The sequence below is a fragment of the Nicotiana tabacum genome, chromosome 10 (assembly GCF_000715075.1).
Source record: "Nicotiana tabacum cultivar K326 chromosome 10, ASM71507v2, whole genome shotgun sequence".
NCBI classification, from domain to species: Eukaryota; Viridiplantae; Streptophyta; class Magnoliopsida; order Solanales; family Solanaceae; genus Nicotiana; species Nicotiana tabacum.
This window is the reverse complement of record NC_134089.1, coordinates 83,503,505-83,575,593: the sequence shown is the minus strand read 5'-3', so window position 1 is coordinate 83,575,593 and position 72,089 is coordinate 83,503,505.

Here is a 72,089-nt window from a genome sequence, read left to right as displayed (position 1 = left end):
TGCTTCACTGATTAAAACAAATGGAACAAGGAAAAAAGAAAATTTAAACTATACATAAAATTAACAGAACACTTAATGAAATCAAAACTATAGCTAAAACTTCACCCATGCAAGTAAAAGGAAACAGGAAAACTCACTGAAGCCTGAGAAACTCCGGCCAGTCACTAGCGTCCAAATCTTTCCAGATTTTTGACACATAACATCCCTAACCATGTGTTTTTACAAGAGAACACATGGTTAAGGATATTACGGTCCAAAATCACAAAGATTTTGGGTTAGGGTTTTGGCCAAAAATTCTTAGATCTGAAATTCGAGTCGCTTCACCGAGATTCGAAGGAAGATGGTCATGGATTTGGGTTGGGGGAAGTCTGGGGATGGTGTGGTGTTATTTTGGGCCGGTTTGGATGAGTTTGCGACTTGGCCGGAAAACTTCAATCGGATATTCGACGAGCTCCAGCAATATTCGAGGAAAACCAATGGTATGGTTGGAAAGAGGAGTTCCCCAGGAATTTGTGGTGTAAACTTGGGGTTGAACGGCGTACGTTGCGCTTCCCTCCGGCGAGGGGTTTGGGGCGGCTGGGATTAGGGTTTGAGAGGAGAGGTAGGGTAAGGAAGGCGAGGAACCGGGGTGGGGGGTAAGGTTTCGGACAGTTATATAGTTAGGAGTGGAGGCTTCCTTGCCGTTAGATCATGAGACCTCGACGGCTTAGATCTAACTATGGCTAAACGTTGTCGTTTCAGGGAGAAAAGGAACAAGCCGGGTTGGGGAATTTGGGCTATGTTAGCTGATCGGTGCATGGCTTGGGATTGGGCCAAACTGACACTACAAAATTGGCCCAATTTCCGGCAGCCCTTTTTTGTTTTATCACTTTTCTTTTCTTTTGTTTGCTTATTATTTCCTTTTGTTTTCCATTTTCTACTATTTTTATATTATTTTTTTTTTTAATTTAAAATAGAGTCCTCATATTCCAAAGCTAAACTAATTAAATTCTAAAACTATCTAATCCTATTTTACGCCAAATTCACGACTTAAACAATTAAAATGCAAAAGTGAACTATTTTGTATTTTTTCATGCTTGGTTCTAAAATAAACCAACCCCTAATTGATCCTAAAAGTATGAAATTATATCCTAAATGCAAATGCATATTTTCGTATGAATTAACATGCACACATAAAACGCAACCAATATCAGAAAATGATACCAAAATGCACAAAAATTATTTTGTTTGAATTTTTTGGGAATTATTCATATATATGGCAAAAATCACGTGCTCACAGCTGCCCCTCTTTGCTCGGAAACGCGAGGAGTTTTCGTGCAAAGATAAGTGAGCGAATACGAGCAATTTTTGCCCGTTCAAATATTCCGTTGTGAAGCATTTTTTTTAAACTTAAATCCCCTACTATTTGAGCCCTACTTGTTTATTTGCTAATTGAAAAAATTAACAAAAACTATTTGGCCGGGAACCACACTAGTGGATCCTGAGGGGTGCCTAATACCTTTCCCTTGGGATAATTCCAAGCTCTTACCCTATCTCTGGTTACCAAACGTAGGTATGAATGAAACCTATAGGTGTCCTAACGCACCTTAAATCGTTAGGCGGCGACTCTTCAAACTGCAAACCCCTTTTTCTAAAAGGAAAGAGTTGTCCCATAACCAAAAAATGTCATAAACCTGATTCCACCAAGGAAAAAAGGGGGCGCGACAGTATGGCAACTCTGCTGGGGACATTTAAACTTTTACCATTTCATACCATTTTTGTGAATTTGTATCCTCCCTATGTGCAATTATTTGTTTGATTCCTTTAAGCATTTAATTTCTTCAAAAGCAAGCTGACATATCTTTCTTCTTTCCTTCCTTTATAACTGCTTTAAATTATGAAACTACTATATTTATCGCTTTCTTAACGTGCAAATACATGTCAACATGCTTTTAATTATTGCATAATCATGATCAACATCATACTTCACTCGTGCCAAATAAATACTATAGAAACTCTTGATGAGTGGTTGCGCCCTTCCTGTATCATTACCCTCCTAAATTCAGAAAGTCTTATTTGCGGTAAAACTAGTCGATCAGCGGTGCAGTCGACAGTTCCATGCCTTCTCCCTTGAGTTGTCTACTTAAGGGTACCAGTCTAAAACCCCATAGAAATCTTACTCTATTTAAACTGTGCATGCATCATGGTCAAACCTCGTCGGGTCAGTTATGTTGTCCGCAGAATGATCTTTTAAGATAGCCTCGTCAAAAGTCCATTGGGTTTCCCTAAACCCAAACGGACATCATCACGTTCTATGCATTTATTTGGAGAACTAAATGCTTCAAGCTTATTGTTGATATTAAATATTCGAGTCTGGTGGAGTAAGGGCCTAACATTGTTTGTCTTGCAGAAACATGAGGCACGAAGTCCCCAGATTCGGCATGGTCACCAATATCCACCCAAGATTGCTAAGTTGGTGGGAAGATTTACATTCTAGTGACAAAACCCTCGTCAGAAAATATCTGCGCAATCTACCATCCCTCCTGGAGATCCAGCCTAACAAATGATAATAGAAGCTGCTACCTTGTTTTGGGATTGTGAAAGGGCCGTGTTCCGCTTTGGAGACATCGAAATGATGCCTTTGCTAGAGGAGATAGGAGGGCTGGCTGGTCTAGTGTGTGAAACTCTGGGTTTGCTAATGCTTGAGAACCGCACATGCAAGGGTTTCTTAAAAATGAAAGGTTTGAAGAAGAATGCAGAATTGGTATGCTTGAAGGAATCATACATCCCTTTTGACTACCTGTATGAAAGGTACGGTCACATCAAATCATATTGTACCTACCATGACGAGTTTTCCATCACGTCCTTGGGACATATCCATCGTAGGGTTTTCGTCTTCATGTTTTGCTTCCTGGGTCTGATCGTGTTTCCAATGAAGAAAGGGAGAATCCATACTAGGCTGGCTATGGTAACCAAGACCCTAATGGAGGGGATTGGTGGGCAGACATTTAGCATTGTACCCATGATCATCCCAAACATATACCGAGCCTTAGAGAAGTGTCAACGAGGAGCGAGACACTTCAAAGGCTGAAATCTACTACTTTAGCTTTGGCTCATGGAACATCTCCAAAAGGGCGAATACCGACAAGAAATTCAGCGAAGGGTCTGGGATGATCACATCGCTTTCCACCATCCAAAGCGAATGAATTACATCCTCGACTTTTTCGTTCAACCGGTGAATGCTAAAGGATGGGTTTAACTCTATGATTAAAGAATAGGTTCAATGGATGTTCAAGTGGTTTCCAACAGAGGAGTTCATCGCCCGATCCAGAGACGCACCTCTCCTCATACTGATTGGTCTAAGAGGAACATACCCTTACATCCTTCTTCGAGTTATGAGACAAGCAAGTAGGAAGCAAGTCATACCCAGGCTCGACAAGATGAGCCATTTCCGAGCTGACTTCCAAAATGATGATAGTCCCCACAAGTGCCAAGCCCAACATATGTGGCACTGCAAGATTGTAATGGGGAAAGACACCATCGAGCCAGACAGATATCATGCCGGTTGCACCCCTTTCTATTCTGGTTGGTTAGAAGATAATTGGGATGGTCTGGGCCAGCCAGGGTTCGTTCGAGGTCACAGAATTATAGATGAAAAGGCCGAGGCACAAGAAAGTACAACCAGCTGCGCAAAAGGATCCGTGAATGCGAGAGCGAACACCGGGAGATACAAGAGTCCAACCAGAAGCTGATTGAGGAATAGAAAGACATGGCTATCAGTGACAACAAAAAGCTAGGATACTTGGAGCGAGGCATAGTAGAACTGGAGGGAAAATTTCTCAAGAGGATTGAAGACTGTCAATAGGCTGATGGGACCGAAGGCGGACATCTAGCCAGACCTTACTTGTTGCTGGGACTTTGTGAATTGGGGAATCTGTTCGACGGAGCCAAGGATGTCGAGTCTGGGGAAGGTCCTTCTAGGACCAAGTAGATATGAGTTTACTTTTTCTCTTTATGAATGTAATAAGGCCAATGGCCATTAATGACTTTTATTTCTTGCTTATTTAGTGTCATTTGGGATTCGTCTATTTTTATCAATAAAATGAAGCATTTAGCATTCTAAGTTCTCCAAGTCTATTTGTCGCTAGGCCTACCTCGGGCACAAAAGAAGTTCCCAAATTAGGACACATTTTACATTCCTGCACTTGTGTTTAAATATTACAATACTTTTTATAATCCTCACTAACTTGATTACCTTTTTTTTTATTTTTTGTTTTATTATTCCCCTTCCCAAAGGTTAGTTCGTGCACTCTAGCATCATCATCTTATTTCACAAGATCCAAGGGCCCTCTACCCACTCCTCCTCTTAGTCCCATTAAATGCAAGAACAAAGGTAAAATGGAAGATTTAAACAACATCAAGAAGGAGAACACAGCTGAACGGGTAGAGGCCACTGATGGCCAGGGTATTGGGGTTCCTAACAAATATGTGTCACAACTTGAACAGAAACTGTTGCAATTCCACGAAGAACTCGATTAGGTTCGAAATCTGGCAAACCTGTCATTTTCCCTCAACACCCCAGATATCAACTTCCCTAACGCTCAAAACCCTACACCTCCTCAAAATATCCTAAAACAGCAGAATCATCTCGCGCCTTATCATCACGCAGCTCCACCAAAGAACCAATGCAATACTTGCCATACCCCAAACAACACTCCACTACTCATCCCAGAACCTCAGAACTCTACAAATGACCATTTCCACACTCATACACCAGGCCACCATAACACTCCTATCTACATGGAGACCATGCTACACTCCACCCAACCTATCTCAGGCACACCCGAGTTTGATGAAAAGGATCTGCTTATCAGGAACTTGGCCGCGGAACTTAAGAAACTCACCAGCCGGATTTAGGGCGTTGAGGGAAGCAAATGAATCGAGGGGCTGAAGTATGAGGACCTTTGCATACAGCCTAATATCAAACTGCCTAACTTAGGATACAAACCTCCTAAGTTCAAAATGTTTGATGGTACGGGTGATCCAAAGGTCCATCTGAGGACATTGCGACAAACTGGTTGGAGTAGGGAAGGATGAAAGGATCCGCATGAAGATATTCATGAGAAGTTTGAAGGGGGATGCATTATCTTGGTACATCAGCCAAGACCCCAAGAAGTGGTCAAGTTGGGTCGGCATGGCATCTGACTTTATGGACAAATTTAGGTTTAATATAGAGAACGCACCAGACATGTTCTATATCCAGAATTTGAAGAAGAAGCCCACAGAGACATTTTGCAAGTATGCTACTCGCTGGAGGTCTGAAGCTTTAAGGTCAGACCCGCCTTAGAAGAGGAGCAAATGAACAAGTTCTTTGTCCGGGCTCAGGACCCGCAGTACTATGAATGGCTGATGATGATTGAGAAACACAAGTTCTCCGACATTATCAAATTAGGTGAAAGAATTGAGGAAGGTATTAAAAGTGGTATGGTTACAAACTTCAAAGCCTTGCAAGCTACGAATAAGGCTTTACAGTCTGGTGGTGTGTCCAAGAAAAAGGACGTAGGGGTTGTAATGGTTGCACAAAGGACCAAGTCTCCCCTGAAATACTAAATTTATCCAACACCTCCACTCACATACCAGCCAACCATAAATTACCAAGCACCCTCACCCTCGTACCGAGCTCCGCCACCAACTTATCAGTCATCCCCACCTCCTACATATCAACCTACTTCACCTAGATACTCCCATCCCGCTCATGTCTACCAAACTCAACCATCCCACTATCAATCACCCCCTACATGCCAAAATTTCCTTAGACCCCGACCTATATTTGATCGTAGACCTCCAAAACAATATACAACCATCGCTGAACCCATCAACCAGCTGTATGAGAAGCTCAAAGCTGCTGGTTATGTCACCCCCATCCCTGCTGCAACCCCTGAGAATCCTTCTCAGTGGGTTAACCCCAACAAGTCTTGTGCGTACCACTCCGGCATGAAAGGGCACACCATCGATGAATGCCGCTCCTTGAAAGACAAGACACAGTCCTTGATTGATAACAAGATCAATGTGGCAAAGGAACCCGCTCCAAACGCCCGCAACAACCCTCTTCCAGACCATAAGGGTAGAGGTATCCACATGATTGAAGTAGAAGATGATTGGGATCCCGAGGGATCAATCGGGTGTTGATACCCAATTCTTTCCTATATATTTTTAATATGCAGAATACTTTCAAAATGACATATATATGCATATATAAGCATATTCAAGTATTTTATTATTTTTCCATAATTTTTAAAGGTTTTCAAATCAATTTATTTCCCTCTTTTATCCATAAAAAACCCAATAACTATTTCCAAAATTATTATTTTGGTAATTCATTTGTTGGACTTTTATATTTATGCTAAAATATAGCTAAGGTAATTTTTGCATATTTGTACAAATTTATTTACTATTTTTAAGCTAAATTGCATATAATTGCAATATTAGCCCTTTTAAAATTCAATTTTATTTTATATTCATAAAATTAAGTCCAGTATTTTTAAATTGTTAATTATATGTTATAAATCATTTTAGTGCTTTCAATATATTTTCAGAAATTAACTTACTATTTTTTATAATTTTAAAAGTGGAAAATTGGCTATTTAAATAATAGCCCAATTACATTTCAATTTTAGCCTAAATTCGACCCCAAATTAAACCCAATTTCCCTGGCCTAATTTCATTTAAACCCGACCCCTAATCCAATTAAATGACCCAACTCGGATTCCCCTACTTACCTTTTTGAATCCAGGTCGTTGACCATTCAGATCAACGACCACTATTCGCCCTTCCATAATTAAATCCAAAAGACCCCTAAACCTACCTCATTCTTCACCAAACGCTTCCCTTGAATCTCTCTTCTCTCAACTCTCTCTGAAACCCCTCAGGAACCCTAGCCGCTGCCATCTAATTTCACCTTAATCCGCCTTAACCCCTGCCTAATCCATGGCCTCTCATGGCTATTGGAGGTGTGTATCAGACTCCTATGGCTCTTGGTTGTTTGTTTCTGTGATTTCATGGCCAGACCTTGAAGGGATCTGGTCCAGTCCTTGCTCGACTTTTGTTCATGGCCTTTCTCCGGCCATCCATTACCTTTCTCCGGCCATTCATGGCCTTTCAAGGTAGATCATTAACTCTCCTGGTTAGATCAGTGACTTTCAAGGTCTTTCTCACCTTTTCTGGGTTTCTCTGAAACCCTAATTTTTAAGATCTTTCATTTTTCTAGATCTACCATAGATCTGTGCTTGCTATGAATTTCTTAAGTGTTTTCTCGAAGATTCTTCAACTTTTCTTTCAAAATAACTCTTCATTTTCCAACGATTAAGGTTTTCCTTTAAGTTTTTCAAAAGATCTCTTCTCTGATTTTAAATGTTTAAAACGACTTGCTCATATTGTTCTTCTATCTATTTCAGCAAGCTGAAAACCCTAGTTCCCTCTTTGTCCTATCCGAGTTCTGAAATTGTTTGCCTAAACGTATACTTATTTTAAGTTCTTTGTTTCTGACTCTCTTCTCCTTGTTTGACTTATCTGATTTGAGTTCTTTTCATCTCTCAAACTCGACTACTATCGAAGCCCTAATTTCTTAAAGGGGTTTTTCTCACCTATTACTACTGTGAGACCTTTACCTTTTTCTGACTCTCTTTACCTGTTACTATGTTCTTCTTCACTGTGGATTCTATGTGACTACTCGACCTACTTGACTACTGTGCTTTGAATATTTTCCTTACTACTGAATCCTAGCTTATTTCTACCACTACTGTATGTTTGTGTTATCTCTTTTGCCAATGTGTTTGGTCTCGCATGTCTGATGCTTCTGTTCACTCTATTTATATATTGAAGTTTCTTCCTTGTTTGATCTTGATCATGTGACTGATTACAAAATCTTTTCTTTTATGAACCCTAATTTCACTCGCCTATTTAAAAATAATTGATTCCTTTCCCTTTACGATGATGTTTTACCTTGCTGAATCGTTTCCCAAAATAAGCATATTTTGTATTTAGACTTGATTGTTTACTTCATGCTTTTACTGCCCATTATATGGCAATAACCAATCTGTATCAAACTGATTTCTTTCCTTAATTAATCACTGTTAGTATCTGTTAAGCAGTGACACTTGTGATAATTGACTCTGACTTGTGATTGTATCCATATTTGTGTTAATAATTTACTTATTACCTTACTTTTCACTCGTTTTCAGAAGCTATAAATACCCTGCAACCTTTTTATTTCAAATACACAAACAAATTGAGTTCAAGAACACATACTTACACTCAAAACTTTCTCTCTTTTCTCTACTACTACTTGTGATACTGCTTTGTCTAGCCGGCTGAAAGCCAAAGCTAGACTGTGGAATCTTGCTTATTTCTTTGTTTATCCACTTTGCTTCTCTACTGATATGTCCTAGTTAATCTTCAAGCATTAACAATAACATGTTTCTTTAGGTGTTTCAGTTTTCCTTCTGTCTTGCCTACTTCTGCTTATGTTTATGCAATCAAATTACATTACTAAGCATGCTGTAATCTGCTCCCTCCCCTTCTAAATTAATATTTTCCCTTATGTATGTACTCTATCAGTCACTTGCTATGTGATTTGTTGACTTATGAATCCCAAACCCCCATATCCCCCTATGTGTTTGTGTTCTCTGGCTGGTTTGTGGGCAAGCCAGCATCATCTATTGTTGTACATGACCAAACCTGACCCTTTCTAGGGTCATATGCTTCATGCAATATAATCCCAAAACCCCTGACCCCTTTGTGTAACTGTTGATTCTGTGTAGTTTGAGTTTTATTACTATTGTTTTCAAATCACCCGTACCATTTACTATTCTCAACCCAGTTTTAAATAAATCTCTATTTCTGCACTTCCACAATATTCTTAGAACCTAGGTTCTGCCCCTCTTGTGTGAGCCTTGCCTTGGGAGCCTTGAGCTCCCTCTGAACTTGGATACATAAGGGCTGTCCCTTCCACACTGCACTCATCTCTATCTGGTTATGCAAACCTGGGTGTAAGCATTGCCCGGGGTCCTTTGAGACCCTTAGGGAACTTTGACACACCCAGGTTTGAGAAATGCTTTGATACAAGTGGCATTTGAGGTGGTTTATTCTATAACTCAGAGAGGAAGTCAGAATCAGGCTTCTTATAGTTGTAACTTCTTATTTTACACTTTTCTGATGTAATTCAGTATTTGGTCTGTAATAATTTGTAACAAATATTAGGGTTGGCTAGTGAAAAGGGATGGGGTAATTATACATGTTTTAGTTATTAGAAGGGTAGAGAACATGCCTATAGGATCTGTTCTGTTTCAACTCAAGTTCTGCATGCTTTACTTTCACACAAATAGAGATCATGCCCATAGGATTAAAATTCATTTTAATAGAAATCATGCCTATAGGAATTTCGCTTTAATCAAATAAATCATGCCTACTTCACTGCATGTTCAATTAGATACCATACCTATAGGACCAAAATCAGCTTTTAATACGTAGATACCATGTCTATAGGAATCAAAATTAGCTATAATAGAGATCATGCCTATAGGATCTAAATAAGTTTAGGTAAAATCAGTTTGACTCATGCATGTCTGAATCAGATTAAATAGTTCACTCTTTTCGTGTTAATTAATACGGTTTAAAAAGCATGCCTATAGGATCCAAATCGCCTTTTTAAAATTAACCACTGCTTTACTGCATTCCTAATCTGTAATAGACATCATGCTTATAGGACATCACCAATACACACTTAGGCAAGCCTTAGGTAATAATGATAAAACTGAATCCGCCTTTGTTAATTAGCAACTGCTACAACCAGTAGGCATGCCTGATTCAGACTTCTTATCTGCGTTATGTAATAAATTTGGGTCTGCTTCAACAATTAAAACACCCCCTGCCTTAGTAATTTAAATTATGACCCTAACTGTGTTTAAGTCATGCTATTTATGTGCATTGTCTGCAGAGGTATACATGAGCCTCTTATTTGTTTATATGTTTTCCCCTAATATGCAGTCCTACATGTTTTGTATGTTGCCTTAGCCTTTTTACCTTTAAAACCCAAGAGTCAGCTAAAATCCTACCTTTTATAGGAATAGTAGTCCTAAATTCCTCCGGGACTGATAGGAATGGGACAGATATTAGCATGCGATAGAGGTCGAGACCAATCCGCGCTTTAATACCTTAACGAGGTGGGAAGGGTAGATATGGATATGATGACCGGTGCGCTAATACCACGTGTATCCCCTCTTCTGAGAAGTGTCATACCGGGTATCGCATTAATGTGATCCATATTATAAATAAACCTAGGACCCCCCCTCCTTTTATATTCTAAAGTATTTGTAGAACTATAACTCATTTTCAAAATTTGCCTTTTAATTGTTTTCAAACTCTTATGTGTTCAAACTTAAATCCCCTACTATTTGATTCTATATTTGTCTATCTGCTAATTGTACAAAATTCACAAGACCTGTTTGGCCGGGAAGCACACTAGTGGATCCTGAGTGGTGCCTAACAGCTTCCCCTTAGGATAATTTCAAGCCCTTACCCTATCTCTGGTTATCAAACAAACTTAAAAATGAACCCTACAGGTATCCTAATGCACCTTAAATCATTAGGTGGTGACTCTTTAAATGCAAACCTAGTTCCCAAAAGGAATGAGTTGTCCCATACCCAAAATGTCATAAACCCGATTTTTCACTGTAAAGAGGAAAAAAGGGGGCGCGACAGCATGGCAACTCCGCTTGGGATTTTTAGGCTTTTACCATTTCAGATCGTTTTTGTCAATTTGTACCCCTCCCTATGTGCAATTATTTTATTAATTCCTTTAAACATTTAATTTCTTCTTCAAAAGTAAAACTGACATATCTTTCTTGTTTCTTTCCTTCACTACTGCTTTAAATTATAAAACTGATGTATTTATCGCTTTCTTTATGTGCAAATACATGTCAACATGCTTTAAATTATTGCATAATCATGCTCAACATCATACTCCACTTGTGACAAACAGATACTATAGAAACTCTTATAATGAGTGGTTGCGCTCTTCCTATATCATTACCCCCTAAATTCGGAAAGGCATATTTGCGGTAAAACTAGTCGATCAACGGTGCAGTTGACAGTTCCGTGCCTTCCCCCTTGAGTTGTCCGCTCAAGGGTACCAGTCTAAAACCCTATAGAAACCTTACTCTGTTCAAATTGTGCATGCATCATGGTCAAACCTAGCTGGGTCTATTATGTTGTCTACATAATGATCCTTTAAGATAGCCTTGTCCAAACTCCACCGGGTTTCCCTCAACCCAAACGGACATCACCACGTTCTGTGCATTTATTTGGAGAACTAAGTGCTTCATGCTAATTGTTGATATTAAATAGTCGATTCCGGTGGGGGTATGGTCTTAACCCTTTTGTTTTACAGAAAATGATGAACGAGGTCCCCAACTTCAGTATAGTTAGCACACCCTCACCCTTGATAGACTGGTGGAGGAGTATTCCATCGAGTGACCAAATCAATGAATGGAAGGATAGGGCCGCCAAAGCTAGCGAAAAGTTGGAATATCTGGAATATAGTCTACTGGAATTGGAAGGAAAAGTGAGGAAGAGAGTCACCGAGTGCCAAAACGCTAAGGGAAACGAAGGAAAACACCTGGCAAAGGCATTTTTACTGGTGAACCTATGCGAACTGGAGGATTTGATTAACGAGAGCATTCAACCTGAGGAAGGTCCTTCTAGGACCAAGTAGATAGGAGTTTACCTTTTTTGCTTTATGGATGTAATAAGGCCAATGGCCATTAGTTACTTTTATTTCTTGTTTATTTAGTGTCGTTTTGGGATTCGTCTATTTTAATCAATAAAATGAGGCATTTAGCATTCTAAGTTCTCCAAATCAATTTGTCGCTAGGCCTACCTTGAGCACAAAGAGGTTCCCAAATTAGGATACGTTTTACATTCTCGCACTATGTATTTAAATATTGTAATACTTTTTATAATCCTCACTAACTTGATTACCTTTGTTTTTATTTCTTGTTTTTATTATTCTCCTCCCCAAAGGTTAGTTCTTGCACTCTGGCAACATCATCATATTCCACGAGATCCAGGGGCCCTCCACCCACTCCTCCTCTTAGTCTTGTCAAAAACAAGAACAAAGGCAAGATAGAAGATTTGAACAACATCAGAAAGGAGAATCCAACTGAACGGGTAGAGGCCACTAATGGCCATGGTACTCAGGTTCATCGGGAGAATGTATCCCAGCTTGAACAAAAGCTGTCAAAATTCCAAGAAGAGCTCGAGCAGGTTCGGAATCTGGTAAGCCTATCATTTTCCATCGGCACCCCAAATATCAATTTCCCCAATACTCAAAACCCTACACCGCCTCAAAACATCCTAATGCAACAGAATCATCCCGCTCCTCACCATCACACTGTTCCACCAAAGACCCAATGCAACACCTGCCATATCCCCAAACAATACTCTACTACTCATCCCGGAACCCCAAAACTTCACAAATGACCACTTTCACACCCACCATAACACCCCTATCTACGTGGAGACCATGCCACACTCTACCCAACCTATCTCAAGCACACCGAAGTCTGATGAAAAAGACCTGCTCATCAGAAACCTGGCTGAGGAACTTAAGAAATTGACTAGCCGGATTCAGGGCGTTGAAGGAAGTAAAGGATTTGAGAGGCTGAACTATGAAGATCTTTGCATACAACTCGATGTCGAACTGCCCGAGGGGTACAAACCTTCGAAGTTTGACATGTTTGATGGTACAGGGGATCCAAGGGTCCATTTGAGAACGTACCGTGCCAAGCTGGTTGGAGTAGGGAAAGACGAGAGAATTCGCATGAATCTGTTCATGAGGAGTTTGAAAGGAGATGCGTTGTCTTGGTACATCAGCCAAAATCCAAAGAAGTGGTCAAGCTAGGTAGGCATGGCATCCGACTTTATGGATAGGTTCAGGTTTAACACAGAGAATGCACCGGATGTGTTCTATATTCAAAATCTAAAGAAGAAGCCTACAGAAATGTTTCGCAAGTATGCTACTCGCTGGAGGTCCGAAGCTGCTAAGGTCAGACCTGCCTTAGAGGAGGAACAAATGAACAAATTCTTTGTCCGGGCTTAGGACCCACAGTATTATGAATGACTGATGATGATCGAGAGCCACAAATTCTCTGACATTATCAAATGGGTGAAAAAATTGAAGAGGATATCAAAAGCGGAATGGTTACGAACTTTAAGGCATTGCAAGCTACAAATAAGGCCTTACAGTCTGGTGGTGTGTCCAAGACAAGGGACGTAGGGGCCGTGATGGTTGCAAAAAGGACCAAATCTCCCCTCAAATACCAAACTTACCCAATACCTCCACTCATATATTAGCCAACCCCAAATTATCAAGAACCTTCACCCTCATACCAAGCTTCACCACCTACTTATCAATTGCCTCCACCTCCCACATATCAACCTACCTCACCCAGATACTCTCAACCCGCTCATATCTACCAAACCTACAATGCTCAACCATCCCACTATCAATTACCTCCTACACAGCAAAACTTCCCTAGACCCCGACCTAATTTTGACTGCAGACCTCCAAAACAATATACATCCATTGCTGAACCCATTGACCAATTGTACGAGAGACTCAAAGTTGCTGGTTATGTCACCCCCATCCCTGCTGCAACCCCTAAGAACCCTTCTTAGTATGTTAACCCAAACAAATATTGTGCATACCACTCTGGCATAAAAGGGCACACCATCGATGAATGCCGTTCCTTGAAAGACAAGATCCAGTCTTTAATTGATAACAATTATTGTGGCAAAGGAACTCGCTCCAAATGTCCGTAACCACCCCCTGCCAGACCATAAGGGTGGAGGTATCCACATGATTGAAATAGAGGATGATTGGGATCCCGATGGATCAATCGGGTTGATCACAAAAGGTGATGACCCAAAGAAGCTGATAATTACTCTCGATCCAATCATATTCCAAATACAACCGTCCGAGGATGATGAGGTGAACTTGTCTGTACCACTTGAATTTGAAGCAACATTGTCTGCCAAGACACTAGCACCAATTAAGGTTGAGTTCGTGTCTCCGGCAGATGCACCCGCACCATTTGAGGTTGCAGTTTTACCACCCAAGGCACATGCTCCATTTTCGGAGTGAGGTTAGCCACGCCAATACCAAGGGAAATGTCAACCATGACACCATTCCATACAAAGGCTGTACCCTGGGATTATACAGCCGAGGCAAGGAGAAAAGGCAAGATTAGGTTCGAAGAGACCATTGCTGCATAGGGTATGACAAGAACTGGTAGAGTCTATACCCCCGAATATCTATCCGAGTCTAGCAAGTAGGCCTACAACCGGTCACCCATCATTGAGACAGGACCAGACGACCTTTGGAGGAAAATACAGGCCAAGGAATACTCGGTCATCGACTAGTTGAACAAAACACCAGCGCAAATCTCCATGCTTTGCTACAAAATTCAGAGGCACACAAGAATGCTCTGCTAAAGGTGCTGAATGAAGCATATGTACCAAGAAACATCACTGGCGGGGAAATGGCTAACATGGTGGGACAAGTGTTGGAGAGCCATAAGATCACCTTTTATAAGGACAAGCTGCCACCTCAAGGGATGGGGCACAACAAGGCGTTGCACATCACCGTGCAATGCAAAGACTATTTTATCACCAGGATCCTGATCGATGGAGGTTCTAGTCTCAATATTTGTCCACTGGTAACACTCAAGAAGTTGGGTAAGGGACTACATGAGATAAAAGATGGAGCAATCAATGTGAAAGCTTTCGATGGTTTTCAAAGGTCCACATTGGTGAGATTAGTCTATGCCTGCAAATGGGGCCAATATGGTTTGATGTCGATTTACAGGTGATAGATTTGCCAGCATCTTGCAACCTGCTGTTGGGATGGCCATGGATTCATGCTGCTAGGCCGTAGCATCAACACTGCATCAGGCAGTAATATTTGAATGGAATCACCAGGAAGTGATCATTCACAGCGATGGTAGAAACCTTATATACAGTTGTCAAACCATTCCAGCAATCGAAGGAAGAAAGAAGCTCGGTGGAGAGACTTACCACCACATTGAAGGGGTAAATGCTGTTGACAAAGACAAATGGTGGGATAACAAAATCGAGAGTATACTGAATTGGAGTGGGTACGGACCTAGCAAGGGGCTCGGCAAGAACCTCCAAGGAATCGCTAAGCCTATAAAACTGAAAAAGCATGGCACTACCTTCAGTTTGGGATATGACTACACCTGGGAAGAATTCAACAACTGGTCGCAACCATGGTACGGTCCTTACTATCCCCTGGAGCAGCCAATACCACGTCTGGATCAGATTTTCTAACATGCCGACATTGTTTATCGGTCAGACGAAGAAGAAGCACTTGCAACAGTGAAAAGTTTGTTCCTAGAAGACAATAACATGGATTGTTGTGTTGTTCTCGAGGAGGAGGGGGAGGAAGGACCTTCCATACAGGCTGTGAGCATAGGGGCATGCCTCAATAACTGGACCATCAGGACAACCAGAGCCCGACGAGCCTCGAGGTAGGAAGGCTGAAACAAGCATTATTCACTTTTTTATTTACTAAATGATTTTATTTTCGCATTTTTAATTCCTGCAATAAGATCTCCAATGTTCAAAACAGTTATGCAATTTATTAATGCATTTTGACTTTTTTTATGAATCAACACTCATTATTATTTTTCTCTCATTACTTTACATATACAACATTACTATTACTTATCTTGATGAACTAGTGACTGTGACATGCACTGAGACAACGCAACAAACGGACATTGATTCAGAGGAGGATGACATACCTGACAAGATTGTCAAAGAATTTGAGAACTTTGGGAATAGACATAAGTCCAACCTGGACGAGACCGAAATTGTCAACCTGGGAGATATAAGGAAACGAATCAGCATTCACCTATCGCCATCAGAGAAGAAAGAGTATACAGAATTCCTAAAAGAGTATGAGGACATATTCGCCTGGTCGTATGACGACATGACTGGTCTGAGTACATCTATTGTGCCTCACAAACTACCAACCGATCCAATGTCTTCACCGGTAAAGCAAAAGCTCAGAAAGTTCAAGCCTGATATGAGTTTGAAAATCAAAGAAGTCAACAAGCAGATCAAAGCTAAGGTTCTCAGGGTAGTCGAATACCCGACATGGTTAGCCAACATTATGCTGGGAAGGCCAGAGTCTGTGTCGATTACCGGGATCTCAATTGGGCCAGTCCGAAAGACGACTTCCCTTTGCCAAATATACACATTCTGATTGACAATTGCGCCAAGAATGAGATATAATCATTTGTAGATTGCTTTGCTGGTTATCATCAGATCTGGATGGATAGAGAATCACAGTCAGTGGCATGAGAAGTTATCATTTGCTCTTCTAGGGTATTGTACCACAGTCCGCACATCAACCGGGGCAACCCCATATATGTTGGTTTATGGTACAGAGGCTGTCATTCACGCCGAGGTAGAAATTCCTTCCCTAAGAATCATACAAGATGCTGAGCTCGACGATGCGGAGTGGGTAAAAAGTCATTATGAGCATCTAGCCCTCATAGACGGAAAGAGAATGAATGAAGTTTTCCATGGTCAACTCTATTAGAATAGAATGTCCAGAGCTTTCAACAAGAGTCAAGCCAAGACATTTCACACCTAGGTAGCTGGTGTTAAAGAAAAATTTTCCGCATCAAGATGAAGCCAAAGGGAAGTTCTTTCCCAACTGGCAGGGTCTATACATGGTCCACCGGGTTCTGGCAGGCGGAGTCCTCATACTTGCAGAAATGGATGGAGAAGTCTGGCCGAAGCCGATTAACTTAGATACAGTCAAGCGTTACTATGTGTAATATTTATGCTTTTCTTATATGATGTAAATTTAACTACACCTGACCTGATTCCCGTTTAAGAGGGGATACGTAGGCAGACCTATGGGTTCTGTCACAATTCAATAAAATTTTCATTTTCCCCCGCAATTGGAAACTAGGGTATAATTTTGAGGAGGACCCTCAAAATTCTGAAGAAACTTCAGCCGATCGTCGCACAAGCAATAGTCAGAAGCATCAACCCATTAAACTGGGGCAGAATTTTGAGGGGGACCCTTAAAATTCCATAGCAGGAGAGGTTGCAATGTCTTAAACCGTGTCACAGTCGTCGGTTCATCTAAAAGCTATTTTTTTACTATACACTTATGTCATATCTTTACGAAATCATGCATATTTATTACTGAAATTGCTTTGTTTAGCAACGCTACCCCAATCATACATATAGTATCACAAAGTCCAAAGACGAGCATGTCAAGCAAAGACAACAAGGATACAAACTAACCTCCCCCCTCTACAAAACTCTCGATTTTTCTTTGGATGCAGGTACTTGGTTTGCAAAATCATCAAACATACTATACACTCATAGGACAAACATTATTCAGGAACCCGACCCTCCGAACCGTTGCACTTGCCAGCATTTTCTATCCACCAGTGATGTCCTGTATGTCACAATGCTCCTAGTAATCGCAACACCATAATCTGCTATCAGCTAAGAAAACTCTACTATCATTCACTCTTGCATTGCATAAGGCTACCATTCTGCCTTCCGAAACTAAACATTGTCTCCATCTGCATTCTTGCATTGCATAAGGCTACCATTCTACCTTCCGAGACTAAACGTTGTCTCCATCTGCATTCTTGCATAAGGCTACCATTCTGCCTTCCGAGGTTAAGCTCTACCTCTCTCTGCATTTGTATCTTTGCATAAGGCTATCATCTGCCTTCCGAGGCTAAGGTCTGCCTCCAATTTTCTTCGAAGCTAAGCACTATCTCAAGCATCATTTATTTCATTTCTCTTACGGGCTAAGCTCTATCTTGTCCGCATCATGCTACTGCATCTCATATGCTGAAAGATTGCCAAATTATCCAAAGGCACCATCGTTCAGAGGCACCATCTTCATAGCCCGAGAACACCACGCCATGGCCTGAGGATCCTTTTCAAACTTTTGCATATCATTATTCAAAGTCACCATGGTTCGGAGGCAACATCCTCATAGCCCGAGAGCGTCATTTCATGGCATGTGAATCCTTTATCATATGCTTCATGGCCCAGGACGTCATGGTCTAAGGACGTCATCCTAACCGCTCGAAGACAACATTCATGGTCCGACGGGAATTTGCATCATGTTTAGATTTATGCGCGATATATGCTTGTATTATTTCTAATTGCAGGTAAACCTGCGAGCAACGACCATCCTGGAAAGAGCGGCCCTGCTCTAGTTCCCGCAGCCATATCAAACCTTAACCATTCCCATAAACCTTTCACTCACCCGACCCTAGATATTGTGTCCGTTCTTGAAAAATGTCCATCGGCATACTCCGCCGACGAATCCTGGACTACATATGGTCTTATTTCTATAAAACTAGGGATATATAGGTAGCTCAGAAGCCAGGGTGTGGCCCAAACCTCTTCAAACTATTTCGCTCGGTCAAAATTGGCCATTATATCTTTACCCGACAACTCTTTCATCCTTCCCGGTTAAAGAGGGGCAGCTGTTGATACCCAATATTTCTCTATATATTTTTAATATGCAAAATACCTTCAAAATAGCATATATATATATGTAAGCATATCCAAGTGTTTTATTATTTTCCATAATTTTTAAAGGTTTTCAAATCAATTTATTTTTATCCATAAAAACCCCAATAATTATTTTCAAAATTATTATTTTGGTAATTCATTTGTTGGACTTTTATATCTATGCTAAAATATAGCTAAGGTAATTTTTGTATATTTTTACAAATTTATGTAGTATTTTTAAGCTAAATTGCATATAATTGCAATATTAGCCCTTTTAAGATTCAATTGTATTTTATAATCATAAAATTAAGTCCAACATTTTTAAATTTTTAATAATATGTTATAAAGCATATTAGTGATTCCAATTTATTTCCAAAAATTAATTTACTATTTTTTATAATTTTAAAAGAGAAAAATTGAGTATTTAAATAATAACCCAATTACATTTCAATTTTAGCCTAAATTCGACCCCAAATTAAACTCAATTTCCCTGGCCCAATTTCATTTAAACCCGACCCCTAACCCAATTAAACGACCCAACCCGGATTCCCCTGCCTACCATTTTGAATCTAGGCCGTTGATCATTCAGATCAATAACCACTATTCGCCCTTCCATAATTAAACCCAAAAGACCCCTAAACCTACCTCATTCTTCACCAAATGCCACCATTGAATCCCTATTCTCTCAAATCTCTCTGAAACCCCTCAGGAACCCTAGCCGCCACCATCTAATTTCACCCTAATCCGCCTTAACCCCTGCCTAATCCATGGCCTCTCATGGCTATTGGAGGTGTGTATCAGCCTCCTATGGCTCTTAGGTGTTTGTTTCTATGGTTTCATGGCTAGACCTCGAAGGGAAAGTCCTTGCTCGACATCTGTTCATGGCCTTTCTCCAGCCATCCATGACCTTTCTCCGGCCATTGATGGCCTTTCAAGGCTGATCCTTGACTCTTTTGGTTAGATCAATGACTTTCAAGGTCTTTCTCACCTTTTCTGGGTTTTCCAAAACTCTAATCTTTAAGATCTTTCATTTTTTTAGATCTACCATAGATGTGTGCTTGCTATGAATTTGTTAAGTGTTTTCTCGAAGGTTCTTCAACTTTTCTTTCAAACGACTCTTCATTTTCCGACGATTAAGGTTTTCCTTTAAGCTCAAAAGATCTCTTCACTGATTTTAATGTTGTTTATGATTTTGCTATGTTTAAAACAACTTGCTCATGTTGTTCTTATATCTATTTCAGCATGCTGAAAATCCTAGTTCCCACTTTGTCCTATCCGATTTCTGAAATTGTTTGCCTAAATGTATAATTATTTTAAGTTCTTTGTTTTTGACTCTCTTATCCTTGTTTGACTTGTTTTATTTGAGTTATTTTCATCTCTCAAACTCGACTGCTGTCGAAGCCCTAATTTCGTAAAGGGGTTTTTCTTACCTATTACTACTGTAAGACCTTTACCTTTTTCTGACTCTCTTTACCTGTTACTATGTTCTTCTTCACTGTTGATTCTATGTGACTACTTGACCTACTTGACAACTGTGCTTCGAATATTTTCCTTACTACTGAATCCTAGCTTATTTCAGCCACTACTGTATGTTTGTGTTCTCTCTTTTGCCAATGTGTTTGGTCTGGCATGTCTGATTCTTCTATTCACTCTATTTATATACTGAAGTTTCTTCCTTGTTTGATCTTGATCTTGTGACTGATTACAAAAGTTTTTCTTTTATGAACCCTAATTTCACTCGCCTCTTTAAAATTAATTTATTCCTTTCCCTTTACTGTACTGTTTTACTTTGCTGAATCTTTTTCCCAAAATAAGCATATTTTGTACTTAGACTTGATTGTTTACTTCATGCTTTTACTGTCCCTTATATGGAAATAATCAATCTATATGAAGCTGATTTCTTTCCTTAATTAATCACTGTTAGTATCCGTTAAATAGTGATTCCTTAATTAAAGAGAATCACTTGTGATAATTGACTTTGACTTGTGATTGTTTCCATGTTTGTGTTAAGATTTACTTATTACCATACTTTTCACTCATTTTCAGAAGCTATAAATACCCTGCAACCTTTTTTTCCAAACACACGAACAAATTGAGTTCAAGAACACACACTTACACTCAAAACTTTCTCTCTTTTCTCTACTACTGCTTTATCTAGCCGGTTGAAAGCCAAAGCTAGAATGTGGAATCTTACTTATTTCTTTCTCTCTGCACTTTGCTTCTCTACTGGTATGTCCTAATTAATATTCAAGCATCAACAACAACATGTTTCTTTAGCTGTTTCAGTTTTCCTTCACTCTTGCCTGCTTCTGCTTATGTTTATGCAATCAAGTTACATTACTAAGCATGCTATAATCTACTCCCTCCACTTTTACATTAATGTTTTCCCTTATGTATGTATTATGTCAGTCACTTGTTATGTGATTTGCTTACTTATAAATCTTAAACCCCCATATCCCCCTATGTGTTTGTGTTCTCTGACTGGTTTGTGGACACGCCAGCATCATCTATTGCTATACATGACCAAACCTGACCCTTTCCGGGGTCATATGCTTCATGCAATATAATCCCAAAACCCCTGACCCCTTTGTGTAACTGCTGATTCTGTGTAGTTTGAGTTTTATTACTACTGTTTTCAAATCACCCTTACCACTTACTGTTCTCAACCCAGTTTTAAATAAATCTCTGTTTCTGCACTTCTACTATATTCTTAGAACCTAGGTTGTGCCCCTCTTGTGCGAGCCTTGCCTTGGGACCCTTGAGCTCCCTCTAAACTTGGATACATAAGGGTTGGCCCTTCCACACTGCACTCATCTCTATCTGGTTATGCACACTTGGGTGTAAGCACTGCCCAGGGTCCCTTAAGACCCTTAGGGAACTTTGACACACCCAAGTCTGAGAAAGGCTTTGAAACAAGTGGCATTTGAGGTGGTTTATTTCATAACTTAGAGAGGAAGTCAGAATCAGGCTTCATATGGTTGTAACTTCTTATTTTACACTTTTCTGATGTAATTCAATATTTGATCTGTAATAATTAACAAATATTGGGGTTGTCTAGCAAAAAGGGATGGGGTAATTTTGCATGTTTTAGCTATTCGAACGGTAGAGAACATGCCTATAGGATCTGTTCTGTTTCAACTCAAGTTATGCATACTTTACTTTCACACAAATAGAGATCATGCCTATAGGATTAAAATTCATTTTAATAGAAATCATGCCTATAATAATTTTCACTTTAATCAAATAAATCCTACCTACTTCACTACATGTTCAATTAGGTACCATGCCTATATGACCAAAATCAGCTTTTAATACGTAGATACCATGTCTATAGGAATCAAAATCAGCTATAATAGAGATCATACCTATAGAATCTAAATCAGTCTAGTTAAAATTAGTTTGAGTCATGCCTGTCTGAATCAGATTAAATAGTTCACTTTCTTCGTGTTAACTAATACGGTTCAGAAAGCATGCCTATAGGATCCAAATTGCCTTTTTAAAATTAACCACTGCTTTACTGCATTCCTAATCAGTAATAGACATCATGTTTATAGGACATCACCAATACACACTTAGGCAAGCCTTAGGTAATAATGATAAAACTGAATCCGCCTTTGTTAATTAGCAACTGCTACAACCAGTAAGCAGGCCTGATTCAAACTTCTTATCTGCGTTATGTAATAAATTTGGGACTGCTTCAACAATTAAAACACCCCTTGCCTTAGTAATTTAAATTATGACCCTAACTGTGTTTAAGTCATGCTATTTATGTGCATTGTCTGCAGAGGTATACATGAGCCTCTTATTTGTTTATATGTTTTCCCCTAATATGCAGTCCTATATGTTTTGTATGTTGCCTTAGCCTTTTTACCTTTAAAACCCAAGAGTCAGCTAAAATCCTACCTCTTATAGGAATAGTAGTCCTAAATTCCTCCGGGACTGATAGGAATGGGACGGATATTAGCATGCGATAGAGGTATCGCATTGATGTGATCCATATTATAAATAAACCTAGGACCCCCCTCGTTTTATATTCTCAATTATTTGTAGAACTATAACTTATTTTCAAAATTTTCCTTTTAATTATTTTCAAACTCTTTATGTGTTCAAACTTAAATCCTCTACTATTCGAGCCTATATTTGTCTATCTGCTAATTGTACAAAATTCACAAGAACTGTTTGGCCGGGAACCACACTAGTGGATCCTGAGGGGTGCCTAACACCTTCCCCTTAGAATAATTTTAATCCCTTATCCTATCTCGGGTTATCAAACAAACTTAGAAATGAACTCTATAGGTGTCCTAATGCACCTTAAATCATTAGGTGGTGACTGTTCAAATGCAAACCCAGTTCTCAAAAGGAATGAGTTGTCCCATACCCAAAATGTCATAAACCCATTTTTCCGATGCAAAGAGGGAAAAAGGGGGTGGGACATCAGGTTGATCGCAGAAGGTGATGACCAAAAAAACCAACAATTACTCTCAATCCAATCATAGTCCATATCCAACCGTATGAGGACGCTGAGGTGAATATGTCTATAGCTCTTGAATTTGAAGCAGCGCTATTCACAAAGACACCGGTACTAATTGAGGTTGAATTCGTGTCTCCGGCAAATGCACTTGCACCATTTAAGGTTGCAGTCTTGCCACCTAAGGTACATGTTCCATTCAAAGTAAGGACAGCTGCGCCGGTCCCAGTGACGATGTCAGCCATGCCACCATTCTATACAAATGATGTACCCTAGGACTATACAGTCGAGGCGAGAAGGAAAGGCAAGGTCAGGATTGAAGAAACTGTCATAACACAGGGCATGACAAGAACTGGTAGAGTCTATACGCCTGAACATCCAGCTGAATCAAGTAAGTAGGTCTCCAATCGGCCACCCTCATCGAGACAGGTCCGGACGACCTTTGGAGGAAAATACAAGCCAAGGAATATTCGTTCATCGACCAGTTAAACAAGACGCCAGCACAAATCTCCATTCTCTCTTTGATGCAAAATTCTGAGATGCACAAGAATGCTCTGTTAAAGGTGCTAAATGAATCATACGTACCAAGTAACATCACTAGCGGGGAAGTGGCTAATATGGTAGGACAAGTGATGGAAAGCCATAAGATCACATTTCATGAGGACGAGCTGCCACCTGAAGGTTTGGGACACAACAAAGCATTACACATCACCGTTCAATGCGAAGATTATTTCATCACCAGAATCCTGATCGATGGAGGTTCCAGTCTTAGTATTTGTCTGCTGGTAACACTCAAGAAGCTGCATGAGATAAAGGACGGAGTAATTAATGTGAAAGCCTTCGATGGTTCTCAGAGGCCCACCATTGGTGAGATTAGTCTATGCCTGTAGATGGGACCAACCTAGTTCGAGGTCAATTTCCAAGTAATAGATGTACCAGCGTCTTACAACTTGTTGCTGGGACGGCCATGGATTCATGCTACTAGGGCAGTAGCATCAATAGTGCATCAGGCAATAAAGTTCGAATGGAATCACCAGAAAGTGATCATTCACAGCTACGGTAGCAACCCTACATACAGTCGCCAAACTATTCCGACGATTAATAGAAGAAGGAAGCTAGGTGGAGAAACTTACCATCACATTGAACGGGTCAATGTTATCGACAAATACAAATGGTGGTATAGCAAAATCGAGGGTATTCTAAGCTGGAGTGGGTATAAACTTGGCAAAGGACTCGACAAAAACCTCCAAGGAATCTCTAAACCCATAAAACTTAAGAAACATGGCACTACCTTCAGCTTGGGATATGAATACACCTAGAAAGAATTCAATAATTGGTCGCCACCATGGCACGATCCTTACTATCCACTAGAGCAGCCAATACCACATCTAGAACAGACCTTCCAACAAGCTGACATTATTTATGGGTCAGATGAAGAAGAAGCACTTGTAGCAGTGAAGAACTTGTTTCTAGAGGATAGTAATATGGACTGTTGCATTATTCTCGAGGAAGAGGGGGAGGAAGGCCCTTCCATACAGGCTGTGAGCAGAGGGTCACATCTCAAGAATTGGACCATCAGGACGACCAAAACCCGATGAGCCTCGGGCATTACTATTACTTGTCTTGATGAACCAATGACTGTGACATGCAATGAGACAAAGTAACAAACGAACATTGATTCATAGGAAGATGACATACCCGATGAGATTGTCAAAGAAGTTGAGAACTTTGAGAACAAACCTAAGTCAAACCTGGACGGGACCGAGATTGTCAACCTGGGAGATGCAAAAAACGTCAAGGAAATACGAATCAGCATTCACCTATTGCCATCAGAGAAGAAAGAATACACAAAATTTCTAAAGGAGTATGAGGACATATTCGCCTAGTCGTATGATGACATGACTGGTCTAAGTATGTCTATTGTGGCTCACAAACTACCAACCGATCCAATGTATCCACCGGTGAAGCAAAAGCTCAGAAAGTTCAAGCTTGATATGAGTTTGAAAATCAAGGAAAAAGTCACCAAGCAGATCAACGCTAAGGTTCTCAGGGTAGTAGAATACCCGATATGGTTAGCCAACATTGTGCTAGTGCCAAAGAAGGAAGGGAAGGTCAAAGTCTGTGTCGACTACCAGGATCTCAACCGGGCCAGTCCGAAAGATGACTTCCCTTTGCCAAATATACACATCCTGATTGACAATTGCGCCAAGCATGAGCTATAGTCATTCGTAGATTGTTTCGCTGGTTATCATCAGATCTGGATGGATGAGGAAGATGCTGAGAAAATGGCTTTCATTATGCCGTGGGGAGTGTACTGTTACAAGATGATGCCATTCGGCCTGAAGAATGTAGGGGCCACCTACATGAGGGCCATGATTACCATTTTCCATGATATGATACACAAGGAGATAGAGGTATATGTGGATGATGTTATTATCAAATCCAAGAAGGCCACTGACCACATAGAAGACCTGAGAAAGTTTTTAATAGACTGCGGAGATACAACCTGAAGTTAAACCCAGCAAAGTGCGCATTTGGGGTTCCTGCTGGGAAATTGATTGGGTTTATTGTGAGTCGCCGAGGAATAGAACTGGATCCATCAAAAGTCAAAGCCATTAAAGATCTACCACTGCCAAAGAACAAGAAGGATGTGATGAGTTTCTTGGGAAGGCTTAACTACATCAGCCAATTCATAGCACAATCTATAGTTATCTGTGAGCCAATCTTTAAGATGTTGAAGAAGGCCGCCGCCACCAAATGGACCGATGACTGCCAAAAGACCTTCAACAAAATCAAGGAGTACCTGTCAACACCACCAGTCTTAGTCCCGACCGAGCCACGTAGACCCTTATTACTCTACCTTGCAGTGTTGGATGGAGCTTTAGGCTGCGTTCTAGGGCAGCATGATGAAACAGAAAGGAAGGAACAAGCCATTTATTATCTCAGTAAGAAGTTCACCCCGTACGAGGCCTGGTATTCTCTATTAGAATGCACCTATTATGCTTTGACTTGGGTAGCTCAGAAGCTAAGACATTACTTTTGTGCCTATACTACATATCTCATATCGAGGATGGATCCTTTAAAGTACATATTTCAGAAGCCCATGCCCACCGGAAAGCTAGCCAAGTGGCAAATCCTGTTGAGTTAGTTCGACTTTGTTTATGTAACTCAGAAAAGCGGTCAAGGGACATGCACTGGCAGACCACCTTGCTGAAAACCCCGTGGATGGAGGATACGAACCCCTGAAAACGTATTTTCCTGATGAAGAGGTATCATTCATAGGAGAAGACATTGCGGAATCCTATAACGGTTGGAGAATGTTCTTCGATGGAGCAGCAAACTTCAAAAGGAGTTGGCATAGGAGCAGTCCTAATATCGAAAACCGGCCAGCATTATCCAGTGTCTGCCAAACTCAGGTTCCCCTGCACCAACAATATGGCCGAGTATGAAGCCTATATCTTAGGACTCAAAATGGTCATTCACATGAACATTCAAGAGCTGCTAGTGATTAGAGATTCAGACTTGCTTATACATCAGGTACGAGGAGAATGGACAACCAAGAACTCCAAGATACTCCCATATCTGCATCACATACAGGAATTGAGAAAGAGGTTCACGAAGACAGAATTCCAGCATGTTCCCAGAATCTAGAATGAGTTCGCCGATGCATTGGCTACCTATTATCTATGATACAACATCCAGATAAAAATATCATTGATCCCATACCGGTGAAATTCCGTAACCAGCAAGCTTATTGTGCCCATGTTCAAGAAGAAGTAGACGGAAAGCCTTGGTTTCATGATATCAAGGAATATTTGGCAAAAGGAGAGTACCCAGAGCTTGCAAACCCTACTCAGAAACGCACACTTGGGAGATTGTCCAACAACTTCTTTCATAGCGGAGGAATCCTGTATAGGAGGACTCCCGATTTAGGATTATTAAGATGTGTTGACGCAAAGGAAGCATCCAGGCTACTAGAGGAAATTCATGTTGGGACCTGCGGTCCACATATGAACGGTTTTGTCTTAGCAAAGAAGATACTTTGGGATAGTTACTTTTGGATGACTATGGAAACGGACTGCATCCAGTATGTTCGGAAATGCCACCGCTGTCAGATACATGTAGACATGATAAAGGTACCTCCAAGCGAGCTTCACACAACAAGCTCACCATGGCCGTTCACCGCCTGGGGGATGGACGTTATTGGACAAATCGAGCCCGCTACTTCCAATGAACACAGGTTTATCCTAGTAGCCATCGACTATTTCACCAAATGGGTCGAGGTAGCATCTTACAAAGCAGTGACTAAGAAAGTCGTGGTTTTGTCCACAACCGCATTGTTTGTTGATTTGGAATTCCAGAGTCAATCATTACTGATAATGGCTCCAACCTCAACAGCGATTTGATGAAAGCTATGTGCGAAACTTTCAAGATTAAACACAAGAATTCCACAGCCTACAGGTCTCAGATGAATGGAGTTGTAGAAGCCGCCAACAAGAATATCAAGAAAATATTGAGGAAAATGATAGAGAAGCATAAATAGTGGCACGAGAAGTTATCATTTGCTCTACTGGGGTATCGCAACACAGTCCGCACATCAATCGGGGCAACCCCCTATATGCTGGTTCACGGTACAGAGGCTATCATCCCCGCTGAGGTGGAAATTCCTTCCCTAAGGATCATAAATGAAGCTGAGCTCGACGATGCAGAGTGGGTAAAAAGTCGTTATGAACAACTAGCCCTTATAGATGGAAAGAGAATGAATGCAGTCCGCCATGGTCAACTCTATCAGAACAGAATGTTCAAAGCCTTCAACAAAAGAGTCAAGCCAAGATAGTTCACACCGGGGCAGCTGGTGTTGAAGAAAATTTTTCCACATCAAGATGAAGCCAAAGGGAAGTTCTCTCCCAACTGGCAGGGTCCATACATGGTTCACCGGGTTTTGACAAGAAGAGACCTCGTACTTGCAGAAATGGACAGAGAAGTCTATCTGAAACCAATCAGTTCAGACGCAGTCAAACGTTACTATGTGTAATCTTTATGCTTTCCTTATATGATGTAAATTGAACTACACCTAACCTGATTCCCGTTTAAGAGGGGATACGTGGGCAGCCCTATGGGTTCGGTCACAATTCAATAAAAATTTCATTTCCCCCGCAATTGGAAACTGGGGCAGAATTTTGAGGAGGACCCTCAAAATTTCGAAGTAATTTTAGCCAATCACCGCACGAGCAACAGTCAGAAGCGTTAACCCATCAAACTGGGGCAGAATTGACCCTCACCCTCAATATTCCGTAGCAAGAGAGGTTGCAATGTCCCGAACCACGTCACAGTCGTCGGTTCATCTAAAATTTATTTTTAATTATACATTTATGTCATACTTTTACAAAAGCACGCATGTTTATTATTGAAACTGCTTTGTTTAGCAACACTACCCCAATGATACAGACGGTATCACTAGATCAAAGCCGAACGAGTCAAGTAAGGCCAGCGGGGATACGAAGTAACCTTCCCCCTTACAAAACTCATGATTTTTGTCTAGATGTAGGCACTAGGATTGCGAAATCGTTAAACATATTGTACGCCCATGTGACAAACATTGTTCAAGAATACGACTCTCAGAACAGTTGCACTTGCTAACATTTGCTATCAGCACACACCAGTGATGTTCCATCTGTCACAATGCTCCCAGTAATCACAACGCCGTAATCTGTTATCAGCTAAGAAAACTCTACTGTCATTTGTTATTTTATTTCTTGCATAAGGCTACCATTCTGCCATCGGAGACTAAATGCGGTCTCCATCTGCATTCTTGCATAAGGCTACCATCATGCCTTCTAATTTGTATAAGGCTACCATTCTGCCTTCCGAGACTAAATGTTGTCTCCATCTGCATTGCATAAGGCTACTATTCTGCCTTCCAATTTGCATAAGGCTACCATTCTGCCTTCCGAGACGAAATGTTGTATCCATCTGCATGTGCATTGCATAAGGCTACCATTCTACCTTTAGAGAATAAACGCTTTCTCCATCTGCATCTGTATTGCATAAGTCTACCATGCCGCCTTCCAACTTGCATAAGGCTACCATTCTGCCTTCCGAGACTAAACGTTGTCTCCATCTGCATTCTCATTGCATAAGGCAACTATTCTGCCTTTCCATCTGCGTAAGGCTACCATTCTGCCTTCTGAGGTTAAGCTCTACCTCCACCTGCATTCGTATCTTTGCATAAGGCTACTTTTCTACCTTTCGAGGCTAAGCTCGGCCTCTAATTTTCTTTGAAACTAAGCAATATCCCAAGCATTATTTATCTCGCTTTTCTTACGGGCTAAGCTCTGCCCTTCAATTCGCAAGACTAAGATCTGTCTTGTCCGCATCATACTACCGCATCCTTTATAGGCTGAAATATCGCCAACTCATCCAAAGGCGTCATCGTTCGGAGGCACCATCTTTATAGCCCGAGATCACCATGTCATGGCCTAATGATCCCTTTCAATCTTTTGTATATCATTGTTCAAAGGCATCATGGTTCGGAGGCACCTTCCTCATAGCCTGAGAACATCATTTCACGGCCTGCAAATCCTTTATCAAACGCTTCATGGCCCAGGACATGATGGTCTAAGGACGTCATCCTCATCGTCCAAAGAGAACATTCATGGTCCAATGAGAATCTGCATCATGTTTAAATTTACACACAATATATGCTCGTATTGCTTCTTTGCAGGTAAGCCGGCTAGCAACGACAATCCCACCACGAGCGATCCCGCTCCAGTTCCCTCAGCCATAACAAACCTAACCATTCCCGTAAACTGTCCACTCACCCAGCCCTAGATGTTGCGTCCGTTTTTTAAATCGCTTCATTGGTATACTCCATCGATGAATCCGGAACTACATACGACCTGATTCCTATAAAAGCAGGGATATGTAGGCAGCTCAGAAGCCAGGGTGCGGCCTAACCTCTTCATACCATTTCGCTCGGTCAAAGTTGGCCATAGTTTATGTAGGTAACCTCTGAAGCAGGGTGCGGTCAAGCTTTTCAAAAATGCTTCACACGGAATTTCCAAACGGGCAAAAATCGCTCGTATTTGCTCACTTATCTTTGCTCGAAAATATTTCATGTTTCCAAGCAAAGAGGGGCAGCTGTGAGCACGTGATTTTTTCCCTATATATGAATAATTCCCAAAATTCCAACAAGATAATTTTTCTTTATTTTTACAATTTTTTGTGCATTTTGGTATCATTTTCTGATGATGGTTGCATTTTATTTGTGCATGTTAATTCATATAAAATACAAAAAATATGCATTTGCATTTAGGATATAATTTTATATGTTTAGGATCAATTAGGGGTTAGTTTTATTTTAGAACCAAACATGAAAAATTACAAAATAGCTCACTTTCGCATTTTAGTTGTTTTAATTGTAAATTTGGCGTAAAATAGGGTTTAAATAATTTTAGAATTTAATTAGTTTAGTTTTGAAATATATTAGGACTTTATTCTAATTGTAGCAATTTTATAAAATCAGAAAAAATAAATACAAAATTACAAAGTGGAAACAAAATACAAAAATAGATAAAAGAAATAAAAGAGAAAAAAACAACAAACAAGAACAAAATTGGGCTCATCTCAATTTAACCCAAACCTCAGCCCAAATCAGTGTTCCGACCCAAGCCCAGAACCCTCTCCCCATCCGGTCCAATACGCCAAAATCAAAACGACGCCGTTTGGCGTCGATCAATCCAGACCGTCGAGGTTAACAAGATCAACGGCTCAGAGGCGGGGTAGGCGTTCTATAAAAGTGTCCGAAGGTCCCCCCCCACCCTATTCCCCATCGTCTTCCTCACCCCCCACAAACCCTAGCCGCGCCGCCCTGAAACCGCTAGATCGCCGGTGGCGGCGCCGATGCCAATCACCCGCAAATTTACACCCCTCGTCCTCCTCACTCTCCTCTTTCCATTCCTACCATTGGTTTCCCTCGAATATTGTCGGAGCTCATCGAATCTCCGATTTAAGTTTTCCGGCCAACTCGCAAATTCATCCAAACTGGACCAAAATCATACCACACCATCCCCGGACTTCCCTCAACCCAAATCCATGACCATCTTCCTTCGAATCTCGGTGAAGCGGCTCGAATTTCAGATCTAAGAATTTCTGGCCAAAACCCTAACCCAAAATCTTTGTGATTTTAGACCATAATATCCTTAACCATGTGTTCTCTTGTAAAAACACATGGTTAGGGATGTTATGTGTCAAAAATCTGGAAAGATTCGGATGATAGCAGCTGGCCGGAGTTTCTCGTGCTTCAGTGAGCTTTCTTGTTTCTTTTTACTTGCATAGTTGAAGTGTTAGTTATAGTTTTGATTTCATTAAAGTGCTCTGTTAATTTTACGATTTATTTTTGTGTATTAGTGTAGTTTAAATCTTCTTTGTTCCTTGTTCATTGATCAGTAAAGCATCTTCGCATTTTTAGTTTAGTTTGATGCATGTGTCATTTATTAGTTAATCATAATTTTAATTGCAGAATCGACATAATTAATTAGTTTGGATTCAATACCATTTTGTCCATTAATGTTGGCTAGATGTTTTAGGTTGAATTCAAATTGCTTTTTAGTTCTGAATTTAATGTTCGAGTGGTCAATTGTGAGCTTATTGGTTAAAAGCTAGTTTAATTTCATTTAATGTTGACTGATCCTGTTCTCCTGGTTTTTCTAAGTTGTTTGGGTTTGGGTGATTGAATAATTGGGATTGGATAGCTCAATTGGGTAATTTCTGAGTTCTAATTAATCAGTCCTAGTTAGTTTTGAATTAATTTAGGGGATTGGTTATAGCTATTGAGAATGTAGGTAGAATCAGTAACTTTGAGAAGTTTAGAAGGGCATTTTAGGCATAGAAAAGGGCAGTTTCTTTAGGAATAGTAATTTCAAAGTAGGAGTAAGGGTAGTATAGGTATTTTAGGGGTAGAAGAGCATCCTAGGACCTTCTAGAAAGGTACTTTAGTGTGGATGTTAGCACAATATAGGGATTTACTTGTTGAGCAAGTCAAAAATAAAGGGACTAAACTGAAAATAGGGGGGGGACTAAAAAGAAACCTAAAATCTGATTTACCCTCTTTTGTCACCTATAAAAGGGCATCAAATGCCTTGAGGGCAGGGGCTGAAAATTTGGAAATTCAAAAAAAATTCTCTCAAATCTTAACTTTAGAAGAAAAGTCCAAAAATGGGGGCTGAAATAGTGAGCATATGATTCCCAATCTGAAAAAAAAGTAGTTCTGCTGTTTCATTGAGTTGAAGAAAGTCTCGAGTGATTCATTGAATTTTCTAGAGCTTTTTTATTGATTTTTGGCTTGTTTTTTAAGTCTGAAACAGTAGTTCTTCGTTGATAAACTGAAATGAATTGAATCTGGATTAAAATTTCGACTCCAAGTCTGTTGGTTTGTTGTTCGAATGAACTCTTTCTTCTGAGTTTACTGGGTACTGATTCTGGGCTTGAGGCTGTGATGTAACTGACAATTTTGTCAATTGATGACTGTTTTTGTTGCTGTTGACTGATTCTCTCCTACTCCTATTCTGTTCACATCCAGGTATGTTCTCGAATTGTGATGGAGCTGATGTTTGCTTGAATATGGAGAAACTTGTGAATATGAGTCAAATTGGAATAAACAAATCAGTTTTAGTAGGCCTGTGACACTTAGTGAACTGTTAATTGATTCGTGTTCTTCCAGGTTCATTTCAATCAGATTTAAGTCCAGTAGGTGTTTGGATTGTTGATTAATGTATTGAATTGATAATCATAGTTGAGATTGCTAATTGTTGTTGGGAAATGTTACTGAAATCATGCACGTTAATTTGTTTTTGTTTAAAAAGGTTGAACGTAGTTGTTTGAGTTTGATGATTAGCTAATGATTGGTTATATATTTAAAAATTTGAACCTCTGTGGTCACAATTGTCATTGTTAGTTTAGGATCAATTCGGAATCGTTTAGTGGCGTGTTTGTAAGCTGGTGGTATCCCTGCCCAGGTTCGATCCTGGGTCCTTGTCCAGCTTGCAATGAGTTTCGAATTAGGCCTCCCTTTAACGGCCCAGCTTATGAGAAATTCCTTCAATAGTCTCTTGGGCATCACTCAAGGCCCCATTAGATGTTAGAATTAGTGAACCAGCATTCCTTGCGATCTGTGGGTCATCAGAACCCAATTGCGTTCAATTAAAATGTAAGAGCCCTCTTAATTTATTAACTAACTAGATCTATTGATTATTTGAGATGAGGCATAGTAGATAACAAATTGTTTTTTTAGTTTAAATACCCTTAATAACAAAATGAGATGAGCCTCGCCAAATAAACCTACAATTTGCGGGGCCCTCGATAAATATTGTCTTAATTTCTTAGAATTCGGAATGGGCCATTTAGCGAATTTCATGGCCTTCCCTAAAGATAATAACGCATTAGATACTTTAGGAGCATTTTTAATAAATTACCTTCTTAAACTCGGGTGCGCATTGATGCGACCCAAATCCAAATCTCAACGGAGTCGAAATGTGTCAACGACCACAGGTGCATTAATTGTGACGCGGTTCGAGACACGTTTTCACGACGTTGCAATTCTCATAATAATAATAAAAGCGATTCGAAATTAAAAAACCCCATAAGCAAGAACATGTTTTTAAATCAGATAAGATCAAATACAACAGTTGAGCGACCGTGCTAAAACTACGAAACTCGGGAATGCCTAACACCTTCTCCCGGGTTAACAGAATTCCTTACTCGGATTTCTGGTTCGCAAACTGTAACAGAGTCATATTTTTCCTCGGTTCGGGATTCAATCAGTGACTTGGGATACCATTAATCTCCCAAGTGGCGACTCTGAATAATTAATAATTAAATCCCGTTCCGATTGTCCTTTAAATGGAAAAACTCCTTTGCGCCCTTTGCGGGGTGTAGTGAAAAAGGAGGTGTGATAGCTCTGGCGACTCTGTTGGGGATCAAACCCAGAATCTCTGGTTCAGGGTTCAGAATTCGAGCTTAGATATATTGTTGTATTTAATTGAATCTGATTTTCCTACATGTCTTGTGCTGAATGTGCTAAATGTTACCGCTTTGATATTATCTGAACTGTATATAAACTGTGTCGATACCCTTCTCTCTTCACCTCCGGAGATGTGCTTACTGGTTGAGACTCCCTATTCGGTTAGTGTCATACCTTGAAATAAGAAAGAGGCCGGACAAGTTACGAAGCCGGATGGCCTTTTGGTTCCCGGTAAGTTGCCCCCTCCTCGACTCGAGTTGTCCGCTCGGGTACATAGTCTAGAACACCGACCCAGGTTTTTGAACATAGAATAACGTGACTTCATGTCGGATCCCTAGTAGGAACACTTATTTGCATCACGTTGCATTTGACTTAGGGGACTCAACACAGGGGTTGGGTCCGTCCAGGACTAGCAACCTGAAATGAAAAGACCATCCTGATGCATTCTCTTGTGTTGCGCATTTATTTGTTCCGAATCTGCATGTTGACCGGTTTCTGAATCTCGGAAATGTTGGAAAATTGAGAAAAGAGAAAAAAAAAGAAAAAAGAGAGAGAAATAACAGTTAGGGAGTTAAAAACCCAATCCCCAAACACTGTCGAAAATGTGCCAAAATTTTGAGAAAATGAAAAAGGAAAGTGCTTTATTTCTAATAGTCTGTTTTACTAAAAACAAAAGAAAAATAGAAAAAAAGGGAGTCTTTTATTTTTGGAAAGTGTTTGTTGAAAAAAAAAGGTCTTTTATTCTTAGTTTGGAAAATATGTTGTTTATTGTTTGTTGGAAAAGAAAAATTGAAAATGAAAAGGAGTATTGTTTTAAAAATAGTTCGGTTAATTGGCCTGAACTACGCCGGTTTGATTCTCATAGGGTGTGAGATACGTAGGCAACCCTTACCGGGTCCAACCTTTCTTTTGCAAAAATAGCCAAAAAATGTCAAAATTTTTATTTTTCGTCGTAAATAAGTCAAGTAGGGCCATCTTGTTATAAATAGCCGAATGTCCCCAAAAGGGACGCTGGAAGGCTGACTTTGCAAAACAGCCATCTTGGTCAATTTTTGATTTTTGACTGGTTGACTTTCGCAGCCTTAAAATCTTTGTTACCGAAGTGCTGAAAGGCCGCGTTTGAGAATCGAGTTCTTCATTTTTTTAAAAAAAATTTGAAAATATATAGGTAATTCTAAGTCAAAAATATGGATAGTTCTTTTTTGAGTCGAATAAAAGTTTTTATTTTGCTTAATCGCCTTAATAAATGTGCAGGATGAGCACGATGTTGAATGAACCCTTTTCAATAATGACCAAAATCCCTTTTGAGTTGCGATTATGGTGGAATGATTTAGGCAAAGAAGGGCAAGACGAAGTGAAAAAGTATTTGAAAGATCTCCCGGATTTTGTTAGACATTCAGCCTCGGGGTGATATTATCAGGGCATTGGTCGCTTATTGGGATTCAACACATAATGTATTTCATTTCTCGGACTTTGAGCTCACCCCGACATTGGAGGAAATAGCGGGTTACATCGGAAGTGATCAAGCTCCGTTGAGGTTCAAATACTTAATTGCTCCCAGGGCCATTACCGTACATCAGTTTTTGGATTCCTTGAAAATACCCCGAACAGTTCATCATCCAGATTTTGCAAAGGGTTTCTGCAGTTTCCGCTTTATATATGATAGATATGTCCACGTGGGCGGATTCAATAATCCATACTTTAAGCTATGCATTAGAAGTAACCGACAAAAATGGGAGGAACACAGACGGGTGGCTTTTATGATAGTCTTTTTGGGCCTCATAGTATTCCCAAGGAAAGATGGTAATATTGATTTGAAAGTCGCGGGGGTCATCAGTACCTTGCAAACCATGGGGAAAAGCACTTTAGCACCTATGATCGTGGTTGACATCTTCCGGACTCTCACTACTTGCAAAGCTGGGGGCAAATTTTTTGAGGGATGTAACGTGTTGTTACAAATGTGGATGACTGAGCATTTGTGCCCCCGCTCTCAGCTATTGAGTTATGGTTCATTTGAGAAAACATGTATAGGAGAATTTTACACAAGAATCAAAGGGGCTAGCCTACCTGAAGGAGTCACAGCCTAGACATAATTATTTCGGACCCTCACTGTCAACCAGATACAGTGGGTGCTTGGATGGTTGCCTATCAAAGAAGTCATATATATGCCAGCAGCCCGGCCGCATTTTCTGTTGATGGGACTCAAAAGCATCCAGCCCTATGTGCCATATCGGGTTCTGAGGCAGCTCGGGAGGTATCAAGTAGTACCGAGAGATGAAGATCTGAGTACCCAAGTGGTCGAAATTAGTCTTGACGGTCGGTTTCCCGAAGAAGAAGTTCGCCAAATCTGGAGTGAGTGTCAATATTTGATGGCGAACACTTGTGTGTCAGATAGGGCTAAAGGGGAAGTTGCCCCGGGGTATCATGATTGGTTCAAAGGTGACATGGCATGCGGGAGACCGGCTAAAAGACCTCATCTCGAAGATTTCGCCGAGTCGTCCCAAGAGCAGTGGGACTGGTTAGCAAAGGAAGAAGGTTATCGAGTTGAGATTAGTAAACTAAAGCAGCAAGTTGAGAGTCTGAAATTGAGAGAACAGTGTGCAGGTTGCTGCGGATCAAGGTGAGAAGAACAGATTGGCTCGAGAAAACGAAGCGCTTAGGGCCCAAATCAGGCAATTGAGGATAACCGTCGACAAGCAACCAAGGAGCCGATCGGATGAGCAACTGATAAGAAGGCTGGAAAATGAAGTCAGAGAATGGCGGGATGAATTAGAAAAATCTGAGAATATCATGGCAGAGCTTAAAGTGCAGTGGGCTACAAGAACAGAGGAGCGTCGCCAGTACTTGAATCAGTTGAAAAGGGACCATGAGAAAATTGTTGCCGATTTAAAGAGAAAAGTGTTTGCCCTTGAGGGTAATGCGGTTAGACAGGCCAGAGATTTTGGAATTGAAAGTGGACATTGTTACGACTTGTTGGCCCAAATGGAGGTAGAAGTGCAGCAGTTGCAAGATCAACACCTGCAGGATTCTCGAGCTTTAAAGACATGCAGCGATCAGATAAGACGCTTGCTTATAGAAAAGAAGCAAACAAAAGACAGGATTAGAGCCATTGCTCATGCCATTTTCAGGAGATGTCGGGTTTGTGAGGACATGACCCATACTACTTTTGTCTCCGCAGTAATGATCTATGTGAAACGAACCATGAATGAATTAGAGCAGCTTGAAAGGGATTTGGATCCTAGGCCCGCGGCGAGGCCGAACGACGCCCCGTGGACACCTAAGTTTGAAACTCTAGAGTATGCATAGGCTATGTCTGTAGTTTTCTACCTTTTGAGTCTGTCTTTCGTCTGTCCGTTATCTTTTCACGTCAAGTATGTTTGCAGTCTTAGAGTCTATGTTTGCTTTTAATTTGCGTCTGTTAGTTTCATTCCAAGAAATGTTTAGTTTGTAATAGTTTGTTTTAGTAATGGAAATTGAAATTTTCAAAAATAATTCTTATTTCCACCCTTTATTTTTGCATTTATTTTTCACGAACTACGCTTGGTCTGATTCGTGCGGGGTCACGATATGTAGGCAATCTCCATAGGATTCGACCATAATCGTAACAACAAAACGTAAGAAAGAGAAAGAGATAAAAAGAAGGGAGCGAAAAAAGAGAAAGAAAGAAGAGAGCGGAAAAACAAAAAGAGAAAGAGAAAGCAAGAAATGAGCGGAAACACAAAAGAGAAAGAAATAGAAAAAGAAAAGAGCACAAGAGAGGGATAAGGTGAGAAATTTGAAAGAAGGGTAGAAAGAAACAAGGAACGAAGTGTCGGGATGACGCATGCGATCGAGCAAACGCATAATAGAAATGATTAATTGTATAGGTGCATTCATGTCAACGTGCGGTTGTCAAATCTGTTAAGACTTAATCGCTAACAAAGTGGTTGTCTAAATGTGTGAGTCCAGACAGGTGGTTAGTTGATTGGCAATTCTGGCAACTCACCCGTACAACACTCGGTCGAAAGATAAAGTAAACATGACAGGGCAAGACTCAGAAATCAACATCGTAGACCCTTCAAGTGAAGTTGAGGTAACAGTTGTGGGTGCTATGAAAGAAGAGATGAGGAAACTAAAAGCACAAATGGCCGAAATGCATCAGGCATAGTCTTAGGGACATCCGGCACCACTATACCCCGCTAATCCATCTTACATCCCACCCCTGGCTCTGGCTCAGGAGCCCATCACTCCCCATGCATCTTCAGCCTTCCCCTATCACGCCCAGGGCTATGGTACCACTTCATACGCTCCCCCAGCTCCACCCCCCAAACAGAACCCTCCCCACCTATGGTTCCAGTCTTTGTGGCACCTCCCCCAGCCCCATTACATAGATCGTCCAGTGAGCCGCTATTCCAAGCTCACGACACCCAATATTATCCTCCCAAACCCACTTTCAAAGCACCTGAGCCATATACCTATTCTCCCCATTTTGAAATCCCGGGAGAAGTTAAGAAACCGGTTAAGAATGCAGAACAGGAGGAAGTGATTCATAAAGTCAAAAGCCTGGAGCAATCCTTCAGGAACATGCATGGTTTAGGCAACCAAGTCAGCGTTGCATACAAAGATTTGTGCCCTTTCCCTGATGTTCAGTTCCCTGCAGGGTTTAAAATGCCGAAGTTTGACTCTTATGAGGGGCACGGTGACCTAGTAGCTCATCTGCGTGGCTTTTGCAGCAAGATGAGAGGTGCTGGGGGGAAGGACGAATTGTTGATAGCCTATTTCGGTCAAAGCTTGAGCGGGTCCGCACTGGAATGGTACACAAGACAGGACCCCGGCTGATGGTATACATGGGATAATTTGGCACAAGCATTCATTGGCCATTTTCAGTATAACCTTGAGATAGTCCCCGATCGTCTGTCATTGTTGAAGCTGGAAAAGAAGCCCGGGGAAAGTTTTAGAGAGTTTGGTTTCCGTTGGAGGGAACAAGCAGCAAGGGTTGATCCTCCGATGAGGGAGAGTGAGATGGTAGATTACTTCTTGCAAACATTGGAGCCTACCTATTTTGGTCATCTCGTGACATCTGTCGGAAAGTCATTTAGTGAAGTGGTAAAGATGGGAGCCATGATTGAAGAGGGATTGAAGTCTAACAAGATCTTGAGCTACTCGGCATTGAAAGCAACCACCCAGGCCATCTAAAGCGGTAATGGTGGTGTGCTTGGCAAGAAGAAGAAGGAAGAAGTTGTTGCGGTTGAAACTAGTACTTGGTCCAGGCCCAATAACCCTCCACCCTATTACAACCAACCCAGACCCCACCATCCAAACTACTAATATACCCCATATGGCCCACCACAACACTACTATCCACCACCAGAACCACATTTTTCTATCCACCACGCCCAGACATACTCTCAGCCTCCGGTGCACTCGCAATGGCATGCACCGACTCCCCAAAACACACATCCACCCTCACAAAACACCTATCCACCTCCCAGGGCAAACAGACCAAGAACCGGCTTCCGCGTAAACCAAGCTTTTAGAAGTGAGAAGGCCCCAAACAGAAAACATTTACTCCGCTGGGAGAATCTTACACCATTCTCTTCCATAGATTGAAACAGTTGGGAATGTTGACCCCAATTGAGCCCAAAGCACCAAACCCCCTTCCCAAAAACCTGGACCATTCTGTTAGTTGCGAGTATTGCTCAGGGATGCCGGGGCACGTTACTGAAAAATGTTGGAAGTTGAAAAACGCGGTACAAGAACTCATTGATAATCACCGTATTGAAGTACATGCCCCAGAGGCCCCAAACATCAATCAAAACCCGTTACCGGCGCATTATGAAGCCAATATGATCGAACTGATACATAAGGGGACAGAGCCTAAAAAACCCTTGCAGACGGTCATGGTGATCCATTCTATGGAAGCTAAGGTCAGGGAAAAGACAGTTAGCGCAAGGCCAGTGGTTCAGATAAAAGAGATAAAAGATAAGCCAGTGTTGATAATGGGGAAAGGACCATTTGTTGCTGCAAAAAAGCCAGAGCCAGTCAAGTTAGTGGTACCGGGGTCGTCATCTGCACCCGTGGTTGTTGTGAAAGAAGCCTACATAGAACCAGTTGTCATAAAGCCGTTAGTCCAACTACCCATGGTTGATAGCAAATCTGTACCATGGAAATATGGCAAGGTAGTGGTGACATACAAAGGAAAGGAAATTGAGAAAGAGAGTTGTGAAGCACAAAGACTAACTCGGTCGGGACGTTGTTTTGCTCCCGAAGAGTTGAGAAAGGCTAGGGGAGCTAAAGACAATCCAGTGCTAGTCAAAAAGGCTGTGACGGAAGAAGAGGCAGAAGAATTTCTAAAAAAGATGAAAGTGCAAGATTATTCCATTGTTGAACAATTGAGAAAAACACCTGCCCAGATCTCGTTGTTGTCATTATTGATCCATTCTGACGAGCATTGCCGAGCTTTGATGAAGATATTGAATGAAGCTCATGTGCCTGACAAAATTTTAGTGAACCATCTGGAGACAATTGCCAACAAGATCTTTGAGGTAAACAGGGTAGCATTTTCTGATGATGAATTGCCTGTGGAAGGCACAGAACACAATAAGCTCTCTACTTGACGGTCAAGTGTGAAGATTCAATGGTTACTGGGGCATTGATCGATAACGGGTCAAGTGCTAATATTTGTACGTTGTCCACATTGAACAAGTTGAAGATTGATGATGATAGAATCCGCAAAAATAGTATTTGTGTTCGAGGGTTCGACGGAGGGGGAACAAACACAGTGGGGGATATTATACTCGAATTGACTATTGGCCCAGTCGAGTTCACTATGGAATTTCAGGTGTTGGATGCTGCAGTGTCCTACAATCTTTTGTTGGGTCGACCATGGATCCACACGGCCAAAGCAGTGCCTTCCACACTGCACCAAATGGTCAAGTTCGAGTGGGACAGACAAAAAATCGTGTTATATGGGGAAGATCCCACGTGCGCCATAAATGATGCCATTGTGCCCTTTATAGAAACTGAAGATGATAAGGGGCCATGGGTTTATCAGGTCTTCGACACGGTCTCGATGAACAGAGTGCCCGAGGGTAAAAGCATTCCATGTCCCAGGGTGGCAGCTGCGACCGTCATGGTAGTATCAGAAATGCTGAGTAATGGGTTCGTGCCAGGAAGAGGTCTGGGGGCTAAGCTTTAGGGCATTGTTCAACCTATTTCTCTGCCCAAAAATCTGGACACCTTCGGACTAGGGTTCAAACCAACAGCGGCAGATGTTAGAAGGGCTCGTAAATTGAAAAAGAAAGCTTGGGTTCTCCCAAACCGATTCCACGCTTGTCCAGGTCCTTCGTCAGGCCGGGGGACAAGAAGCGGTCATTGGCGAAGGTGTCGGGTCCACTAATTGGTGCATAGGGGAACTTGGATAAGGTGTTCGAGAGGGTATTTGCTGAAGTGAACATGGTTGAGGCCGGGGAAGGGTCAAGCAGAGCAGACATACAGTACATCGGACCACATGCTAACATCAACAATTGGGAAGATACTCCTCTTCCAATTAGGAGGGAGTCGTGGTAGTGGGTTTTGTTTTCCTTTTTGTCACCTGGATTATTCCAGGGTTTGTAATTCAGTTGCTATGTTCCGTCCGTTTGGATGAGTTAAAACCCTGTTATCTTTACATTCAATGAAATACAATTTTCTTCATTCCTAATTTTGTTTCCATTTTTTCTTTTCTTTTGTACAGTTCTTTTTATGCTGATATCAATGATATGACATGCATGAGGAATCTTCGGCCCAGTTTTAAAAGCCAATCTAGCTCAGAAATAATAATACAAGAAATCGAGTGTGATGATGGTGTGGATTGTAACGACGATGAGGCTTATGAGGAAATTAGTAATGAATTAAGTCACTTTGAAGAAAAACTCAAACCTAACCTAAATGACACAGAAGCAGTTAATCTAGGGGACCAAGACAATGTGCGGGAAACTAAATTAAGTGTTCATCTGGAGCCACAACTCAAGGAGGAGATAATTAAAGTATTGCATGAGTACAAAGATGTTTTTGCATGGTCGTATGATGATATGTCGGGTCTAAGCACTGATTTGGTGGTTCACAAATTGCCCACTGATCCGACACTCCTTCCTGTCAAGCAGAAATTGAGAAAGTTCAAAACGGACATAAGTGTGAATATCAAAGAAGAAATTACCAAGCAATTTGATGCAAAGGTCATTCAGGTTACACGGTATCCCACTTGGTTAGCTAATGTTGTGCCTGTGCCGAAGAAAGATGGCAAGACCAGGGTGTGTGTCGATTATCGAGATCTTAACAAGGCGAGTCCAAACGACAATTTCCCACTGCCCAACATCCATATACTGATTGACAATTGTGCCAAACATGATATTGGTTATTTTGTGGATTGTTACGTGGGTTATCATCAGATTCTAATGGACGAGGAAGATGCAGAAAAGACGACATTCATCACGCCGTGAGGAACGTATTTTTATCGGGTCATGCCGTTTGGTTTGAAAAATGCTGGGGCAACTTATATGAGGGCCATGACAACAATATTCCATGATATGATACACAAGGAAATCGAGGTGTACGTGGATGATGTCATCGTGAAGTCTAGACAGCAATCCGACCATGTCAGAGATTTGAGAAAGTTCTTTCAAAGGCTTCGCAGGTACAATCTTAAGCTCAATCCTGCAAAGTGTGCTTTCGGGGTGCCATTTGGGAAGTTGTTGGGATTTATAGTCAGCCGGCGGGGTATTGAATTAGACCCGTCGAAGATCAAAGCTATTCAGGAATTGCCACCTCCAAGAAACAAAACTGAGGTGATGAGTTTGTTAGGAAGATTGAACTATATCAGTAGGTTCATTGCTCAGCTCACGACAACTTGTGAGCCGATTTTCAAATTGTTGAAGAAAGACGCTGCGGTCAAATGGACTGATGAATGTCAGGAGGCTTTTGCTAAGATAAAGGGGTATTTGTCGAACCCACCCGTGTTGGTCCCGCCAGAACCAGAGAGGCCTTTAATTCTATATCTAACAGTTTTGGATAATTCATTTGGCTATGTACTGGGGCAGCACAATGTTACGGGTAGAAAGGAGCAGGCTATCTATTATCTCAGCAAGAAGTTCACATCTTACGAGGTTAAGTATACTCATCTGGAGAGGACATGTTGCGCCCTAACTTGGGTGGCACAGAAGTTGAAACATTATTTGTCGTCCTACACTACTTACCTCATATCTCGCTTGGACCCGTTGAAGTATATTTTTCAGAAGCCTATGCCTACAGGGAGGCTTGCAAAGTGGCAGATCCTGCTTACAGAGTTCGACATTATCTATGTGACATGGACTGCGATGAAAGCACAGGCACTGGCCGATCATTTGGCTGAGAACCCCGTCGATGAAGATTACGAACCTTTGAAAACTTATTTCCCTTATGAAGAGGTGATGCATATTGATGAATTGGAACAAGCTGAGAAGCCGAGATGGAAACTTTTCTTTGATGGGGCTGCAAATATGAAAGGCGTGGGAATAGAAGTGGTGCTTATTTCTGAAATAGGTTAGCATTACCCTGTTACCGCTCGGCTTCGTTTCTACTGTACGAACAACATGGCAGAATATAAGGCGTGTATATTTGGATTGAGATTAGCTGTAGATATGGGTGTACGGGAAGTCTTGGTCATGGGTGACTCGGACCTACTGATACACCAAATTCAAGGAGAATGGGAAACACGAGATTTAAAGCTTATACCGTACTGGCAATGTCTGCATGAGCTTTGTCAGCGGTTTCAGGCTATAGAATTCAGGCACATTCCAAGGGTTCATAATGAGGTTGCCGACGCTTTGGCTACTTTGGCGTCGATGTTGCATCATCCAGACAAGGCTTATGTTGATCCGTTGCAGATTCAGGTCCGTGATCAACATGCTTATTGTAATATGATAGAAGAGGAAATCGACGGCGAGCCGTGGTTCCATGATATCAAAGAGTACATCAGGACGAGAGTATATTCGGTACATGCCACCGGTGATCAAAAAGAATGATTCGGCAATTGGCAAGCGGGTTTTTCTTTAGTAGAGGAGTGTTGTACAAAAGAACTCCAGGCCTTGGGTTGTTGAGATGCATGGACGCAAGACAGGCCACATCTATCATGACTGAGGTACATTCTGGAGTTTGTGAACCGCATATGAGTGAGTACGTTCTAGCAAAAAAGATTCTCCGAGCAGGTTATTATTGGCTCACTATGGAGTGGGATTGTATCAGTTTTGTGCATAAATGTCATCAGTGCCAAGTGCATGGAGATTTGATTCACTCTCCACCATCAGAACTACATACGATGTCCGCACCATGGCCTTTTGTTGCATGGGGCATGGATGTTATTGGGCCAATTGATCCAGCAGCGTCAAATGGGCACAGGTTTATTCTGGTAGCTATAGACTATTTTACCAAATGGGTGGAAGCTAAGACGTTCAAGTCTGTGACTAAGAAAGCTGTGGTCGACTTCGTGCACTCAAATATCATCTGTCGGTTTGGGATTCCGAAGGTAATCATTACGGATAATAGGGCTAATCTTAATAGTCATTTGATGAAGGAGATATGTGAGCAGTTTAAAATTACCCATAGGCATTCTACTCTATACCGTCCCAAGGCAAATGGTGCGGTTGAAGCAGCCAATAAGAATATAAAGAAAATACACCGAAAGATGGTTGAAGGGTCTAGACAGTGGCTTGAGAAGTTACCGTTTGCATTGTTAGGATACCGCACCTCCGTTCGTACCTCGGTGGGGGCGACTCCTTATTCATTGGTGTATGGCACCGAGGCACTAATACCTGCAGAGGTGGAAATCCCATCTCTGTGAATCGTGGCGGAGGCTGAGATCGATGATGATGAATGGGTGAAAAGCTGCCTTGAGCAGTTGAGTTTGATTGACGAGAAGAGATTGGCATCAGTGTGTCAGGGTCAACTGTACCAACGAAGAATGGCAAGAGCATACAACAAGAAAGTGCGTCCAAGGAAATTCGAAGTCGGACAATTAGTACTGAGGCGGATTTTGCCTCATTGGACTGAAGCAAAAGGAAAATTTGCCCCAAACTGGCAGGGACCATTTGTAGTAGCCAGAGTATTGTCTAACGGGGCATTGTATTTGACATATGTAGAAGGAAAATGTATAGAAATGGCCATCAATTCCGATGCAGTCAAAAGATATTATGTATGATTTCTTTATTTCTGAATGTATCTGTTTGTATTTGGCATATCTTAAAGATTGAAATGACAAAGGCATTTTGTCCTGCTATCCAAACACTTTTATCCCTTGTCATCCCCTTTGAGCCTTACTTATTTTTCATACCCATTTTTCGGAATCAATGACACTATCAAGAAACATAGGTGCCGAACATAAAGGAAAAAAAAAAGCAAAAGAAAAAGAAAATAAAAGAAAAAGAAAGAAGAAGGAAAAAGAAGAAAAATAGAAGAAAAATGAAAGTGAATGAAAAGGGAAAGAGAAGGAAAAGAAGAAGAAAAGAAAGAAAAGAAAAGAAAAAAACACACAATAACAAAGGTAACTATGATACAGTGAACTACGTTTGACTTGATCCCGAAAGGGTACGTAGGTAGCCTTACTCCGAGGTTCAGTCATACCAAAATAAAATCCAAAAAATCCCCAAGCAAGAAACTGGGGCAGAAGTTGTGATTGTTGTGAACAGTTGGATTCCGAAAGTTGTAATTTGAACCCATTTGAATTGTTTTGAGCCTTTTTATACCTTTCTTTCTAACCCAATCCAAAAGCCTACATTATGGTCCAAAGAAAGACCTTCTGATCAGTTTTGAGAAATGCCAAGTTGAGCAGGTAGGAATAACTCACGATAGGGGCAACACTCTGGTTCAAGCAAGAAAAACAAAGTAATAATGAGAGAGTTTTATCGGTGAAAACCTTCACAGGCACCCTAAGGCGATGGGAGTTGAGAGAAAAATAAATGAGAGAGTCTTATTGGTGAAAACCCTCGCGGGCACCTTCAGGCGAAAGTGAGTTGAAAATGGTTATTTGGTAAAAGGGTTACGGGTGGAAAAATGTTTCGAGGCACCGCAGGATGAACAAGGTTAGGGTCTGGGTAATTCAAACAATTGATGGAAGTCCTGGGCAATGAGGTATGTCAATTGGAAGTTGTTTAGTTGGATCGGTTGGGCCGATTAATCCGAAATACATGTCATGACCATTGGTGCCAGTTGTTCCAGTCAGATAAGTTTCTTTTCTTCACTTCATTTTTAGTAGTCATCCGGTTTTGGATTCTTCTTATCCCTAACCCGTAAAACCATTGCATTTCATTCTCATTTGGGGGGGTTTTATTTGTCTAAATGTTCTAATGCCAATGATGTTCAAAAGCAAGTGGGAAAGGATTTCAAGGCTCGCTACCAGCTTCCGAAATTGTAAAGCACAACGTGGTCAGAGCATGTCAAAACAACATGATGTCAAGTGGAATACAGGGAATTAATGGAAGTTTCATCGGTGGAATGATTGGGAAATGTCGTGGGAAATGCAAAGGTTCAAACAAAAGGGTTAGAAAAGTGAAATAACGGCATGGGTGTAAAACATTTAGGTCGCCAGAGGTTGGGGAATTTAAAAGTTGGTCAGAAAGTCAAGCAGTTCAGGGTCAGTGCGTGGAAGTCAGTCAACATAAAGCAATGCAGGGTAACGATTTTTCAGCAAGAATGCCATCAACTAACTACCATTTTAAACTAACAGAATTTTCTTTGATTGAAACAGGGGCAGAAAGTTGGTTGTTTGGGAGGAATTCCCCATAAAGGGAAAGCAAGCAGTAATCAGATTTGACCGCAAAGTATGGTGGGATTAAAAACACAAGATAATCATGAATAGCATAGGGTAGTATAATTTGGTTGCAAAGTTTGCATGTTTAGGATAAAATGCAAGTTGTTAGGACCTTCCTGGATAACAGGATGTAGCTTAAAACACTTGTAGATAACATGATGTAGCGAGAGTAATACCATAGGTTCGTAATTGTTAGGAGTTGTTAGGACCTCCCTAGATAATAGGATTTAGCCTTAAATTCTTAGTAATATGTGATAATATGATTCATTTTAATGCTCACCCATACACCCAGCTTCCAAACTGGGGTAGAAAATTTTCGTTGGTTGTTTATTTGTTGAAGTCAGGAGTCCTCCTGGAGAACAGAGACATACAGTTTAAATTTTAGAAGTCAGGAGTCCGCCTAAAGAACGGAGACATACAATTTAAATTTTAAAAGTCAGGAGTCCGCCTCGAGAACAGAGACATGCATTTCAAATTTTAGCAATCAGGAGTCCGCCTGGAGAATAGAGACATACAATTCAAATTTTTAGCAATCAGGAGCCCGCCTGAAAAACAGAGGTGACACAATTCTAATTTTTAGTTTTCAATCAACTTCTTTGTTCATTTTGGAGTAAGGAACCCGCTTGGAGAATGGAGGTATTAAAAGTAGTCGAAATCAGGAGCCCGCCTGGAGAATGGAGGTATTAAATTTTTAAGTAGTCGAAGTCAGGAGCCCGCCTGGAGAATGGAGGTGTTAAATTTTTAAGTAGTCGAAGTCAGGAGCCCGCTAGGAGAATGGAAGTGCTAAATTTTTAGGTAGTCGCAGTCAGAAGCCCGCCTAGAGAACAGAGGTATACAATTCAAGTTTCAGAAGGCAGGAGCCCGCCTGTACAACAGAGGTATTTCAAGTCTAGCTTTAGTCAAATTCCTATTAATATCCGGTAACATGTGCCCAGTTTCAAAACTGGGGCAGAAAATTTTCTTCGTTTTGTCTATTTCTGTAAAGTCAGGAGCCCGCCTGGATAATAGAGGAGTATTTTCTATTTCAAGTTCAGCAGTCAGGAGCCCGCCTGGATAACATAGGAATACATTCGAGTTCAAGTTTACTCAAGTTCAGCAGTTTGGAGAGAGGGAACAACATCTCAGTTGGCCAGTTGAAGTAGAAACAAGGAATTTTATCGAGAAAACACAAGACAATGAGGCAACAAGAAAACACAAGACAACAAGGCAACAAAGAAGTACAAGAGCAAAGTTTGAAGAATCTAGATAGGACTTTTGTAATTCATAGAGCATAGTTAGTTTAGCTTTTTTTATCTTTGACGTGGTGTAATAAGGGAAGTCAGCAAGCAGCAGCAACAGCAATCGCGGTGAAATCACAGCTCCTGGTAGTCCCAGCTACCATACATTCCCGAACTACACTGACCTGATTCCTGTTTAGCCCAGATTATGTAGGTAACCTCTGAAGCAGGGTGCGGTCAAGCTTTTCAAAAATGCTTCACACGGAATTTCCAAACGGGCAAAAATCGCTCGTATTTGCTCACTTATCTTTGCTCGAAAATATTTCATGTTTCCAAGCAAAGAGGGGCAGCTGTGAGCACGTGATTTTTTCCCTATATATGAATAATTCCCAAAATTCCAACAAGATAATTTTTCTTTATTTTTACAATTTTTTGTGCATTTTGGTATCATTTTCTGATGATGGTTGCATTTTATTTGTGCATGCTAATTCATATAAAATACAAAAAATATGCATTTGTATTTAAGATATAATTTTATATGTTTAGGATCAATTAGGGGTTAGTTTGTTTTAGAACCAGACATGAAAAATTACAAAATAGCTCACTTTCGCATTTTAGTTGTTTTAATCATAAATTTGGTGTAAAATAGGGTTTAAATAATTTTAGAATTTAATTAGTTTAGTTTTGAAATATATTAGGACTTTATTCTAATTGTTGCAATTTTATAAAATCAGAAAAAATAAATACAAAATTACAAAGTGGAAAACAAAATACAAAAATAGATAAAAGAAATAAAAGAGAAAAAAAAACAAAAAACAAAAAAACAACAAACAAGAACAAAATTGGGCTCATCTCAATTTAACCCAAACCTCAGCCCAAATCAGTGTTCCGACCCAAGCCCAGAGCTCTCTCCCCATCCGGTCCAATACGCCAAAATCAAAACGACGTCGTTTGGCGTCGATCAATCCAGACCGTCGAGGTTAACAAGATCAATGGCTCAGAGGCGGGGTAGGCATTCTATAAAAGTGTCCGAAGGTCCCCCCCCCCACCCCATTCCCCATCGTCTTCCTCACCCCCCACAAACCCTAACCGCGCTGCCCTGAAACCCCTAGATCGCCGGTGGCGGCGCCGATGCCAATCACCCCCAAATTTACACCCCTCGTCCTCCTCACTCTCCTCTTTCCATTCTTACCATTTGTTTCCCTCGAATATTGCCGGAGCTCGTCAAATCTCCGATTTAAGTTTTCCGGCCAAGTCGCAAATTCATCCAAACTGGACCAAAATCATACCACACCATCCCCGGACTTCCCTCAACCCAAATCCATGACCATCTTCCTTCGAATCTCGGTGAAGCGGCTCGAAATTCAGATCTAAGAATTTCTGGCCAAAACCCTAACCCAAAATCTTTGTGATTTTAGACCATAATATCCTTAACCATGTGCTCTCTTGTAAAAACACATGGTTAGGGATGTTATGTGTCAAAAATCTGGAAAGCATCTTCGCATTTTTAGTTTAGTTTGATGCATGTGTCATTTATTAGCTAATCATAATTTTAATTGCAGAATCGACATAATTAATTAGTTTGGATTCAATACCATTTTGTCCATTAATGTTGGCTAGATGTTTTAGGTTGAATTCAAATTGCTTTTTAGTTCTGAATTTAATGTTCGAGTGGTCAATTGTGAGCTTATTGGTTAAAAGCTAGTTTAATTTCATTTAATGTTGACTGATCCTGTTCTCCTGGTTTTTCTAAGTTGTTTGGGTTTGGGTGATTGAATAATTGGGATTGGATAGCTCAATTGGGTAATTTCTGAGTTCTAATTAATCAGTCCTAGTTAGTTTTGAATTAATTTAGGGGATTGGTTATAGCTGTTGAGAATGTAGGTAGAATCAGTAACTTTGAGAAGTTTAGAAGGGCATTTTAGGCATAGAAAAGGGCAGTTTCTTTAGGAATAGTAATTTCAAAGTAGCAGTAAGGGTAGTATAAGTATTTTAGGGGTAGAAGAGCATCCTAGGTCCTTCTAGAAGGGTACTTTAGTGTGGATGTTAGTACAATAGAGGGATTTACTTGTTGAGCAAGTCAAAAATAAAGGGACTAAACTGAAAATAAGGGAGGGACTAAAAAGAAACCTAAAATCTGATTTACCCTCTTTTGTCACCTATAAAAGGGCATCAAATGCCTTGAGGGCAGGGGCTGAAAATTTGGAAATTCAAAAAAAAATTCTCTCAAATCTTAACTTTAGAAGAAAAGTCCAAAAATGGGGGCTGAAATAGTGAGCATACCATTCCCAATCTGAAAAAAAAATAGTTCTACTGTTTCATTGAGTTGAAGAAAGTCTCGAGTGATTCATTAAATTTTCTAGTGCTTTTTTATTGATTTCTGGCTTGTTTTTTAAGTCTGAAACAGTAGCTCTTCGTTGATAAGCTGAAATGAATTTAATCTGGATTAAAATTTCGATTCCAAGTCTGTTGGTTTGTTGTTCGAATGAACTCTTTCTTCTGAGTTTACTGGGTACTGATTCTGGGCTTGAGGCTGTGATGTAACTGACAATTTTGTCAACTGATGACTGTTTTTGTTGTTGTTGACTGACTCTCTCCTACTCCTATTCTATTCACATCCAGGTATGTTCTCGAATTGTGATGGAGCTGAAGTTTGCTTGAATATGGAGAAACTTGTGAATATGAGTCAAATTGGAATAAACAAATCAGTTTTAGTAGGCTTGTGACACTTAGTGAACTGTTAATTGATTCGTGTTCTTCTAGGTTCATTTCAATCAGATTTAAGTCCAGTAGGTGTTTGGATTGTTGATTAATGTATTGAATTGATAATCATAGTTGAGATTGCTAATTGTTGTTGGGAAATGTTACTGAAATCATGCACGTTAATTTATTTTTGTTTAAAAAGGTTGAACGTAGTTGTTTGAGTTTGATGATTAGCTAATGATTGGTTCTATATTTAAAAATTTGAAGCTCTGTGATCACAATTGTCATTGTTAGTTTAGGATCAATTGGGAATCGTTTAGTGGCGTGTTTGTAAGCTGGTGGTATCCCTGCCCAGGTTCGAACCTGGGTCCTTGTCCAGCTTGCAATGAGTTTCGAATTGGGCCTCCCTTTAACGGCCCAGCTTATGAGAAATTCCTTCAATAGGCTCTTGGGCATCACTCAAGGCCCCATTAGATGTTAGAATTAGTGAACCAGCATTCCTTGCGATCTGTGGGTCATCAGAACCCAATTGCGTTCAATTAAAATGTAAGAGCCCTCTTAATTTATTAACTAACTAGATCTATTGATTATTTGAGATGAGGCATAGTAGATAACAAATTGTTTTTTTAGTTTAAATACCCTTAATAACAAAATGAGATGAGCCTCGCCAAATAAAACTACAATTTCCAGGGCCCTCGATAAATATTGTCTTAATTTCTTAGAATTCGGAATGGGCCGTTTAGCGAATTTCATGGCCTTCCCTAAAGATAATAACGCGTTAGATACTTTAGGACCGTTTTTAATAAATTACCTTCTTAAACTCGGGTGCGCATTGATGCGACGCAAATCCAAATCTCAATGGAGTCGAAATGTGTCAACGACCACGGGTGCATTGATTGTGACGCGGTTCGAGACACGTTTTCACGACGTTGCAATTCTCATAATAATAATAAAAGCGGTTCGAAATTAAAAAACCCCATAAGCCGGAACATGTTTTTAAATCAGATAAGATCAAATACAACAGTTGAGTGACCGTGCTAAAACTACGGAACTCGGGAATGCCTAACACCTTCTCCCGGGTTAACAGAATTCCTTACTTGGATTTCTGGTTCGCAGACTATAACAGAGTCATATTTTTCCTCGGTTCGGGATTCAATCGGTGACTTGGGACACCATTAATCTCCCAAGTGGCGACTCTGAATAATTAATAATTAAATCTCGTTCCGATTGTCCTTTAAATAGAAAAACTCCTTTGTGCCCTTTGCGGGGTGTAGTGAAAAAGGAGGTGTGACAAGCATGTCCAAGGTTTTTATTATTTTTTCCATAATTTTAAGGTTTTAAATTAATTTATTTTCTCCCTTTTTATCCATAAAATCCCCAATAATTATTTCCAAAATTATTTTTTTGATAATTCATCTATTGGATTTCTATATTTATGCCAAAATATGGCTAATGTAATTTTTATATATTTTTATAATTACATTTAGTATTTGTAAAGCTAAATTGCACATAATTGCAATATTAGCCCTTTTAAGATTTAATTATATTTTATATGCATAAAATTGGCTCCGGTATTTTTAAATTGCTAATTATGTATTATAAATCATTTAGCACTTTAAATTATTTTTTCAGAAACTATTTACTATTTTTTATAAATTAAATAGGAAAAATTGGCTATTTAAATTATAGCCAAATTGACTTTCAATTATAGCTAAATCAGGACCACAATTCCCAGCCCAATTTACAACCAAAAAACTCGATCCACACCCTATTAACCCATACCCAAACCCGGAACTCACCTACCCTTTTGAATCTCGACCATTCATCTCCCAGATCAATGGTCCACGTTATTCCCTTCCATAATAAATCAAACGACCCCCAAACCCTACTTCATTATTTCCTTTGAGCCACCTCTGAATCCACCCCTCTTATCTTCTCTCTCAGACACCCTCAAACCCTAATCACTGTCCACCCTTCTTCTGCCATCTCCCTCGCCAGAAACCATGGCCTCTCGTCATCTCTTGGCCTCTGCTTCACCCCACACTGGTTTAACATTACCCTGAGGTCCTTAGGTGAACCTGGAGCGGTTCAACTCCTATCCATGGTCTTTCATGCCATTTCCAGGCCATCCATGGCTGTTCGAGTAAGATTTATGACTTTTCCGGTTAAGACTGGTAACATTTTAAGGTCCTCTCGTTTTCTCTAGGTTCTCTGAAACCCTAACTCTTGAGATTTTTCACTTTTATTTTAGATCTGTCTTAGATCTAGGTATATCCATGAGTTCTTAACCGATTTTTCTTCATCTCTACTGTTTTCCAAAAACCCTAGATTTGCTATTGTTCGATTCTTCTCAGATCTTTCTAGATCTGAGGTGATTCGAGTATTATTAAGCGTTTTCCTTTAAAAACCTCCTATTTTAACTAACTATTTCGAATTTTTTAAACTAGGGTTCATCCCAAGTTGTTTTTCAAGGGCCTTTTCTGACTTCTAATTGTTTAATTAATTACCCTTTCGTCTTCGTGATTTATTTGTGCAAGAATATGAAACCCTAGTTGATTCTATGTGATTCCTTCAATCTTTGCTTCGATTTTGGGTGTTTTTGTGGTACTAGTCATGTTAGTTTACTCTATCTTTGGACTTAAACATTTTTCCCTATTTTTTTGTGGTTTTGCCCCTAATTAATCTTTATTAGGGTTTGAATCTATTTCTCCAGCTAATTTCCATATCTTTGTGAGGTTTTACTTAGCCTAATTTTTTATTTATGGAAGTTGAGTATTTCTTTCTGGAAATCAGTATTATTCTAAACATTTTGGCTGGTTGATTTACTTTGTTAGAGATCCATATGCTTAAATCTTGGGTGTTTCCTTGTTTATGACCGTAATTGGTCATACTGACCTTATTTGATTGCCCGTATAATTGTGGCTTCTTAGTAATTCCTTTGCATGGTATGATTGAGATTCTATCCTTAATTAGACCCCAGTTGTTTTGTTAATCAATTACTCCTAATTAATAGGGTCTATTCCGAACCCCTTTTAGGTGATTTGATGATTATCCTTAATTGATTGGCTTATGATTCGTTTATCTTATTGGTTCTACTCCTAAAGTGCTATATATACACTCTTGTTTTACCTCTTAACACACGAACAATAGTTTAGAATACACACACACACACTCAAACTCTGTCTTTTCTCTCTGCTACTTGTACTAACTGCTTGTCTAGCCGGCTGAAAGCCAAGGCTAGACTGTGGAACTCTACTTACTTTACTTTTCTACACTTTACTTCCTTAACTGGTATGTTCCTAGTTCAATTCTGAAACTCAACTTTATGTGATCCATGTATGTTAATCCATATCTCCTTCTGCCCTAATTTAATGGCTTATGTATTTAGTTCTCATTCTTGTTTAATGCTTTATTCAACATGCTTAGGTTTTTCCTTCTTGTTCAAGTGTAATCAGCATGTCTACTTGAGTTCTTGTTTATTTCCCTCAACTGGTATGCCATGTTAGTATCATAGACTCCTAATGTACTTGATTAACACCAAGTGGTATGATTAATTATGTGTAATATATCCCTGTCCTCAACATGACTACTCCCATACCCTGTCTCTGTATCTTATTACTATTCTAATTTCGAGCATGGCTCCCTTGTTAACACATTGAAGTAGTAGTTTTTGTATTCTGGAGGCCAATCCATTGCTACTTGTTCTTTGTACTTGCTGGTCTATATGCTTCTCTTCTCATCCATGTTTACATGTTTCTGATTTGGGCTCTCTATGTCCCCAACCCCTTACTTCCTTGCTTGTGAGTGTTGAAATGATGTTGTGTGTGCTGACTTGTTCCAAGTTGTTGTTGCTCCTATTCCTTTTAAAACTATTTTTCCTAAGCAACTCTTCTGTTGTTTTGCAAACTTATTTCAAACTAAACTTTTTCAAAGTTATTTCCAACTCAAATCTTTTAAATCCATGTCAAGCACTCTCATATGTACTCTTAGACCACTAGGTTCTGCCCCTTTTGTGTGAGCCTTGCCTTGCGACCCTTGAGCTCTCTCTGAACTTGAACACATAAAAGCTAGCCTTTCCACACCGCACTTACTCTGTCTTGGCTATGAAATCTGGGTGTGAGCACTGCCTAGGATCCCTTGAGGTCCTTAGGGAACTCTGACACACCCGAATATGAGAAAGACTATGGAACAATCTTGGCACTTGAGGTGATTTATTACATAACTCAAAGAGGAAGTTATAATCAGGCTCTCTATAGTGTAAATTCTTATTTTTCATTTCTACTTATGTAATTCATTTCAATGTTGGTCTATAATAACCTTTTGGGAAAGTATTGGGGTGGATAGTGGAAAGAGATAGGGTAAATATGCATTCCATAGTTGTTAAGGGTAGAAAACATGTTATTAGGTTTATATTCCTAATTGCGCAATAGAAACCATGCTTGGGATTCATGCATTATGCATCATGCTATTTAAGATTTATATGTACTGTTTTTAGCATCTCATCCACACTTAGAAATCCTGTCAATGTGGTAGATAATAACAATAAAATAAGCTACTATTATGTGATTCTGCCCACGTAAACATGTTCCGAAGTTTCATTTAGAAATCCTGCTCTTAGAAAATTCTACAATTATGTTGTGCATTTAGGAATCTTGCTTTAGGAATCCTGCATATAAATCATTAGATACCATAATTAGGTTCTCGTTCATCCTCATTCAAGTACGCTTAGTTAACTACTGATGCATGAAAAGGAGTATCAACAGTCTCATCCTGCTTTAAACAAATTGGTAATAATCCCTGAATGTCTTGCAATATTTAGAACAACATGTTTTAGAAGAAAAATAATCTCCACACTTTTTTAATAACTCTGAATAACTGCTATATATTACTTTACGCCTAGGTAAGCTTTAGGTAATAACTTAAATAAAAACCAGAACTGCCTTTGTTTAACTATCAGCATGTTAAAATCAATAGGCAAGCCTGATTCGGACTTCTTTTCTAAGTCATGTAATAAATCTAGTTCTGTTGTTATCACTTAGATACCATGCTTAGGATCTGAATTCAGACCTTATCTGTGTATGAGTCGTGCTGTCTATGTGCATTACTTGTGGAAGTATATCTGAGCCTTCTATCTATTTTTGTGTTCTCCCCCCTAAATGCAGTCCTATATGTTCTTGTTTGTCGCTTAGTATTTTGTCTTTAAACCTGAGGGTCTGCCTAGAACCCCCTTTCTTATAGGATAAAAGTCCTAAATCCTCCGGGACTGATAGGAAAGGACGGGTAACGGCATGTAATAGGGGTCGAGACCAACCCTCGCTTTAATTACCTTCACGGGGCGGGAAAGGGTAGATATGAATATGATGACCAGTGCATTAATACCACGTATAGCCCCTTTTTGAGGAGTGTCATACCGGATGTTGCATTGATGTGATCCATATTATAAATAAACCTAGGACACCCCTCTTTACATTCATGAATATGCTTGGATTGTAATTTTTTTTCAAAATCTTGCTTTCCTTAATTGCTTTTCAAACATCTGTGTTTTTAAACTTAAATCCCCTACTATTTGAGCCCTACTTGCTTATTTTGTAATTGAACACATCACAAAAATTATTTGGCCGGGAACCATACTAGTGGATCCTGAGGGGTACCTAACACCTTCCCCTTGGGATAATTTCAAGCCCTTACCCTATCTCTGGTTACCAAACGTAGTTATGAATGAACCCTATAGGTGTCCTAACGTACCTTAAATCGTTAGGTGGCGACTCTTCAAACTGCAAACCCCCTTTCCCAAAAGGAAAGAGTTGTCCCATAACCAAAAAATGTCATAAACCTGATTCCGCGAAGGAAAAAAAAGGGCGCGACAATGATATTATTGTTCCATTGCCGGGATGTTGTTATTATATTATTGCTCCCTTACCGGGATGTTTTTATTATATTATTGTTCCCTTGCCGAGATTCTTTTATGATTGGTGTTGATAAATAAAATGGGAGCAGGTTGCACGCTTGCAATAGTACTATATAAAATGGGAGCGGGTTGCACGCCTGCAACGGTACTATATGAAATGGGAGCGGGTTGCACGCCTGCAACGGTATTATGTGAAACGGGATCGGGTTGCACGCCTGCAACGGTATTACATGTGTACTTGTTTCTTATTTTCTTATCTTTTACTTGTATTTGATTTATGGTGTTCCTAACATTTCTCTACTATTATTCTGTTGTTACCTGTTACTCCCCGCAGCATGTTTCCCCCGCCCAACTTTAATTGTAATTATCTGCTTTTATTTCCGTTGTATATGATTTAACTGCACATGTTTATTTGATAGTCTGGTTCTAGCATCGTCACTACTTCGCCGAGGTTAGGCTAGGCACTTACCAATATATGGGGTCGGTTGTGATGATACTACACTCTGTAAGCACGTGATTTTTGCCCCTCGCGGGTGCGGAAAAAGGAGGTGTGACACACTCTACATTGTATGTAGATACTGATACCGGAGCGTTTGGACCGCAGTGAGGGTGCTGTCTTCAGTCCATTCAGGCGACCCGAGGTAGTTCTGCAGACATCCGCGGGCCTTGGCGTCTCCTCCTATCTTTTCTCTTTCTGTTTTTACTTATTCAGAGACAGACTTGTGTATTTCCATTCAGACCTTATTTGTAGTATTCTTAGATAGTCTATGACTTGTGACACCAAATTCTGGGTAGTATTGTACTTCAGATTATGTAACAGTGTTTGGTTGAACTATTAAGATTTTTGTCTTCCGCATTTCTGGTTATTTAATTTATTCCGTTGTTTATTCACTTAATACTTTGAATTGTCGAGCATGCTTAATAAAAAGGGTCATGAATTTATAATACTCGGCTTACCTATCTTTCACAAGTAGGTTCACGATTCTCGAGGGTGGGAAATTCGGGTCGTGACAAAAAGGAGGGTAGTGAAACATAAGGTTAAGCCAAGTGGCATATTAAAAAAATGCCACTTGGCAATTTTAAGAAGAAATTAAATAGATTTTATGACAAAATCTAATCTATTCTACATCTATATCTATATATTATTATAAAGAAAGTAGTTTGCAATGTAGATACGGCAAGTGATAAGTTATTAAATAGCTACTTGACAATTTTAGAATAAAATTCTTAACTATTTGTAATAAATTTTGAATTAATATATGAAACTATTAAATGAAAAATAAAAGCGTATCGCATCTAAAAGATTAGTACTATATCATCACAAAGTTCTTCACTATTCTGTTCAATAATATTACCAAGACGTTGTCATATTACATTTTTATGAATAACAAATTAAATGTTAACAAGTTACACAATCCCAAAAAAATTTATATCTATATTATATTAAAAGGAGAGTAGTGAAGCATAAGGTTAAGCCAAGTGACATATTAAGAAAATGCGGCACTTTTAAAACAAAATTTAAATAGATTTTGTGACAAAATCTAATATATTATATTCTATACCTATATTTATTTATTATTATATTTTTAGTAGTTTTTAATGTAGCTAAGTTAAGTGATAAGTTATTAAATACCTACTTGACAATTTTAGAACAAAATTCTTAACTATTTGTAATAAAATATGAATTAATATATGACACTTTTAATTGAAAAATAAAAGTGTATCGATCTAAAAGATTAGTACTATATTATCACAAAGTTCTTCACTATTCTGTTCAATAATATTACCAAGACGTTGTCATATTACATTTTTATGAATAAAAAATAAAATTTTAACAAGTTACACTATCAAAAAAATTGTACTTATTACTCATATTATATAATAATATATTTGTACTTGAGATGAGAAAGTTTTGCTTAGGTATAATAAGAAATGGCATGCATGTGGATAAGGCCAAATAACATAAGTAAATTAGAGATAATGTGAGGATATTTATACTAAGAATTACTTTAGAAAATAAATTAAACTAAATATACAAACATAAAAATATTATTAATAAATTTAAATCATTTAAAATTTTCAAATAATAGTTTAAAAATAAAATAAATAGTTAGTTTATTATCAAAATATTACATATCTATCTATATTATTGTAACGACCCGGCCGGTCATTTCATGAGTTACAACCCTATTTACCTTATTTATACTTCTTTATGTGTTGTTCAGCTGTATTGTGTGGTATCAGATTGTTTAGGGTTCGGAGTGGATTTGGAGAGGAAGGAGACACTTAGTCTCTTATTTAGAAGCTTAAGTTGGAAAAGTCAACCAGATGTTGACTTGTGTAGAAGATTTTGGATGTGAATTATGAAGGTTCGGTTAACTCAGTTAGGCGATTTTGGGCTTAGGATCATGCTCAGAATGTAATTTGGAGGTCTGTGGTAGAATTAGGCGTGAATTGGCGAAATTGGAAATTTGGCGTTTTTCGATCGGCAGTGAAAATCTTGATATCGGGGTCGGAATGGAATTTCGAAAATTGGAGTAGGTCCGTAATATCATTTGTGACGTGTGTGCAAAATTTCAGGCCATTCGGAGGTGATTTGATAGGTTTCGGCGTCGTTTGTGAAATTTAAAAGTTTATAAGTTCTTAGGCTTGAATCCGAGGGTGATTTGGTATTTTGGTGTTGTTTTGAGTGTTCCGAAGATTTGAATAAGTTTGAATGGTGATATGTGACTTGTTTGTATGTTTGGTTGAGGTCCCGAGGGCCTCAGGTTGATTTCGGGAGATTGACGGATCAAGGATGGGATTTGAGGAAGTGCTGAAGATTTCCTTCAACTGTCATAACCGCAACTACGAAGTGGGGATGTGATGTTCGCAGAAGCGGGAGAGCAGCCGCAGAAGCGGTCATAGCTAAGAAGGCCAGGATTCGCAGGTGCGGAAGGAGGAGCACACCTTCGAGACCGCAGATGTAGGTATTTGACCGCTTATGCAGAAATGGGTGGATAAGTGAAAACCATAGATGCAGTTGATTTGACCACATAAGTGGTCCGTAGATGCGTGAAAGTGGGCCCAGGTGCGAGATGCCTGGGCAGAAGGTATTTAAGGTAGCCCTTCGTGCATTTTTGGGTGTTCTTCACAATTTCTATCCAGATTTTGGAGGGTTTTGAAGAGGGAATCAAGGGGATACTCATTGAGGTAAGTTATTTGAGTTTAGTACTTATGATTATGGAAATATTCAATGGATTAAGCATGAAATTGAAAGAAATTTGGGAGGAAATTGAGGGGTTAGGGCTTGGAAATTGAAGAGTTTAATTTGAGGATTTGAGGGACCATTTGACGTCAGATTTTGATGCTTTTGGCATGTGTAGACTCGTGAGTGAAAGAATATTCTAGTTTTGTAATTTTTGTAGGATTTGAGACGTAGGCCCGGGGGCCGGGTTTGGGTGAATTTCTGAATTTCGTATAAGTTGATAGTTTTTCATTTGAAATTGATCCCTTGGCCTATATTGATCACATTGTATTGCTTTTGGTTAGATTCGGGACGTTTGGAGGCCAATTCAAGAGGCAAGGACATCGCAAAGTAGGGTTTTGATTGGTTCTAGGTAAGTAATGATTGCAAATCTTGTCCTGAGGGTATTAAACCCCAGATTCTGCATCGTTGTGCTATATTGAGGTGACGCGCATGCTAGATGACGAGCATGGGGTCGTGCATCGTTGGGAATTGTGACTTAGTCCATCCTGAATGACACTATTAAGTTGCGTATTTAACTGGAAACTATATGATATTTATGTATTTTAGAAAAATTGCTATGATTTGGGCTGAATGACATATTTGGGTCTTGTGCCAAGCTGTTTGGACCCTTAGGGGCCTTTTCTTATTATTTTCTCAATGTTTTGACTTAAGATCTATATTCAGTCATGCTATGTTTTACTGATTTCATAACTCAGTCTTTATTACTCTATTTTTTTGGGCGGAGCACCCTATTTTTACTGATAGCCCGAGTGGCTTGAGAGATCGATGAATGACTAAGGCCAAGAGCATGTAATTGTGAGGATATAGACAGTATAGCACGTGAGTTGTCCGTGCGGATTCTGATATTGATACTATAGCACGTGAGTTGTCCGTGCAACACGTGAGTTGTCCGTGTGTGTTATAGCGCTTGGGCTGTAGGATCCCCTCCGAAGTCTGCACACCTTCAGTGAGCGCGGGTGTCTTGAGTGAGTGATACGAGATATGCCCGAGGGGCTGTTTATGATTGATATTGCGCCCGAGGGGCTGTTTATGAGTTTCATTCACGTTTACTATAAATTGCATTGAGTCTCTCTAGATAAATTGTTGAAAGATATCTTAAATAATTATTTTACTGAGAAACTGGATTTAAAATGAGATGATTGCCTCACATATCGGATTGAGAGCATGTTGTACTTACAGTGATTTCATAATATGGTTCACTGTGTTTCTTACTGCTCACTCTTTATTTACCCTTATTACTTACTGAGTTGGCGTACTCACATTACTCCCTGCACCTTGTATGCAGATCCAGGGGTTGCTGGACATGCTAGTGAGGGTTGATCTTCATCCGCCGCAGATACTTGGAATTGGCAAGGAGCTACACGGCAATCGCAGCCTTGCCCTTCTCCCTCATATCATCCCATAGATATTAGTAGTTGACTTTCAGCCTTTTTCTTTTGTCTTATTGTGTTTCGGAACAATTGTAGTAGTGCTCATGACTTGGCGACACCCCGAGATCGAGCTTTATTTTCTGCAATTTGGTTTTTGACTTTATATTTTATGAGGATTTCAGTATGAAAAAGGTTGTTAATTAAATTTTAGTGGAATGTTGAACTATTTTGGGAATGTGTCGGCTTCCATGATAGGCTTCATCATGACCAGGATGGTTTTGGGGTCGTGACAAGTTGATATCAGAGCCTAGATTACATAGGTCTCACGAGTCATGAGCAGGTTTAGTAAAGTCTCGCGGATCGAGACAGAGACGTCTGTACTTATCTTAAAGAGGCTGTAGAACCTTTAGGAAAAACTTCACATTATTGAATTCTTGTCGTGCGAATCTGTTGATTCTGGTAACTAAACTTCTGTTATTCTATTCTCTCACAGATGGTGAGGACACGTGCTATTGGCCAAGACGGACGACCACCAGTACCATCAGTTGGGGCCGCTAGAGGCTGAGGTCGCGATCGAGGCCATAGTAGGGGCAGGGGTTTAGCCCGCACAACAGCTAGGGCAGAACCTGCAAATCCACCAGTCACCCCAGTTCATGATCAGGTTCTAGTTGTGGATACTCCAGCAGGACCAGCTCAGGCACTGACTGTGCCTATTGTTATTCCAGGTCTTCAGGAGACCTTACCTCAGATCTTGACCATGTGCACTAGTCTTGCTCAGACGGTCACAGTTTCTTCGACAACACCTACTTCTCAAGCCGGGGAGACGCTTAGACTCCCGCCGCTCGTACACCCGAGCAGGTTGTTCAGGGACTACAGACACTAGAGGCACCACCAGCCCAGCCGGTTGCATCTGCTCAGAATTTTATGGTACCAGTCATGTCTGATGACGAGCAGCGACAATTGGAGAGGTTTGGTAGACTTCAGCCTCTGACATTCAGTGTTACAGAGGGCGAGGATGCCCAGGGTTTCTTGGACAAGTGTTAGAGGATTCTACGTACAATGGGTATTCTGGAGACCAGTGGGGTCTCATTTACAACTTTTCAGTTCTCTGGAGCTGCCTTTACTTGGTGGGAGGCTTATGAGAGGCGTAGGCCTGTTGGTGCAGCGCCCCTTACCTGACAGCAGTTCTCCGTTCTCTTCTATGTGCCATAGTCTCGCAAAGATGAGTTGCACAGGCAGTTGGAGCAGTTGCGTTAGGATGATATGACTATGATGCAGTATGATATGAGGTTCTCTAAGTTATACCGTCATGCTATCGGGTTGGTTCCCATAGACATGGAGAGGATCAGGAGGTTCGTTGATGGCCTCTCATACCAGTTACGGATTATTATGACCAGAGAGAGGGTGTCCGGTGCTTCTTTGTGGAAGTGGTTGACATTGCTCGAGAGATAGAGTCAGTTCGCCGCTAGGAGCCAGTTGAGAGGGAGGCCAAGAGGCCTCGGGGATCTGGTATTTTTGGTGGCTTTCCTTCTAGAGGTTAGTTTCAGCACGGTAGAGGCCGTCCACTCGGACATGCTCAATCAGCTCGGCCAGTTCACCGTGGGGCATCATAGGGCCATGGTTTGCCAATTTACATCAGAGCCACTCATCTCTCAGTGCCCTTCTAGCACAGAGCTCTAATCGTGCCCCGTCTGTTCAGGTTTCTACGGATAGTTTCACGGGGTATCAGGAGCAGCAGTTTCAATAGAGGAGGGGTTGTTTCGAGTGCGAGGATCTTGGTCATATCAAGAGAGACTGCCCCAGGTTGTTGAGTGGGACCCCGCAGCAGAGTTCTAGGCCATCGACTTCAGCACCCGTTACTTTACCACCCGCCCAGTCAATTAGGGGTGGGGGACAGTCAGCTAGGGGTTGCCAAAGAGGGGGAGGCCGATCAGGTGTCGGTCAGGCCCGTTCCAACCAGACCAGATGCTATTGCTTTAGATGCCTTGATCACACATATTGTTTTAGTTTGTCACAGGGATGCCTCTGTATTATTTGATCCCTGTTCCACTTTTTCATATATGTCGTCATATTTTGCTCATTATTTGTATACGCCCCGCGAGTCTCATCTATTCGTGTATCTACTCCGATGGGAAATACTGTTGTTGTGGACTGCGTATAACGATCGTTTGTGGTGACTATTGGGGGTTTGGAGACCCGAGTGGACCTTTTGTTGCTTAGTATGGTTGACTTTGATGTGATATTGGGCATGGATTGGTTATCTCCGTGTCATGCTATTTTGGACTGTCATGCTAAGATAGTGACGTTGACTATGCAAGGGGTGACACAGATTGAGTGGCGAGGTTTGACGGATTATGTTCCCAGTAGTGTGATTTCATTCTTGAAAACCCATCTTTCTTATTTGGCCTTTTTGAGGGATGTTAGTGCAGAGACTCCTTCCATTGATTCAGTTCCGATAGTGAGGGATTTTCCGGATGTTTTTCCTGCAGAGCCGCCAAATAGGGATATTGACTTTGGTATTGATCTGGTGCTGGGTACTCAACCCATTTCTATTCCACCATATTGTATGGCACCAGTGGAGTTAAAAGAGTTGAAGGAGCAGCTTTAGGAACTTCTTGATAAGGGATTTATTTGGCCTAGTGTGTCGCCTTGGGGTGCGCATGTTCTATTTGTGAAGAAGAAGGATGGCACGATAAGAATGTACATTGATTACAGGGAGTTGAACAAAGTCATAATCAATAACAAGTGTCCTTTGCCTCATATTGATGATTTATTTGACCAGCTTCAGGGAGCGAGAGTGTTCTCCAAGATTGATCTCCAATCAAGGTATCACCAATTGAAGATCACGGACTCGGACATCCTTAAAACAGCTTTCAGGACCCGATACGGTCATTATGAGTTCCTTGTGATGTCTTTTGGGCTGACCAATGCCCCAGCAACATTCATGCATTTGATGAACAACATGTTTCAGCCTTATCTCGACTCGTTTATTATTGTATTCGTTGATGATATTCTGGTGTACTTGCGTAGTCAGGAGGAGCACACTGAGCATTTGAGAGTTGTATTGCAGTGGTTGGGGGAGGAGAAGCTTTACGCAAAGTTCTCCAAGTGTGAGTTTTGGCTCAGTTCAGTGGTTTTCTTAGGTCACGTGGCGTCTAGTAAGGGTATTCAGGTTGATCCAAAGAAGATAGAGGTGGTCCATAGTTGGCCCAGACCGTTATCAACCACATAGATTCGCAACTTTCTTGGTTTGGGGGGTTATTACCGTCGTTTCATTCAGGGATTTTCATCTATAGCATCACCCTTGACCAAATTGACTCAAAAGGGCACTCCTTTCAGGTGGTCTGATGAGTGTGAGGCGAGCTTTCAGAAGCTCAAGACTGCCTTGACCACGGCTCCAGTGTTAGTTTTGCCATCAGCTTCAGGTTCTTATACAGTATATTGTGATGCTTCTAGAGTCGGTATTGGGTGTGTGTTGATGCAGGAGAGTATATTGATTGCTTATGCTTCTCGTCAGTTGAAGCCCAATGAGAAGAACTACCTTGTTTATGATTTGGAGTTGGCTGTCATTGTTCTCACGTTGAAGATTTGGAGGCATTATCTCTATGGTTTATCTTGTTAGGTGTTTATTGATCATCGTAGCCTCCAGCACTTGTTCAAGTAGAAGGATATTTGAGGTAGCGGAGATTGTTAGAGCTGCTAAAGGACTATGATATTACTATCTTGTACCATTCAGGAAAGGCCAATGTAGTGGCTGATGCCTTGAGTAGGAAAGTGGTGAGTATGAGCAGTTTAGCATATATTCCTGTTGGGGAGATACTTCTTGCTTTCATGACCCGAATTTTCCACCCTCGGGAGTCATGATGACGCCTACTAATAAAAGCTAGGCAAGCCGATTGTTTGAACAAATTACCTTTTTCCCATTTTTAATCCTTTGACAATTATGAAGCAATAACTTGTAGACAGCCGAATTTATAACAAGCGGAAGAAAAACAATAAAACTATCTGAGTATATCCAATACACTGTTTGAATAAGACTACCTAGAATTGGAGTCACAGCTTCACAGACGGTCTAAGAGTACTACAAACAAAGTCTAAAATATAAATGATACACTGTTTCTGAAATAAGTAAATGAAACAGGATGAAGGGATAAAGGGAGATGCCAGGGCCTGTAGATGCCTGCAGGACTACCTTGGATCTCCATATGGACTGAAGGTAGCCACCCAAGCTAAGGTCCAAAAGCTGCTGCCCCAGGATCTACACAGTGCAGAGTATAATATCAGAACAACCGACTCCATGTGTTGGTAAGTGCCTAGCCTAACCTCGGCAAAGTAGTGACGAGGCTAGGACCATACTACCAACTAAACCTATGCAGTTTAACCATATACAGCGTAATAAAAGAACAGTAATGTAAAGTCAAGTATGGGAAGGGGAAACATGCTGCGAGGAAACATCAATTAAGAATAGAAAGACAACGAGTGAATAAAAGGAACACCATATCTGAGATATCAACAAAAAAGAGGAAACAACCAGTGCACAGCATCACCCTTCGTGCTTTTACTCTCGTCCTCACCAAGGAATCAATATAAATTTGCACGGCATCACCCTTCGCACTTTTACTCTCGTCCTCACCATATAATCAATATAATCGGCATGAAATTGTACATCATGCAGCACGGCATCACCCTTCGTGCTTTACACTCTTCCTTACAAATCATACACGGCATCATTTAACACTTTCTCACCAAAACAATACACGGCATCACCCTTCGTGCTTTAACACTCTTCCTCACCCAAACAACAATCACAAACAATAGGGCAAGAAAATAAATGAAATTACAATAATAATCTCGGCAAGGGAACAATAGTTCAACAATCAAGTCCCGGCAAGGGAATAACATTAAAAAAAATATCAACATCCTGCCAAGGGAGATAGCATTAAAAGCAATAATATCTTGGCAAGGGAGGCAATATAATGATTCTCTTCTCTTTTTCACTTTTACTTCACAACTCACTTCACAATTTGAGCCAATGCTCTAAAAGGGTTCAATTAACACTTATACTTCTACCTTTCATTATACAACTTGAGCCAACACTCCTCAATGTTCAAATACCACTATTACTTCCACGAACTTTGCCCAACAATAGAAATCATCACCAAGGCATGAAAAATACAACGAAGTCATGATAATCATAATGTAAGACTCACGGGCATGCTTGACACCAATGTATAGATACTCATCACCATGTCTATACGTCGTACTCAACAAATACCACATAGCAAATAGGACTCAACTCCTAATCCCTCAAGCTAAGGTTAGACCAAACACTTACCTCGATGCCACGAACACAATTCAAGTCTCAACTATCGCTTTACCTCTTGATTCCACCACCAATTCGCTCGTATCTAGCCACAAGTTACTTAATTACATCAATAAATGCTAATTGAATCAATTCTAATGCATGAAAATAAGTTTTCTAAAGTTTTCCCCCAAAAAGTCAAAAATTGCCCCTATGCCCACATGGTCAAAACCCGAAGTTTGAACCAAAACTCGATTACCCATTCCCCCACAAACCCAAATATATAATTTATTTTGAAAGCATACCTCAAATCGAGGTTCGAATCTCCAAAATTTGAAAAACCTAGGTTCTACCCAAAACACCCAATTTTTTCCATGAAAATCATTCATTTTGAGTTAAAATCATGTGAAAAGATGTTAAAGATTAAAGAAAACATGTTAGAAATGACTTACAATTGATTAGGAAGAGAAGTTGTCTTTGAAAAATCGTCCAAGAGTGTTTTGGTTTTGAAAGGGTGTGAAAAATGGTTAAAATGCATCTAAGTTATGAATTTACAGGTTGCAAGTATCGCAATTGAGACCAGGGTTCGCAATTGCGAACCCAGATTTTACTATGATCGCATTTGCGAAGACATTTATCGCATTTGCGACCACCCCTTATTTCTGAGGGATTCGCATTTGCGAAGCAGGCGTCGCATTTGCGACTGGGGCCTTCCGCATTTGCGAGCCAAATGGTCGCATTTGCGATCAGGACAGCCTAGGCCACTGTTCTCATTTGCGAGCCAGGCTTTGCATTTGCGAGCGAAGCCCGCAGAACTGATCATACCAGCTAAAAACTTGTAATTTTCACAAGTCCAAATTCCACCCCGTGGCCTATCCAAAACTCACCCGAGCCCTCGGGGCTCCAAACCAAACATGCACATCAACCTAAAAATATCATACGGACTTGCCCGTGCATTCAAATCACCAGAATAACATCAATAACTATGAATTTAGCATCAAAATCATGAAATCACTTAAGAAGATCAAGTTTTTCAATTTTCTCAAATAAGGTCCGGTTCACGTCATTTCAAGTCCGTTTCTTACCAAATTTCACAGGCTCAACTTAATTCACATATAAGACCTGTACCAGGCTTTGGAACCAAAATGCGGGCTCGATACCAATGGTTTCAAACAAAACTTCTTTTCTTTACTTCATAATTAATTCAGCAAAATAATTTCTTTCAAAAATTCATTTCTCGGGCTTGGGATCTCGAAATTCGATTCCGGGTATACGTCCAAGTCCCATATTTTCCTACGGACCCTCTGAGACTATCAAATCACGGGTCGGGGTCCGTTTATCTAAAATGTTGACTGAAGTCGACTTAAATTCATTTTAAAGTCCAAATTCATCATTTTCATAGGTTTACGCATAATGGCTTTCCGGCTACGCGCTGGACTTCACACGTAAATTGAGGTGATGTAGAAAGAGGTTTTTAAGGCCTTGGAACATAGAATTTGTGTTTAAAACAAGTGATGACCTTTTGGGTGATCACATTCTCCACCTCTAAAACAACGGTTCGTCCTCGAACGTACATAAGAAGGAAGTACCTGAGTCGGGGAAAAGATGGGGATAACGGCTCCGCATATCGGACTCGGACTCCTAGGTCGATGCCTCAGCAGGCTGACCTCTCCACTAAACACGAACAGAAGGAAAACTCTTCGATCTCAACTAACGAACCTGCCAGTCTAGAATAGCCACCGGCTCCTCCTCATAGGACAAGTCCTTGTCCAACTAGACAGTGCTAAAATCTAACATGTGGGATGGATAACCGTGATTCTTCCGAAGCATGGACATATGAAACACTGGATGCACGACTGATAAGCTCGGCGGCAACGCAAGTCTGTAAGCCACCTCCCCCACTCGATCAAGGATCTCAAACGGGCCAATAAACCTAGGGCTAAGCTTGCCCTTCTTCCCAAATCTCATCACGCCCTTCTTAGGTGACACTCGAAGCAATACACGCTCACCGACCATGAATGCCAAATCACAAACCTTACAGTCGGCATAACTCTTTTGCCTGGACTGAGCTGTACGAAGCCTATCCTGAATGATCCTGACCTTGTCCAAGGCATCATATACCAGATCCGTACCCAACAACCGAGCCTCTCCCGGCTCAAACCATCCAACCGGCGACCGACACTGCCTACCATACAAAGCCTCATAAGGAGCCATTTGGATACTCCACTGGTAGCTGTTGTTGTAGGCAAACTCCGCTGAGGGCAAAAACTGATCCCACGAGCCTCCAAAGTCAATGACACAAGCTCGAAGCATATCCTCCAAAATCTGAATGGTCCGCTCGGACTGCTCGTCCGTCTGAGGATGAAATGATGTGCTCAACTCAACCTGTGTTCCCAACTCTTGCTGAACTGCCCTCCAAAAATGTGAGGTAAACTGCGTACCTTGGTCCGAAATGATAGACACGGGAATACCATGAAGACGAACTATCTCCCGGATATACATCTCAGCTAACCTATGGGAAGAATAGGATACTGCCACAGGAATGAAATATGCTGACTTGGTCAGCCTATCAACAATAACCCACACTGCATCGAATGTCCTCTGAGTCCGTGGGAGTCCAACAACAAAGTCCATAGTGATGCGCTCCCACTTCCAATCAGGAATCTCAATCTTCTGGAACAAACCACCATGCCTCTGATGCTCATACTTAACCTGCTGACACTTCGAACACCAAGCCACATATGCAACGATATCCTTCTTCATTCTTCTCCACCAATAATGCTGCCACAATATATCTTAGCAGTGCCCGGATGAATAGAGTACCGAGAGCTATGGGCCTCCTCTAAAATCAACTCTCGAAGCCCATCCACATTAGGCACACAAACTCGACCCTGCAATCTCAAAACTCCATCATCTCCTAAAGTAACCTGTGTGGCACCTCTATGTTGCATCGTGTCTCTAAGGACATACAAATGAGGACCATCATACTGCCGATCTCGGATATGCTCCAATAAGGAAGAACGAGCGACTGTGCAAGCTAACACACAACTGGGCTCAAAAACATCCAACCTCACGAACTGATTGGCCAAAGCCTGAACATCCAAAGCATGAGGTCTCTCACCGATCAGAATATAAGCAAGACTGCTTATACTGGCTAACTTCCTATTCAAAGCATTGGCCACCACATTGGCCTTTTCCGGATGATATAAGATAGTGATATCATAGTCCTTTAATAGCTCCAACCACCTTCTCTGCCTCAAATTTAGCTCCTTTTGCTTGAATAAATATTGCAATCTCTTGTGGTCCGTGAACACCTCACACACCACGCTATACTGAAATGCCTCTAAATCTTCAACGCGTGAACAATGGCTGCTAACTCCAAATTATGAATCGGATAGTTCTTCTTATGAATCTTCAACTGTCGTGAAGCATAGGCAATGACCTTGCCATCCTGCATCAACACCACACCAAGTCCAATCCGAGATGCATCACAATAAACCGTATAAGGCCCTGAACCTGTGGGAAAAACCAACACCGGTGCCATAGTCAAAGCTATATTGAGCTTCTAAAAGCTCACCTCACACTCGTTCGACAACCTGAACTAGGCACCCTTATGGGTCAACCTAGTCATCGGGGCTGCAATAGATGAAAATCCCTCCACAAACCGACGATAATAGCCTGTCAATCCCAAGAAACTCTAGATCTCTGAAGCTGATACTGGTCTAGGCCAGTTCTTGACAACCTCAATCTTCTTCGGATCGACCTGAATACCCTCTGCTTAATACAACATGACCTATGAATGCAATTGAACTCAGCCAGAACTCGCACTTCAAAAATTTAGCATATAACGGACTATCCCTCAAAGTCTGAAGAAACACTCTAAGATGATGCTCATGCTCCTCCCGGCTGTGGGAATAGATCAAAATATCATCAATGAAGACTATCACAAACGAATCCAAGTGAGGCCTAAACACTCGGTTCATCAAATCCATAAAAGCTGCTGGGGCATTTGTCAACCTGAATGACATCACCAAGAACTCATAATGCTCGTACCGAGTGCATATGAAGCCTTTCCCAAGAAAGTCTTGCAACTGCTCCTTCAACTCTTTCAGTTTAGGCGGGGCCATATGATATGGCAGGATAGAAATGGGCTGAGTGCCCGGTACCAAATCAATATAGAAGTCAATATCCCTATCGGATGGCATACCCGGCAGGTATGAAGGGAATACCTCAGGAAACTCACGAACAATGGGCACATAATCAATAGAAGGGACCTCAGCACTAGAATCACGAACATATGCCAAATAGGCCAAACACCCTTTCTCGACCATACGCCGAGCCTTCATATATGAGATAAAACTATGGGTAGAATGAACAGGAGTCCCTCTCCACTTTAAACGAGGTAAACCTAGCAAGGCTAAGGTCACAGTCTTGGCATGACAATCCAAGATAGCATGGTAAGATGATAAATAATCCATCCCCAATATGACATCGAAATCAACCATGTCCAGAAGAAGCAAATCTACACGAGTCTCAAGTCCCCCAATCTCAACTATACATGAACGATGGACTCGATCTACCACAATAGAATCACCCGCCGGTGTAGACACATAAACATGAGCACTCAAAGAATCACTAGGCATAACCAGATATGGTGCAAAATAAGATAACACATAGGAGTATGTAGATTCTGGATCAAATAAAACCGAAGCATCTCTACTACAAACCAGTACAGTACCTATGATAATTGCATCAGACGCCTCAGCCTCAGGCCTGGCTGGAAGAGCATAACATCGGGGCTGGGCTCCACCACCCTGAACTACATATCTGGGATGGCCTGCTGTTGGCTGGCCTCCACCTCTAGTGGCCTGAGATCCACCTCTAATACATCTACCTCCACCTCTAGTACCTCTATCCTCACCTCTAGCTGGCTGGGCGGGCTATAGAGCACTCGGTGTCTGAACCATGGCACGAGAACCTTGATGCTGAGAGATGCTCGATGCTCGAGGGCAAAACCTAGCAATGTAACCCATATCACCACAAGTATAACATGCCCTCAGCTGCTGAGACTACTGAACTTGACGACCTGAATGACCACCCTAAAAACTTTGGAGCGGCAGTGCACTGATAGGAGCTGGTGGTGAACTGTAGGACTACTGATCAGAATACTACATATAGGAACCACGACCTCTTGAAGCACCGTGATAAACATGAAGTGCTGACTGAAAAGGCCTAGGAGGATGGCCTCTACCATACGAATCCCTGCCTCCAGACGAGGCACCACTGAATCTGCCTGAATGACGAGGCATCTTGTCGGACCCCTGACCACCTCCCTACGATAGAACCATCTCAACTCTCCTGGCCACATTGGCCACCTCCTGGAAAGAAATTTCACTCCCCGTCTCTTTGGCCATCTGAAGTCGAATAGGCT